Source organism: Melanotaenia boesemani, chromosome 14 (assembly GCF_017639745.1).
Source record: "Melanotaenia boesemani isolate fMelBoe1 chromosome 14, fMelBoe1.pri, whole genome shotgun sequence".
NCBI lineage: Eukaryota > Metazoa > Chordata > Actinopteri > Atheriniformes > Melanotaeniidae > Melanotaenia > Melanotaenia boesemani.
In genome coordinates, this window is record NC_055695.1 from 29,754,458 (window position 1) to 29,826,546 (window position 72,089).

At 39.4% G+C, this 72,089-nt stretch overlaps 3 protein-coding genes across 6 annotated transcripts in view; 1 reads left to right on the forward strand and 2 right to left on the reverse strand.

Annotated features, from left to right (window-relative positions):
- Positions 1–14,101: 14,101 nt before the first annotated feature.
- LOC121653408 lies at positions 14,102–19,336 on the reverse strand. Of its 2 annotated transcripts, none has more exons than XM_042006883.1 (8): positions 19,126–19,336; positions 18,396–18,520; positions 17,656–17,739; positions 17,167–17,328; positions 15,505–15,601; positions 15,279–15,394; positions 14,746–14,950; positions 14,102–14,554 (listed from the first exon to the last, which is right to left on the reverse strand). In XM_042006883.1, the coding sequence occupies exons 1-8, from the start codon at positions 19,334–19,336 to the stop codon at positions 14,451–14,453; spliced, it is 1,104 nt and encodes a 367-aa protein (XP_041862817.1). In that variant the 3' UTR covers positions 14,102–14,450. The 2 variants fall into 2 exon arrangements, with proteins under 2 accessions (XP_041862817.1, XP_041862816.1); XM_042006882.1 differs by having other exon boundaries at positions 17,167–17,331.
- Positions 19,337–19,697: 361 nt separating this feature from the next.
- On the forward strand, positions 19,698–25,220 carry LOC121653392. Its single transcript, XM_042006851.1, has 7 exons — positions 19,698–19,793; positions 19,894–19,974; positions 20,056–20,133; positions 20,313–20,447; positions 20,669–20,794; positions 21,729–21,803; positions 21,922–25,220. The coding sequence occupies exons 1-7, from the start codon at positions 19,698–19,700 to the stop codon at positions 24,100–24,102; spliced, it is 2,772 nt and encodes a 923-aa protein (XP_041862785.1). The 3' UTR covers positions 24,103–25,220.
- Positions 25,221–57,390: 32,170 nt separating this feature from the next.
- LOC121653404 (LIM domain containing preferred translocation partner in lipoma) overlaps positions 57,391–72,089 on the reverse strand; it is a 201,523-nt gene continuing 186,824 nt past the window's right edge. For all 3 annotated transcript variants that reach the window (XM_042006876.1, XM_042006875.1, XM_042006878.1), the window contains 3 exons: positions 67,934–68,112; positions 63,584–63,704; positions 57,391–61,181 (listed from right to left, as the gene is read on the reverse strand). In XM_042006876.1, the coding sequence (XP_041862810.1) occupies positions 61,053–61,181; positions 63,584–63,704; positions 67,934–68,112 (429 nt within the window). In that variant the 3' untranslated portion in view covers positions 57,391–61,052. The remainder of the gene's footprint in view (positions 61,182–63,583; positions 63,705–67,933; positions 68,113–72,089) is intronic.

Here is a 72,089-nt window from a genome sequence, read left to right on the forward strand (position 1 = left end):
GCTGCACAGAGACTTAGCTTGTTAGCATCTCAATTAAGCTAGCTAGTTGTATCCCAGCATGGCAGCAGCACAGTGTTACAAGCTAATTCCATCTACTAGTAGTCTATCTGCTAAAAAAACAAAACAAAACAAAACAAAAAAAAAAGACCAAACACACACACACACACACACACACACACACACACACACACACACACACACACACACACACACACACACACACACACACACACACACACAAAACACAGCCTGTATGATTTAAAATGTGTGTATATATATATATATATATATATTTATATACTATAAAGGCCTCAAGTATCTAATCTAAATTCTGCTGAATCAGATGTCCTTCCTCTTTTGAATGAATACAGTTTTGGTAGTTATCAGTGCAGAGTTCATTTTTACCTTTACAAATCTAAGGGACTGCAGCAGTTTCCTTCTTACAGCAGGTCTTTGGTGCTTATCTCAGCTGAGCTAGCTTATTTGTCTGCATCCAGCCCCCACCTTGATACCCAACAATGACCAAATAAATAATTAGAAGTTGGTCTTAATGCATTTATGGCTTTGTAATTTCTAGGAACTTAATTTTTGCTATAGCTGATGGAATGGTTGATGGTGCATGCTTAGGCCTGTGCAGCTGATTAATCAAAGTGAAATGGGCTTTTAATAATTCAGCATAGCAACACAAAAAAATGGCCAGGCAATGCATGGCTGCATTACAACAGAAATGCACATGAAGTTACTACACTTTAAAGAGACATTTCTTTCTGATCTAAAAAATGTTAAATGGGATTTTACTCTTGAGATGTCCATGTAGATCATGTTATGCTGATAAAAAGACATGGCAGAATTCAGCAGTGATGTGCAGACAAAGTTAATCAGAGAACCTCAAACATACAAAATACACCAAATAAATGCAATAAATAACACTTGGGTAACACCAAATAGCATTAAATCATAAACCCATTTGCCCAATTCTTCCCCATGCCCTAGATTTGAGCATGCAAAGCCTTTCCCTCATGCTGCCACACCTTAATTGATAGTGATAGAGCACTTGGTGCAAATAGAGGGCTAAGAGTTGTTATGAGTGTGCAGAAGCCAGTTTTGCATCGAGTGCTGTCTAGAGGGAGAAGCACTTCAACCACTAAGTGGCAGTGTTGATCCAGTGATGACCTGACAGCAGCAGAACAAGCAGAGCGGCACCACACGGGGCAGATTCATGTTCTGCATCTGTGATTACAACATGTTTATTAAAACTATTAAAACTCAAGACAACTTAGCAGCATCCACAGTGACTGATGTAAAGCCTCATCATTGTTTCAGTTTCTATCTGTTGTGTCAGCGCCTTTGCTCTGCCTGCTCCTCGCAGCCTGTTAGTGTCTCATCTCTCACATCACCTCTGATTGTACAACAGACAAGGCCTCCTGGCACGTGTCATTACCGATCCAAAATGTTTCTCTGTGACATTCAGCGTCACCCTGGATGCTCTGACTGCTCCTACTCGGCCCCGTCAAGCTGCAGGAAGCAACGATCCGAATTTGTATAATTCATCAGGAGACTGTGACGTGTCTGATGCACGAGTAGCACATTAGCCCTGAGCCCCCAGTGAGACTTAAGACTGAAAAGTAGCCAGAAAAATGACTTTATATGTGGGGAGTATGACAGCCAGATTGAAGTTGATAAATTAAGGATGGCAAGTAACGCATTTACTCCTTCCTCCTTTCAGCAAGGCGGCATCATTTGCACTTTCCCGAAACCATGTGACACGTTTTCTGAAACTACTTCTCAGCTTTCATTTCTACCAAGCAAACGTGACCACTGCTGCAGAAATGAGAAACTTCCACATTTTTACTGAACATTGCATCATGGGAGTTACACTTTGTTTGAGAAGCAGATGTGGGATTTCCTGGAAATATGACCTCTGTCATTATAACTGTAAAGATGAAGGTTTTGGGCCTGAGATTTCCCCTTCAGTAACAAATAGTTTAGCTCTTAGCTTTCCCCCTTGGCTCTGAGGTGTCACCAGCCATTACGTAGCTCCCTCTGGGAAAAATGTACCTGGAAAAGCCTGCTGCTTGCTTCTTGCTCATTCATTCATTCATTCATTCATTCATTTATCCATTCATTCATTCATTCATTCATTCATTCATTCATTCATTTATTTATTTATTTATTTATTTATTTATTTATCTATCTATCTATCTATCTATCTATCTATCTATCTATCTATCTATCTATCTATCTATCTATCTATCTATCTATCTATCTATCTATCTATCTATCTATCTATCTATTTATTTATTGGTATCAGCATAATTTCATATTAATTTGATGTGAACAGAAAGCTTTAGTAAGAGGCTGAAATGCGCCATAACTTTCAGTGCTTATGTTTCCTTTGTCACGGTTTTACCCGGGGTCAAACAGACATTCAGGAATTCTTATAAACAATGCTCCACCTCGATTTAGTTGAAGTTCACAGATTTGTCATGCAATGCCTTTAGGAACACAGAGCATTTTCTGCTCTGCCGCAAAATCACTTTCTGCTCCACTGACGTTCTTATGCCCGTTTGTTGGGGCAGTGCACAGTCTCTTGTGATTTATTGAGTCTGATTTCGAGACGCACATTAATTCGCTGCTTCCCCGCCTTCATTAACAGTGTATGATCCTGGAAAAGGCCTGCCTAACATATATTGTTCATTTCCTTGGATTCCTGCAGAGAAGACGAGTTCTAAGCAGATCTCAAATTCTAGTTTCAACATATGAAGCTTCACGCTGTTAGCTGACAAACTTTTGTGCACAATTGCAGCCCATTAAACCGGGTAGATGCATGTGAGGATGCTGTCTCTGGTGCGCCTCCATCACATCATCGCCCACTGTGTCACTTCTAACGGAGGAGACGGTGGAAAACGCTTCTTTTTCAAATGATGTCGTTGGAAGCAAAAAAAGGCAATATGAGAGAGAAACTGAGAAAATGAGGAAGGATTACAACAAGGTAGCCACGCAAGGCACCGGGACATGGAGATGATGAAACAGAAGCCCACTTTAGAACAGAGAGCCCCAAAAGTCTCACAAGCCCCCCAGTTTATCAAAGCCAATTCAGGAGGCAAAGCCGCCCCCTTCGCAGTCATTTCATGCCCTCACGCATCTTCTCATCTCTGCAGGGAGGTGAAGTTTGAAACCAGATAAATAGCTTACCCCATTTACCAGCAAGCTGAACACCTCTCCCCACGAATATTTGCTCAGTGTCGCTGCGTGCTGTTTCATCCAGAATTTTTGCATTTGCTTGTTTGCAAAAAGGGGTGTGCGATGGCTACTAAAAATAGCTCCATTGACCCACTTTTTCAATAGGACTCACTAGCATTGTAGAAAAGGATATATCACATCACACAAAAACCTTTAAAGAAACATCCAGTCATCATCTTTTCAGTATAATCTTGAGGTTACGATGACATCACTCGCACCATGCTTTTCTTTTATTTAAATGCTCAGCGGGGCCAGTCTCTGGTTTCACTGTGATTGCTGTGAAGGCCATGAATCACTGTGAGTTTTTTCCCCAGTAGCAATGAGCTGTTTCATCTGCCTTGGAAAGTATTTCTTGCTAAAAGCAGTTATAATGTATATACATGTTAGAAAACATAAGAAAAGGTGACGTCTGACACTTACAGCAGTGACTGATTTAGGATGAACCTCTACAGTAGAAAAACAAGTAATAAATATTCACGCATAGTTCCAGAAAACTAATCCAAAAAGGTGTGCTGCAGATGTTAAGCACATTTTTGTGAATGTGACCAATAACTAATGAACCAGCTATATACAGAAGAATCAGCACTCTGCTAGCTCACTAAATTTTAAATGTTTAGATACAGGTATATAATTCGTCCACACGTTCAACTGCTTGTTAACACAAATATCTAATCAGCCAATCACAGGGCACAAACTTATCAACTCGTGTAGACATGATGAAGTTGACACAATGAAGTTCAAACTGAGCTTTGAACAAAATGCTCAGTTTGAGAAGAAGACCAGCTAAGAACAGGAAACTGAGGCTACAATTCACACAAGTTCAATTTCCATTACAGTTTTTTTTTTTTCAAAATAAAAGCTATATTTCTCAAATTCCAACAAAGTACAATTGTGATTTGCAGGTGTTTCTATTGAATGGTGTTTAGTGCATTAGCCGCAATTCTTGTAAAAGCTCATCTTGCAGGACTTCACTATGAGAAGAAAGGAGATTTGTAATTCTTTGTAAAACTCCACATTTCACCGTTGTTTGCTGTGGCAGTTATATTATTTGTTATATAACTGGTGTCTCTAAATTCTCTCTAGGAGTGAACGTGAGTTTGTGACTTTGTCTCTCTGTGTTGGCCCTGCGATGGACTGGTGACCTGTCCAGGGTGTACCCTGCCTCTCACCTAGTAGCTGCTGGAATAGGCCCCCTCCACACTGAATTGGAATGGATGGATGGATGGATGGATTACCCTCACTGTAACACACTGGAGCTAATTTTTAAATAAATGAAAATGGACTCAACAGCTGGGCTGATAGCTGGTAGAGATGTATCTCACATATAAAATGAAGGGAATCTCTAATCGGATCAGAGCTTTGTGGCCGAGTAGAGGTCCAGTGAAGAGGGGGGCAGTGAATGGTCTGCTGACTTTTCCGTTTTCCACTTGATTTACTCAGAAGTCTTTTAACTCCTCCTGTGTGGAGCAATAAATCAAATGCTACCAAAGACAGATAAAAAAAACCCTTACAAAAGAAAAAAGAGGAAAGAAAACAAAAGCGAACAAATATGACATTTTTACTTTATTATCATTATCATTATCATTACTGTGGAGAATGTATTTCTTTTCCCAGCATGCACTTCACAAAAGCTTTTTTTCACAAAAAAAAAAAAAAAAAAAAGATCTGCCAAAACCACATAACTGCAAACTCATGTCTGACTTCGAAATAATAAAGAACTCAACATTTTCTCCAAAGTGAGCTGCGAGTCATGTAATGGGAGCGATGATAAGTGTTAAATCCTGGACAACTCCCCTGACACCTTCTTGTTGATCTGAATCCAGACTGTGTCCTCTCAAGTGCTGCACTTTCATGGCAGAGGAAAAAAAATAAAAAAGACGCCTGCTCCTATGGCAACAAAAAATCTGTTAAATGAAGACAAACAGGAGGTCTCTGAACCTCCACCTACGCACACAGTAAAAAACACAACCTCCTTTCACATTTCCATCAATGTGGTAACTTTGTAGACTCGCTGAATGCTAATGGCTCGTAGCATGCTCCGCTTAAATAGGTCACGACTGGGAATAATTGTATTAACTGCTGTAAATAGAAATAAACAGGGGGAGAACAGTAATGGCTTGTTGGGATCTATTCAGAGGCTTTCTCAGAAAAAAGGTGGCGAAGTCTTGAGGGAGGCACTCAAGTGTCACAATTTGACTTTTTTTGTCTGTAAAAATCTGCCTAAGAAAGCCAATTATGAACAGGAAGATGGGAAAGCTAAAAGTCTTTCAGATGGGAACTTTAAGCCTGATTATATTCTTTAGAAAATGAGCTTCAGAGATGTTCATTTAAATCCGAAAAACACAGATAATGGGACTTCTGAGCTTTCGCTCTACTATTTTTTTTTTAACCTTACATCTGAGTTATTGTAGAAAATGCATTAAGCTGTGAATAAGGGAGCTGTTCTTCAGTGTGAGATATTAGGAGGGCATGAACTAAAAGATTTAGTTATTTAATGTGATCAGCCCAATCCATTCTCTCTAATTGTAGCCCATCATGGCTGGTGCTGAGACATAATGCCAAGAACTAACTGCTATCTGAGTAGCACACGAATATGCACAGTGAAGGCTGCTGCAGTGAAAACATCCAGAAGTTGATCAATTCTCTTATAAGCCAAGAGAGAATGACTGCTGGTCAGATGTAAACCATAAAGTGAAATATGTGCACACACACACACACACACACACACACACACACACACACACACACACACACACACACACACACACACACACACACACTTACACCATCAGATCCAGTGTTATCTGTGTGCTCATCCATGGACAAGTTGCTTTACTTGGTTTTCTTTCAAGCTCGTCCTGGCAACTTGCACATTTACTTGACTTGTGTCATAATTGTTGGTCAAACTGCTTGACTCTGGCAGACAACAGCCAAGTATTCTTTAAATGTTTAAGCAGATGGCTCGCAAAAAGGCTGAAGGTAAAAATAAAAGCATGTGCGTGAGGCTGGAGAGCTCAGAATGCCATTTAATCTTTATCTCTTCTCTCCTCAGGGATCTCTGCCTGGAGGCTGATGGTTTTGGGAGCACATGTGATGTATAATTTGAAGTTTGCCTACAGTATAACAGCATGCCGCTTTGGGCATCGTGAGAGATGCAAATCATGGCTCAACAGACCTAAACTGTACTTTCACTTTCTATAGAACACTAAATTCAAATTCCAGGGAAAAAAACAGCAGGAATACGATGATCAGGAAACACATTATACCCACAAACCCGCCTGTTCTGAAGCCAGAGGGTATCCTCATTGTGCTGCTTTTGGACAAGCAGAATTTCCTGAAGTGGTAACCTCACAGCATGACGTGTTGCCATGGCAATGTGGAAAATATCTGTGAACCTTTCCACCACATAATCTATTTCCTAACCTAAACCAAGTGCTTTTAATTCAGCATGTGAGTAACAGAATCATCAAAGACAAGATGAAGTAATATTTTTCATTAATAGTTAAATTGGCTCATTTTCAATATTTGATACAGTTTCTAGGTTGTACTAAAAATAAAATATTGGTTTATGAGATTTATAAATAATTTCATTTAGTATATATTTACATTTTCCAAACATTTTAGTTATTAAATCCACCCAAAGTAACTGAACTCAATTCCAAATAGTAACCAGCATTATGTGCAACGTCTCATTTATCTCATTTGTTCATTTTCTATACTGCTTAGTCCAATTCAGGGTCAGGGGGAAGCTGGAGCCTATCCCATGAATTAGTAGGCAAGAGGCAGGGTACACCCTAAACAGGTCACCAGTCCATCGCAGGACCAACATAGAAAGACAAACAACCGCTCACACTTGCTCCTAGGGAGAATTTAGAGTGACCAGTTAACCTAACATGCATGTCTTCAGATGGTAGTAGGAAGCCGGAGTCCCGCGAGAGAACCCATGCATACATGGGGATAACATGCAGACTCCACACAGACAGGCCGCTGGTAAGGGAGGTTGGTGGAAGTGAAAAGGATGGTTTGGTAGAGAGGTAGAGGTACGTGTCGTCCACGTAGCAATGAAAATTAATATTGTGTCTGTGAAAAATGTAACCAAGCGGAAGAATGTAGATAATGAAAAGGAGGGTCCCCAGGACTGAGCCCTGCAGCACACCTGCAGAGACAGGGAAAGAGTTTGATACATGGGATTTCAATCGAATGAATTGTGTACAGCCAGTAAGGTAAGAAGTGTACCAAGCAAGGGGAGCGTGAGGGATGCTGATGGATGACAGAGGAGAGTGCTGTGAGAGATGGTGTCAAATGCTTTGTGAGGTCAAGAAGGATGTGAATGGATAGTAAACCAGAATCTAAAGCTATAAGAAGGCTGTTGGAGAGTTTGAGGAGTGCTGTTTCAGTACTGGGAAGGGGACGGAAACTGGATTAAAACTGCTCATAAATATTGTTGGCGATAAGATGGTTATGAAGTTGAGACGCAACAAACTTTTCAAGGATTTTGGAAATGAATTTGTTGAATAACCTACAACAAATAAAAACTTTCTCCTCCTCATGTTGTTTTGACAGGGAAACTGATTTGTGCCTCATGGATAAGAAGGTTTTTAGAAGGACTGCATGATGAGCCCTCCAATACACTCTTTTTTACTCTTATATATATTTTACACATCTCCTATTTATTCGCGGGCATTGTCACTATTGCTCTGTCAAGTGAACTGAACATGCATGGTAGGGGCGTGCTGGTGTTACACCAAAATCTGTGACCCATCACAATCTGTGACCATGGGGCAATGACATACATTTCTCTGCATATGCATCTTAGAAGACAAATGAAGTCTTGAAAACTTATTTTAAGTCATTATATTTGAGTTCATTATAATGTAGGTAGACATTAGTATAGCTATTAGAAATTGTGACCTAGATCACCCCTCTTATAGTCTGGGCTCTTCTAACATAATATTCGATATTGTGAACCACTGCTAGAGAATCAGGGGGTTTCATAACAGGAGCAGGACAAGCCCAAATAACCCACTACACTCAGAAAAAAAACAAGCCCTAAAATCCGCAACTGACAATATTTGCAAGAGACTTAACAGAAAAACCAGCTCAAAGTCGTTGATAGCAGGCAGATGTTGCAACGCTGCTGCCTTTCTCCAGCGCAATCATCTTTATCCCTGCTTTGTTTGATCTAGCTGCAGTTTACCACCACGCCGGGAGCCTCACACACTGATTGGCCGAGTGCATCACGTGGGATGGCTTACGTCATGTGCAATTGGTCCGCGTGTTTCCTGACCGCTACCGTGAAGACTGTAAAGGCTGCGCCAGTTAAAGTAAAACCACCCATCAGACTTTATATTTTTACCAGGCTATGGTTTTCACTGGTGCATTGCATTTCTTAAAAACCTTTTGAAAAGTGGTTGTATGTTTCAAAATGACAAGGGGTTTCAAAATACTATGTAAAATCTACATTCTGTGCCATTTATATTTAATAACATCATGATCAAATAGATCTAAAAATAGCAGAACTTGGCCCTCATTAAATTATGGAATTATTTTTTTTCACATTTTTTTTAAATAGACCTATTTGTGGGAAAAAAATTTATTTGCGTTACATAAAAGCTATTTGTTTTCTTCCTAATTGTCTTTGAAATAGATGTCTGTGGATAGATTCTGTGGACCTACACGGAGCATACAGCAGTGACGCTGTAACCAACTTTACACAGACGCCGCGGGAGAACTCCAGCTAGACGCTCAGGTAATAACTGGAGTACATAAGCTTCCATTACCTTTCTAGATACTTGCAGCAAACATTACATAATCTGCAGTGTTGCACAAGTGCAGGTAATTAATTTTTCAAACAAAGATATCCTGTTGTAATTTTTGTTGGTGTGGTTCATCCTGCTGTTGTCGTTCAAATTTCTGCAGATGTGCTACAAAACATTCTCATAATTTCCCTTTATTGAAGAGTCGTTGGCAAGTTGAAGCTGTAGAGTGGCTGAAGCTTGCTGACTAATGACTGCAGTACTGTTCATTCACAAGTCACCCTCATCCACTCCCCCCACCTCTTGGCAAGCCAAGAATTCAACCAACCAGAAGACACTCCAGCCAAATCCTCTCATTTGCTCTGTCTCATTCTTAACTAATTAAAAAAATGTTTGCTATTATCATGGGTAAAAAGCTAATCTTGAGGTAGCTAACATTAAAAATTAAATAAATGAAAATTGCCAGGTGTGCTTTAAAAAAGAAGAAGGCAAGTCAGTTGATTTTGGAAACCTGGGGGTAAAAAAATCATGCAAGTTTTATAAATCTTTACAGGATGAAAGAAAGTGGCAAGGTTATTTCACTGTGGTTCATGTGTAAATCTTATCTGAGTATGTGTGACTCACACTGGGTAGTGACACATCCAGCAATGACAGGGCCTCCTGGGCCACAGAATCTTTTTATTTCCTACAACTGCAGGGCAAGCACGGCCGAGTTTAATGTGAGTCACAAGCAAAACAAAACAGTGGGTTTGTTTGGTGTTATTAGACCCCAACCTATACAGAGAACCTTTCAAATTTCACCATTCACAAATTAACACTCATGCATCAGTAGGTTCTGTAAAAAATATTTCCCATATGCTGTACATAAACAATTTATGACCTAATTCTGGGATGTAACTTTGCACACTTTGTAAAAATATATAAAAGGAGGATTTGTTACATGCCACCACCTGTGTGCTGCTCTGCTCTCAGGCCTGGCGGAACCAATTTCACAGATTATTCAGGAAATGTGTTGTGGAAGTGTCACAAGGTGACTAATTTGGTTTGTTTCTATTGTGTTTGTTTTTGGTTTTTCCTTATGGCATGTGTTGTTGATTTTACTTTGTGTCTTATCTGAATTCAGTTATGCAGCAGGCAGAGGAGGGGTTTATGTTTATACCCACAGGTTTATGGTGGAGAGAGTAGCGGTGGCGAGGGGGGGATTTGGCAGTGTCTATGGGCTGGCGTGGCAAAGAAAGCAGTAATCCCGAGATCCGTATCCAACTCAGAGGCAGAGGGTGACGTCACCAGGTGCAGAAGAGGGCAGAAACAGTGAGCAACAACAGCTACAGCAGTACAACACACAACACACCGTGGATGGGCAGGGTAGAGATTCTGCCTAGTTATGTGAGTACAGGAGAGTTGTAGTCCATTTGTAGGCCCCATTGTGTTGGTGAGAAAGAAGGACGGCAGTTGAAGGTTCTCTGTAGATTACAGAAAACTGAACTCTGTCACTGACAAAGATGCTTTCCCTCTGCCTAGAATTGCAGCAACGCTTAAGGGGCCAAGTAGCAGAGTCCCTACTTGTATATTTGGATGACATCACTGCTTACTTTCCTGATTTCTCCAATCACCTACAGCACCTTGATCACATCTTCCATTGGCTGTGGCAGCATGGGCCAAAGCTGCGTTTGGACAAATGCAAACTCCTTCAGCATGAGGTGAAGTTCCAAGGCCATGTGGTGAACCAAAATGGGGTGAGACCTGACCCTGACAAGATCTTCTCAGTGATGTACTGGCCAGTCCCTTCTACCGTCTGGCAAGTTCAAGCTTTTCTGGGCCTGGCTGGTACTATAGGAGCTTTGTGGCCAGCTTTGCTAAAATCGCATGCCCTGTAAACTCTTTACTAACAGGTAACCCAGGTGATAAAAAGTCTGATGGCAGTAAAATACACTGGTCACATGACTGCCAAGCTTTGTTTGAGGCCTTTAAGACTGGTTTAACTCAAGTTCCAGTCCTAGCAAATGCTGATTACTCGCACCCATTCGTTGTCTACAGCGATGCAAGCAATCACGGTCTGGGAGCAGTCTTGAACCAGAACCAAGATGGTAAGGAATGAGTCATAGCATACACCAGCTGAAGCCTGAGAAATGCTGGAGCTGTTGGCCTTCAAGTGGGCGGTTGTAGAGAAATTCAAAGACTACCTGACTAGCACAAAATTCACGGTGTATACTGATAATAGCCCTATTGTCCACCTACAGACAGCTTGGATGGGTGCCGAGGAACAGGGCTTGGTTGTCCAGCTGGCTGTATTCGACTACACCATGAAGTACCAGCCAGGTAAAAACAATGCTCAACTCAGATGCCCTGTCCCGATTCCCAGCCACATCCTGGACTGCTGAGTCAGATGGAGTATGGGCCACTAGTACAGCTAAAACCACAGCAGCAGTTGAGCTCACCTCAGAAGCGAGTGGGCCGATACAGAATGGAAAGAGGCCCAGGCCAGTAATACTGACGTAAAAGTGGTTAAGCGGTATGTGGAGCAAAAGATGTTACCCGAGGGGCCAGAACGGCAAGCACTTTCATGGCAATTTATGGCATAGCTAAGATCTGCACAACACCTTATCACTCTGCAGGTAATGGTAGTGCAGAAAGATGGAGCCAAACATTACTCAATATGCTTAGGGCTAGACGCAGCAAGAAGAGTATTTGCCCGAACTAGTGTATGTGTGGCGAGTGGTACATTTGAGTTGTTTAAATACATAATTTTAAATAAAAAATATTAAAATGACACCACCTGGGGACTTTCACTCTGGGAAATCTTGTCTGCAAGACATGTGGGTTCGAATTACTGCACTTGGACAGATGGTTTCCCAAATTAAAAATATTTTTATTAAAATAAATACAGAGGTTAAAATAAAATTAAATAAATAAATAAATAAATAAAAATCACTCCAACATAAAACCAAGGTACAAATGGCTGGATTCTCAGGGACACAATCCTGAAAACAAAGAGGAGGGTCAATACATGCAACAAAAGAAAACATATAAAACACACACACAACACCTTCTATAAACCATAAAAACAGATTGCACCCCGTTCTAACCAGCCAGGTCTAAGTGCACCCACAACGCTCAAGTGCTATCAGTCAGTATGGAGATAAGAACGATGACCCATAATCTGCCGGATCAGGGTACCTGGTGGGTGGGATCCAGTTGAATGGATGAACAAACAGAAATAATAATCTGGGACAAAACAACAGCGTGTCAGTCAAGGCTGCCGTGTGATGCACACTTTCGTGCTGGCCTGGTAGAACACACACACACAAATTCATATCACTGTTCTCTCGATGGGCTCAAAATATCTTCTAGTGGGACAGCAGCCTTACCCATACATGTGGGTTTCCACAGGGGGAGAACTGAACCGACACAGGATACTGCCAGACGGCTCCATGATCCCACCCTGTCTTCAGCGCCATCAGCCACTGAGCTATTTGGCGAATGATCCATAAATTGGGAAACGCCCTGCTGCCAATGATGACAACCTGCATGCAGGGTGCCACTGCACATCACGCTGTAAAAAGATTGAGCCACATGAACGTCTGAAGACAGAAAACCTGACAGGGAAGCGGAACGGTACTCACAGTATATTCAGCCAGAATGCTCGGTCAACCCCGCCATGACAGCTTAGAGGTCCACCCGGGCCACCCAGGAAGAGGGAATGCACGCTAACTCAACAAGCTCCTGTGCAATATACCGGCCTTCGCTCCACCGCCCCACACCCCCCTGGAGTTCCAATTAAGGGCTGAGAGGGGACAAGGTATCCGACCTCATCCTGCTACACATGCATATAACAACACCATGCATAGTTGAACTGGTTATGCCCTTTTATGTTTGGACGACACTATAGGCTCCCTGTGGACAATGGGTTGGGTGTAGGTCCTGAACAGTCCTGTCATGAGGTTAGTGGTTGGGTACAAAACCATGAGCAGTGGCTAGCCTCTGCATACAGTGCAGTACAACAGAAAATGGATAATGTAGCTGCACAAAGCAAACAACAATATGATAAGGCTGCTAGAGTTTGACTACTGTTGCCTGGTGAAAGGGTGTGAGACAGGAGGAGGGGAAGGGAGAAGTTTTGTCCACAGTTGGACCCTGAACCATTTGTAGTTTTGGAGCAGGAAGGGCTGACAGGACTGGTGTGCAAGGTATGACTTGAAAAGGGTGGGCAAGAACAAACTATACACAGAAGCTCTTTGAAGGTGTGTACAGCTCCATTTACAGACTCCATACTCCCCCATTTCTGAGTGGGCCATAAGGTCCACCCAGGCGAAAAAAAAGTATACTTGAACATACTAAATTTAAGTACACTTAGTGTACTTCATGAGCACAAAAGTATTGTACTCAAAGTGTGTTATTTTCGAGTACTAAAAACGTACTTAGTATACTAATGATATGTCATTATTGCTACTTAAGATATACTAAAATACAACTTAGTGTACTTGACTGTACTATTTTGAGACACCATTAAGATCAACTTAAATATACTTAAGTACACTTTCCTCTACTAATACTGTACTTATTTATAATGTTCTTTAGTTCGATTTAAAGTATACTTTAATCAACATCTCAGATTACTATTAATAAATTTAGAATATACTGGAAATGTATTTCTAATGTAATCATAATGTGTTGCCATTGCATTTTAAATACATTTACAAAAATTAAATAAAAATGTAAAAGTTGTACTTAAGTATACTATAGTTCATCTTAATGGTGTCTCAAAATAGTACAGATAATCACACTAAGTTGTACTTTAGTATGTCTAAAGTAGCACTCATGATATATCATTAGTATACTACTATACTACTACTACTATACTTTGCACATCAAAAGTAATATACTTTGAGTACACTAATTATGTGTGCAGAAAGTACACTAGATGTATTTCATTAAAGTACACTTCAACAGTACACAGAAAGTATATTTTTTATATAATTAATTTGAATTTTAAATTACTTTTAAGTAAACATAAAAAATAATTAGAACATACTTGAGATAGAAAAAAAGTTTATTTTTAACATGCACGGCATTACAGGGAAAATGTGCATAATAAAGTACATTTAAGTACATCTTTAAAAACATCTAAAACAACATTTTCAAACAGTTTCTCTTCATCGTAACATTTTTATTCAAATTTGGATCATCTGACCCCAGAGAATTCTTTTTAGTTTTAACAACTTAACTAAAAAACAATAATAAAAGTAAAAAATAAAAAGAAACAATAGCTGTGTAGCACTACCCTGCTAGCTGTGCACTGCAGAGAAGCTAGTAATGACAGGGATGAACATTAAACTGACTCTTGAAACTTTTACATGTGAAACATTGACACAGTTTGTTAAAACTCAAAATGTATGTCCACCAAAAAACAAACAAACAAAAACTATTACAAACAGTTACTGATGTTACTGCTTACTGTTTCTTTTTGCTCACAAAATTCTCATTGTTACATTTTCTCCGAATCACTGCCCTCACATCAGACACATTTGTTCCTGGAAATTCAGCAATAACTGTATCTGTAAAATAGAAAAGGACAAATAAAATGGTGTTACAAATCATGCTTTTCCAGAGTTATCACATTAGCAAGAAGGGGGCATACATACATGAGGACAACCTGAAACATGTTGCTTCTGGCTATGGCCAAGGCAAGGGTAGAGGCATAAAAACAAAATGATAATAAGGAAAAATAGACTTAACCAATACTTACCAACGAGGGCACTCAGCTTTTCCGGATTTAGCTGCTCTTTCGCTGTTCCAGTAGGCCCTGGTTTTCCTGTGAGAGTCGAGGATGCCAAAACATCCCGCCCAAAGATGAGCACAGCTAAGTCCTGTGTGAACAGGGACATTCTTGTTCGGTTTAGTCTTAGGAAACAGTTTTTGCTGATCTGCACCCCCGTGTTGCCCAAGGAAATCTGTGTCCAGGAAATAGAGTTAGTCAATTATTAGAAATGGTATTAGGAAAGCATTTCTTAAAAGACAAAGCCGAACTATTGAATGCCAAATATTAGTTGAGTTCTAATTTCTGCAAGTGGTCTTCAATGAATTAAAGTATAATTTCTGAACAACTGCATGCTGAAATGGAAAAAAACAGTTTCTATCAAATACAGTTCGTGCAAAATGTGGGTCGAGACTACAGAGACAAAACTGCTAACAGTCAAGTAGTTTACAACAATTTTGGATGAAATGTTTCCTGTAATAAAAAGGCAGTATTTACAAAACGTGTATAAATGCAAAACATACCATTTCTGGAGCTGGACTGGAAGAACCAGAACTTGTACTGTCAGTGTCCATGACAGGTGGCATTCTCTTCATGGTTGTAATAAGATCTCTGACACACTTGACTAAGGCTGGAATTTCTGCATTAAGGAAAAAAAACACAAGTCACAGATATATGAGAGATAAGACTCCTATCGATACAATTACTGACAAAAAAAAAAACATAAGCAATTCTTCTTTGTATGAATACCTTTCAGAGCATCCATCACGTCCTGTTGCATGTCAACACTGGATCTGGACTGATCCATCAGGACACTCTCCTCTTCACTTTCCCCTTGGCCCAGGTCCTGCATAAATGAAAATGTCAACAATGCTATGTTAGTATGACTCACCTGGGGTCTCATTTATAACCGTTGCGTACGCACAAAACGAGGCTGAAAGTGGCGTACGTGACTTTTCACGCCAAGGTTGTGATCTCTAAAAAACAAACTTGACGGGAGAATGTGCGCAGCTCTAAGCTAACTCTGACCCATGCGTACTTATTTTGCGTCGGGCTGATGTTTCAGAAACATATTCTTAGAATCTAATTTAATCACCACCATCTCTCCGTCATATTGTCCACTCCCAGAGCGCAGGAGGAAAGGACAGCGTGGCTGTATGGAATAAATGCATGGTGTAAAATAACTATATGTTCCTGTGATACTGTGTGAACATATAATCCAGAGTCAATTAAATCTCAAAGCCTGGAAAAAAATTCCAGTAATCGTTCGCACAATTGTTACATTCTGTTTTCTTGTAGGAGAAGTGTCAACTGATTATTCAAAGTTTTATCAATTGGTCTAATTACTGTAATTTACAAATTACTAATTACTGTACTGTGAACTGTACTGTACACTTTGAAAGACGCAGAGACTCTTATTCATGCCTTTGTAACTTCAAGGTTAGATTATTGTAATGTGCTTTTATCTGGGCTGCCCAAAAAGAGCATTCGTGGTCTGCAATTAGTCCAAAACGCAGCAGCCCGTTTGCTGACTGGACTATCCCGCTATGAACATGTTAGCCCTGTATTGGCCTCTCTTCATTGGCTCCCTGTTCGGGTCAGAGCCGATTTCAAGGTGCTGTTGTTCACTTACAAAATTTTAAATGGTCTTGCTCCAGTCTATATGTCAGACCTTGTTAAGACTTATGTACCTGTACGACCTTTGCGCTCCCAGACGATTGATTATCTGAGTGTCCCAAAGGTGAATAAAAAAAACAGCAGGTGAGCGGGCTTTTTCCTTCCGCGCACCTATTTTGTGAACAGTCTTCCCTTGGACATCAGGCAGTCATGTTCAGTTGAGGTCTTTAAAGCCAAGCTTAAGACCCACTTGTATACTGTCACGTATGAGTAGGTGTTTTTGCCTTTTCTTTCATTCATTTCTGAATTGTTGTTATTGTTGTGTCTGTTTTCACATGTTTTTTAACCTTCTGTAACTGTACAGCACTTTGATGGAAAATGCTCTATAAATAAAAATTATTATAATTATTTTTATAAATGTATAAATACAGTGGAAAGCCCTGTGCGTAATTCTGCACCGTGGCACCGCTGGAGGAGAAAGGAGAGAGAGTAAGACCATAATGAATGGTTAATAACTCGTTTCAGATTAGAACTGTTGTCACTGTTGTAACTATGTGCCGAACCGGGTCCAGCATGTGAGAGGGCAGCGCACTGAAACAACACCGCGTGAGATCTGTGCCGCTGACACCGTTAACAGCATTTCAGTCAAATTATGTCATTTTCCGTGATATTCAGTGTTAAAAAGTAGATTCCGTTTTTATTGCTCATTTCCGCGATTCCGTCTGCAATTCTGTGATCGCGGAAACAATAGGGCCCTAATTCTAGTTTTATTTCTTGTGTTTTGTAAATACTTACAGTTGATTCTGAAGCCTGAGGTGGGTCAAATAAGTCCACATTGGTGTCTATGTCTGTATCAACATCACTTGTCAAGGAGGTGGAGGTTGTTGGATTTCTTCTCAGCAGCGAGGATTTCAGTTGGGAAAGGGCTCTGTCTCTTGCAGCTTTTGTCATCTTCGGCTTCTTAAACAAAGGGCAGAAAAAGTAAAATGTTAAACTGCAAAGGCAAGAGGGGTAAATATCCATCTTTGTAGATGTTTGTAGAATCTATCACCTACTGTACAGCTTATTAAGGTATTGTCAGACCATATTTCACTAGAGTAACAGTACTCACTACTCACAATTTTATCTTTTAATATCATACAATGTGTCAGTATTTCAAAACTAACACAGCTGGAGTGCCACAAGCCACTTCTGCAACTGCACTGCTGTCAAACCTAAAGCCACTTATAAAGGAAAATATGTCTTATCCTCCCACAATATTCCCTTATTCCCGTAAATACTTACATTTGTTTGAAAAACTTGTGATGGGTCAATCTGTGTTTCATCTTCATCTGAAGTGAGACTGGAAGTTGCAGTAATTCTTTTTTTCTGTACAGAAGAGAAAGAATGTATTACATGACAACAACATATGAACTTTACCATAGACGCTTTCTGGTGAAGAGATTTTTTAGAAAAACATTTCAACTAAAAAACATCATAGTATTACAGTGTCATAAATTCATTAACGATTTTATGTGTTACAATTAAAAATACTATTTGAGTTTAACTAGTTTACTAGTTAACAATAGTGAATTTATTCCAGTGCATGATCATCTATCTGTTCACGATACTTCAGTTACAGTCGATGCAACAGCCTGTATAAACAGTTTTTTAACATTAGAGGCAGATTTGGATGCACATTGAGGAGCCTCTTGAAATAAACGCTGGTCAGTCAGTTTAGTTTAACTTAATTTAAAATATTTTTTATATTTTGCATATATGTAATAAATTCATGCCATCATATATATGCAAATTAGCACATGACGTTATCTAGAGACATCCAGGACTTTTCCTGCAGGCTTTTGCTACTTCCCACTGAAAATAGTTGGCAACACTGTTATCGACTTTGTTATGGACAAAATTGGATGCCGTCAGAACTATCTATAAAATTAGTGGTATTGTGGCATCCCTAGTTGCAACACAATATAACTATTAATTAAAGTGTGTTTTCTAAAGAAACTACCAACACAAGCAACAAAAATAACCTTTGGTTTGCTTCCATCACGTGTTGTGGTACATGGTGTGGTCCTTCTCCTTGCAACTGCCATGTGCCAGATGTCCTCATCCTTGAGGAAGGCTTCTTTTTTCCCCATCAACTCCTTGTAGTTGTCTGTAACCACAACCATACATCAGACAAACTATCAAAACCATGTTTTTTTTCCCTCTTTTGCTCAATATTTTAGGTATTTTGTATGTCTCGTGAAATGCACCACAGTCAATCTAATATTATACACAAGTCACTTTAAGTCTTTTTTATAAACATAGTTACATAAAAATTAAATTACATACAAGGTTAACGTTAACAATCATTAGCATGAGCCCCTGGCAAATTATTCACTAACACTAACAGCACTAACAGTAGGCTAGTGGCTGGCAAGTGCTAGCATAACAAATTTGTACCAACAATTTTTTTCTTTTTATTTTCTTTACAGTGGGCAATTTTGCTAAACATTCTCCACACAGCACGCTCACAAATGTTCACACAAAATCTCATCTGAAGTTGCAGAAGTTACTAAGTTAGCACCATTTACGCTAGCATTAGCTGCCGTCTGCCGCTAACAGCTAGCTAGCTAGTTATTAGCTAATGCAGCTTGTGAATGATAAGTTTGCCTATTATCTTGTTGAACTTAGTCATTAGTAGAAAGAACAGTTATTCAAAAGATATTTTACACCATGTACGAGCAATACAAACCTCCGAGTACGAGCAATACAAACCTCCGAGTAAGAGCAGTTTCGCGGCCACCTTGTTTTTAGGTGCTTTCCTGGTGCCCCAGCACACTTGTATCCATCCGTCTTCACTGGAGAGGTCCGGCCGTTTTAATACCTGAACGAGCTGCTGTCTGTACTGAGGTGTCACAATGTCAGTACTTTCGACGTGAATTGTGTTGTCCCTAAAATAAAACATCCCGAACTTGAACTGCGCCATTGTAACTCAACTGCGACAACGCTTCCCTCAGCATCTACTGTACATTCAAGTGCGTTGCATTCGGGGGTAACCAATCAGCGGCAGCACAGCGCCACGAGTACTTTAGGGTCAATTGGGAAAATGTCCACCACATTCAAATTTTCCATTTTGACATTGAAAATGGTCTGTCAGACGCAGACGTTCTTGCAAAAAAAAATATATATATAATTACATTTTTTTTTAAAGTCTGTGTACACCGTAATGTCCATGCACGCATGCGCACGTTTACGATGACGTTTTATCCAGGACACTGCGCGCGCCCTCTGCACTTTACTTTACCCATGGATGTATTTTAGCGGGCTTAGAGAAACCGCCCGCAGACATGGCACCCAAAAGACATTACAAAGAATATCTGCTGAATGAGTCGAGCCAACCTTCAAAGGCAACCAAATACAGACGGCTAGCAAAGGAGAACGAGGTATTTGAGCTTTCACATTTATTATCAACAACAGCAGTGATTATAGAATAAGATGAATAATTCTTCATTTTAAACGCAAGAACTGTCTTGTTCATTGCAGAATACTTTAAACTGCAGAGGAAATTACAAGAAATACCTCAGTGCATCCTGTACAACTAACAATAGAGGAGTCTTGAAAGAGGTAGACCATTTTTTTCATTTGCAACAATATGAATTGCAGATAGTGTTACATGCAAGTTGACATTGCAACTGCTCTCCCCAGATTCCACTTTCAAATAACGGTGAACGAACATATTCTCTGGAGGAATATCCAGGAGACAATCCCACAACTAACAAACAGGTAAAAACAGTGATCATTATGTTTTATGTTTCCATTCTGAAATAAAATGAAGGGGTTCACAAAATACATATTACTTTCCTCTAAAGCTTTTATTCATCCATAATTTTATTTATGTTTATCATACCCTAAATGTTTACAGTATTATAGTTAAATAAATCGATGTGCTGTCTCATGATCAGAATGTTCCCGATGAGGGCCTTGTTGCAGAAGGACCAAGCGGTCAGTCATCTTTAGAATGTTTGAGAGGAAAGCATCTTGTCACTCCAATAACAGAGCATCTGCTTCAGGACAGACCAAACAGAGATTCATCAGAGGTATTAAAATACCAGCAATTGAAATTGTAGATATTAATTGCTGTGTTGTACTATATGTATAGTTTCTGTATAATAGTCATTTCAATTAAATTAAACGTGATGAAAATAATGATTGTCCTAGCCTCTATAGTGTATTTCCTTAAAATGAGACACATACATGTATTATTGTCATTAATACTTCACTTGAGAATTTCCATGTATTATATCTTCATTATATGCAGCCTGCCGGAGAGGGGGTCTCCAGAAATACCCACCCAGTGCTAGAATTGCCACCCTCCACCTACTCACACTGCACTTTTCAATTTTGTGGGGATCAACAAGATATGCAAATCGGACCAGAAGCACAGGTACTATAGTTACAAGTTACTAGTTTTATTTTTATCCTAAAAACAACCCCTTTAATTGATACAGAAAATGTGAATAGAGTACTTTTTATTTTTCTAAACCGACGTCTACAAATAGTAATATAGGCTACCGATAATAAACATGTATTGAAAGTGAACACCAGCAAGGTCTCATTTGGTCACAGAATTATAACTACAGTGTACATATAACTATTTAAAAGTATGATTGCATTATTCATTCATGTTTAATTTACATTGTGATTCAAGCAAATTAGTAGTTCCACATGAGGCTAACAAAGTTTCTAACAGGTGGCTGACTTATAGCCTACATTGGCACTTGATGGCTACAGTTCTTCAGTATGTGAAGCTGTAGTCACCATTTTCCTGGATATTATCCATCTGTTAGATCTTCACTGCACATATAATGCAAATGTGGCTTAACTTGCTTAATGTGACTTAAATCTGATGTTTTTTATTCCGCCAATACAACAATTTTGTTTTTTATTAAGCATTATTATGCAGTTTTGGCTTAATGTTTGAACTCACTGTCTTGATAGAAACAGATGCCCTGTCTTGCATCCACCCAAGGATTAGTGCTTTTCAGTATTCTTGTTTCTGATTTGTTAATAGAGTTAATTTGTTTTCTAGGTTTGGGCAAGGAGTTACACATTTTGTATATTTACTGAATACAGGCACTACATTCATCCTTTCCCCTGAAATCACATCAGTTTTATATGAAGCTAGTGTATATTCCATTTGCATAACTCTCTGCTAACAACCCCAGAAGGCAACATGGCAAATTCTTTAAATGTAAAAACTACCATATGACTTGTAGTACCTACCACTTATCTTTTGGAGCACTAGTATTGTTTTATATGTCAAAACTATAAAGGAAATGAAAATGAAAATATTTATGCTTCCATTTATATTTTGCCAGGACATGTTAGAGAAGCAACCAGGATGCAATGTGCCTGCTACTCCAACTGATCAGCAAGAGACACCAAACCAACAGGTTATTAACATGTATTATTGTACATTATGTTTTCTCTGTAAATCTGTAAGCAATCTTTTTTAATGCAGATGAATGTAACAGTTTTCTACAGTATCTTGTCTTTTTTATGTCTTCGCAGGCAGAGACATTTTTGTTGGATGGAGATGATCCAGCGTATCCTGGAGCTCCACTGACAAAGGGACAAAGTTTAATCTTACTGATGTCTTATGTACTAAGGCACAATGTGACAGGTGTGGCACTGGAACATCTACTGAAGATTGTTAATGAACATTTCCCTGGAATGGTACCAGTAACCACATACCTTTTTCACAAAGCTTATGGACAATATGGAAATTATGTCCCCCATTTTTACTGTCCAGCATGTGAAAACTACTTGGGGGTAAATAATACCAGTGAACTACAGTGTGGAGCTTGTAATGCAGTAACTGATTCAGAGAGCTGTCTCAAAAGTGGGTGTTTCTTTCTAGTGCTTAGTTTGGATTCACAAATCAAAACATTGCTTGAACAAAACCAAAGTTTAAAAAAAGACTGGCAATGTGCAGATGTCATGTCAGATATACAGTGTGGAGAAGAGTACCATAAACTCAAAGAATCAGGTGAATTAGGTGAGGATGACATAACTTTAATTTGGAACTGTGATGGAATTCCAGTTTTCAGGAGTTCAAAGTATCAAATTTGGCCCATTCAGTGCCAGGTTATAGAACTTGAACCTAAAGAACGGAAGGCAAATATCTGTCTTCCTTGTCTCTGGTTTGGCGAGAAGAAGCCAAACTTCTTAACATATTTGAAGCCATTTGTTGATGAACTGCAAATTTTAGAACAAAATGGTATTAAATGGAAGGACTCAGCAAATGTACAACATGTCTCCAAAGTGTATGCTCTGATATGCAGTTCAGATTCAGTTGCTCGCCCACTTCTAAGAAACACCAAACAGTTTAATGGCTTTTATGGATGTGATTTTTGTTACCATGTTGGTGGTGGTCCTTACACAAACAAAGGCCCAAAACCACATCTTAGAACTGAAGCTAAGCATTTTGATCACGCAATGGCTGCAACACCAGACAGTCCAGTAATGGGAGTAAAAGGACCTTCACCATTAATGAAACTCACAAAGTTTCAAATGATAAATGGATTTGTTCCAGAGTATCAGCATTGTGTCTGCCTTGGTGTGACAAGGCAATTAGCAAAACTGTGGTTTGACTCAAGAAATCATGACAAAGAGTGGTACTTAGGAGCAAAATCAGACCGCATTGACAAAGAGCTCATTGCAATTCAACCCCCTGTTGAGATAACAAGAGTACCACGATCTGTTGCAGACAGAAAATATTGGAAAGCATCAGAGTGGAGGTCATTCCTGTTATTCTATTGCCTGCCTTTACTGAATGGGGTCTTACTAAAGAAGTTCTGGAACCACCTTTTTCTGTTTGTGTTCGCTATGCACATTCTTTTGGGAGAAAAGGTGAAACGCTGTGATATTGAAGTAGCTGAAAGAGCTCTCAAGAAGTTCTCACTGCAGTTTGAGAAGTTATATGGTGCAGCAAATATGACATTTAATGTCCATCTTCTGACACACCTTGCAGCAAGTGTTAGGAACTGGGGCCCTTTGTGGGCCACATCAACCTTTTCCTTTGAATCATTTAATGGCACTTTGTTACAGTACTTCAATGGGACAACACATGTTCCAGAGCAAATAGTTAAAAGGTTTCTTTGCTGGAGGAGTCTAACACAAAAAGCCGAAAAGTACATGGTAGATGCTAATGAAGGGGTGAAATGCATTTTTTCACATCTCCTAAACAGCAATGTATCAAGTTCTAATTCATCTACCCTGAATGAAAATGTCAGGGTTTTTGGTAATCCCTGTCATCACAAACTGTCAGCATTAGAAAAACTTGCTATCAAAGACTTGCTAAGTGTTACAGTCGAACACTGTGTTTGTTTTCACCGTTTCATTGTAAAAGGCGTACTGTATCATTCCAGCAGTAACAGAAGTCTAAAAAAAAGGATCAACTCAACAGTGGAGTTACAGGATGGAAGATTATGTAGAATTCTTTGCATGTCAGTATTCAGAGCAGGCGATTTGTCATTGCACTGTATATTGGTAAAGGAGCTTGTGAAGACTGAGGGACAGCTCTGCAAGGATAGTCAACTGAACATTGCTTCCACTTTTATGTCTGAGGTGTCAGAATCTAGGAATGTTTATGCGGTGCCCACTGACCTGTTCCACAGGAAATGTGTTTTGATCCAATCAAGAGACAAACAATATGTTATTCCTCTACCAAATAATGTAGAGAGAGATTAAATAGTTACTGGGGAAGTTAGAGAAAAATTGCTGAAACCACTGCCAAATTGTAAGAAATAGGGATTACATATCAGTGTGTATTCTTGGTGTGCCTTAAAACTAGTGGACAATGTCCAAAAATGGCAACTTCAGAGGATTAAGTCTGTAAAAATGATAAGGCATACATGGGCAAGCACACAAAGACTGTGCTGTTAAACAGTTAGTATAACAGTTGTGGTATAACAAAACACAAACAAAATTGTAGGGGTGAATACTTTTGCAAGGCACTGTACCTGGCCTCAAAATGTTGAACTTTAACAGACTGTTTTCATGCAAAATCAAAGACTTTCAAAGGATTAATTTTTCTGTCAAGCAGCAAAGCAAATTTCCTGTTATCTACACATCTTAATATGTTCATAAGTGTAATGTGTTTTCTGATTGCTGTCAAATGTAAGTGAAACAATCCAAGCTTTGGAATATGTACTTTCCATGTGATGATAAGAAATACACAAGGTTGTACTGTTTTCTTATTAGAAATACTGGTGACTACTGCATTATATAAAAGCACATGGTCAATTGAAAGGAACTCTGTTGTTGATGTTCATGTTTATTCAAAACTCACCATTACATTTGGAGAATGGATGGATCTTTAAATATTGCATAAAAACAACTGTGCTGTTGAAATAGTCCAAATACTTTATAACACTAATTGCTAACATTTTAAAATTGAAATAGAAAAGTAAGGATATTTTTTCAATTAGAAAAGGTATTGTTACATAACAGCATTGTTGCATTTTGCTGGTAAAATACATTATTTTAAAATATTGAAGAGAAAAGGTCAGCTGCAGAAATTAACTGTTATTGTACATTATTTTAAAATGATCTTAGCACACTAAAAGAAATGGCTACATACTGATGAATTTGTTCTGGTTTATAGTGTACTTATCAAGAATACACTAATTTACCACTGAAGTAGTATTCAATTATTAATATACTTATTTTAAGTGCACTTTAACACTGCTGTGCTAACAATGATATAAAAAAAAGTATTATAAAAGTGAACTTATTGAAAGGGTGCTAAAAGTGCACTTGATAAAAGTAGATGCAAATACACTGACATTAAACTTATATTTAACACATTCGAAGTACATAATAAGTAAATATACTAATAAAACACTTATATATATTTCAGTGTTAGTATATTTTATATGAATATACTTAATATGAATTTAAGTATTAGTACTACATAGTGTACTTTATCTAAGTAAACTGAAGTACTACTGAGGGAATAATATATTTTTAATTAATACATTTATAATATATTTTTGGTTTACTTTATTTTAACACATAAAGTCAAAATGTGCTAGAAATGTACTTTCTGAAAATTAAGTACATTTTTAGTACATTAAAGTATATTACTTTTTTACCTGGGCAGGACTAAAGAACTTTTACAGCTTGTCATTTATAGATTTCTACCTGCTGCAGTGGCTGAGCCTCCCCGGGAAGGAAAAGCAGCCCCAAGGCTCATTGTAAGAGCTAATCTCGGACAACCACCACTGCGGTTTAGAGACAATTAAAGTTGCAGTGACTGCAACACACGACAGTGGGAGGATGTAATAAGGTGGTTCATTTTGGTTTTCTTCTGTTGTGTTTGTTTTTGGTTTTTCTTTTTGACATGTTTTGTTGACTTTTCCTTGTAATTCAGTTGCATGCTTTGTTTCAAAGTGAGGTTGTGTGTTTAGTGTCATTTACTTTTTTTCTGTTCCACCTATGATCATGATTAGTGAGTATTAACTGCAGATGTTGCGATTTTGGGTGATGGCTCGGATAGCCAATTACTTTTAAGAAGTTTGGGGCGGTGAGAGGGTAGCAGGGTGAGAGGGTAGCAACAGTGAGCAACAACAGCTACAGCGTTAAAAGAAGGGAGCAACAAACCGCGGATGGGCAGGGTAGAGAGACTGCCCAGTTATGCGAGCAATGCTTCTCAAAGAACTGCATTGTTTACAGGTTATTGAGAGAGAACCAGATACTGTTGCCAGCTCACATTACAGGGACACCTCAAGGAGGACGAGTTGCTACAGAGTCAGGCCAAGTTACCAGTACTGGAAGAAATGGTTGATCCTCCAAGCCCAGTAGGGCCATGCTGACCGAGGACCATTTTATCTATTTTAGCCATCTGCTGGGACTTTTATGGATTTTCCTTTTAACTGTTTTAAAGGGATTTGTTTATGTATGGCTTAACCTTTATTTTTTAATCCTTTTGTATCACTGAATTTAGTCAAATCATCTTATTGCTTCCTCTTGGTGTTACAGTGTTGCTCTCTGCTCAGTCCTTTTTAACCTGTGGTTTTAAAATTAAAGTGGTATGATCCAGCCAGGGTCACAGAAGTTGCTCTCCAATCCATCCACATATGTTTCATGTTCAGTGCAGCCACAGCTCAGGAGTCTGCTCAGTGCTTTTACAGAATCTCCACTGACCTGTGGAGGATAAAAACACTCAGGGACCCCGCATCATCGTCCGGCAGCCCAAACTCTGACCGATACAAAAAAACATTTGACAGAAACAAAACACAGATCTCTTTGGTTTCCCAGCGTATGCCTGGGGAGCATGTGAGATGAAGATTCGGCTTGAAAGATGATATGTATAAAACATGAGCAGACTCACAGAGTGAGGTGAGCACTAAGCATTGCCTTGGAGAACAGACTAAATATAATGTGTATGTCTGATTTATGACCCTCTAACCTTTTAACCTGAAGATTTGAAGGTGCTACAGTATACTCCATATCAAATAATTTAAAGTCAGTGGTGTTTACACTTTGCAAATTTATTTTCCTCTTGCTTCCTTTCCAGAGAAAACAAAACAGATTATTCAATAGACAATGCTTTTAACAAGATAGTTAAGAGTTCAGCTTCCATTCTTAAAGCAGCATCTCTCAATATACAGCATGTACATCTTATTAGTCAATGAGAAAGTCTTAAAAAAGGGAAAAGCAACTATAGAAACACACGGGAACAACCTGTGATTTCTATGTTAGGATAAAAACATTACGCTCATTAGAGGAATCTCATGTGAAGTCTTAGAAACTCAGAGGATATGGGTTAAGTGAGCTGACATGTACACGGGAAAACACATTACTATTTCAGCTGCTGTTGCTGCTTCCATGCTGCTCTGCAACAATTTTGAGTTACCCTCTACCCCTGCTCTGAATTGTTAATGATTTCTTCAAATGCAAGCTGGTATTGTGCTCACTTTTCCCCAAGAAGGTGGCACATTCCAAGATGTAAAGCCGACATTAATCCACAAATTAGGTTTTCCACTGGCAGCATGCGTGGATATTGTGAGAATTGGGAAATGTGCTGACAACATGTACTCTTAAACAAGAAATCACAAACCACCGGACTAGATCTTTAAATAACTTTGATCCTGTGTTTTTTCTTTAAAATAAAAAACCCAGGATTTAATAATTTACCATGGAGCTGAGGAGCATGGGAGACATGTGGCAGTTGAGTAAAAACAAAACTAAAGACACAGAATTCGTGATCACCCTCAACAGGACATGAAAATTCTCGAGGATGCTGGATGGATGTAATGCTTTATGTAAAGATTTTCACTTTTATTTATATTATTTAAAAGAGAGCCTTCCACACAACCTGTTGGATGTAAAGTTAGTCATCAAAAAGCCATTAAACATTTAGGCTTCATATCTAAAGTTACATTTCTGCCAAATGTTGCAAAATTTTAACTGAGCCCTGGACTCTGTGACCTTTGTTTTATTCCCTGGGTGTCAAATAGCTGTTTTTGCTAAAGCTTCAGCCATCTACAAGATGCTCACACTGTTGTCTGGAAGCAGTTCCAAACATTTTGGTGGCAGCAGTATTAGACTTTTACAGCAAACCTTCTTAATGATGGAGCCATAAACATGACATTTGAGTTAAAAAAAGTTCAAAAGAAATGTTTTTTCTTTCTTGTTTTCATTCTCACACCCTTAATTTAACATTACATTTGCTGCTTGGTGAGGTGTAGCTATCACAAATATTTTATGGGTTGACACAAGATTATCTGCTGGTTAGGTTGAGAAAGAACAGCAACTCAATTTAAGAATGGCTTGGTTCTTGGTTAGCTTTGGTAAGACATTGTGGTCAGGGTTTAAAAAACACTTTAAAACATTACTAAAGCACATTGAATAATAATGTGGAATTACAGTGTTTAACTGGATGATCTGAAAACAAACATTTCACTCTAATTTTTGTGTTGAGGGTCCAGAGAGTCCTAACTCTTGTATAGTTGGTGTTGTTGAAAGCAACCAACTAATCTGACTAACCCTTAAAAAGAAGAAAAAAACAGTTAAAATAACTGGTAATGAATTAAAAGAAAATAAATTATCATTAAATTAAATTAATATAAACACACTGGCCGATCCATGAATATGTTCAGCATGGAAATGTAAGAAGACATTATTGGAGGTAGAAAGTGAAAAGAAAAAAAAGAAAGGGACAGAAGAGTCAAGATAAGACTGTCTTTTCCTGGCTGGAGAGAGCTCACAGTACAGGCAGGATGCAAGATGGATGCCGAATTAACCAATGAAAGGGAGCACGTCGCTGGAAAAAATAGTAAAAGTTCTGTGGTGCATTTTTGATCAACTTCTGGGTGATTAGCGGCTCTAGACACAGCCATTAAATATTTTATTGCTAGTAAATTAAATGTTAGGTCTCATTTGTCTCTCTAGCTGCTAAATTCAGCATTTTCAATGCACTAGCTAGTTGCTAACTTATTATCAACTTAATCTATCGTCTGCTTGAAGGCAGGTAATTGACATCAGCTTTATTAGATGTTTATTAAATAAGCTTCATTATTCACATGAAAATAAAGACAACTTAATATTGTTGAGTCTTAAACTGTGAGTATAGCACCAAAAAAGTGAGCTAAAATTCTTGGAAATACAGCTCCTTTGTAGATGGACTAAAACATCTAATTAACTTATTTATATACTAGCAGACCATAATTTAAAGAAGGCTTGAGGGGAGCTAGATAATGGGGTTACTAACAGCAGGTTCAATATATATATATATATATATATATATATATATATGCTTTTTTTAACTATATGTTTCACATCAGGCTACTGTGTTTTTATCCTTTCTAAGTTCTGTCTATAACATCACAACACTTTGCTAAAACTTTTACTGAAACTACTAAAATGTGTCGCTCCCTGGTTAAGTTTAGGTAATGGCTACTCTTGTTTTGTTTTGGGGGGTTTGAACAGCAGCCTTTCTGTGTGGAGATTGCATGTTCTCCCCATGAAAGAATGAAATGAAAAATACTTTATTATACCCTCCTTTTCATTATCTACATTCTTCCGCTTGGTTACATTTTTCACAGACACAATATTAATTTTCATTGCTACGTGGACGACACGTACCTCTACCTCTCTACCAAACCATCCTTTTCACTTCCACCAACCTCCCTTACCAGCGGCCTGTCTGTGTGGAGTCTGCATGTTATCCCCATGTATGCATGGGTTCTCTCTGGGTACTCCGTATTCCTCCCACCATCCAAAGACATGCATGTTAGGTTAATTGGTCACTCTAAATTCTCCCTAGGAGCGAGTGTGAGTGGTTGTTTGTCTTTCTATGTTGGTCCTGCGATGGACTGGTGACCTGTCCAGGGTGTACCCTGCCTCTTGCCTACTAATTCCTGGGATAGGCTCTAGCTTTCCTGCGACCCTAGATTGGATTAAGCAATATTAAAAATGGATGGATCTTGTTACAGTTCACCCCCATGGACTTCTTGTTGATATTTGACTTTCAGTTGCTCCCACAATCAATAGAAGTTGTATTTTTTAACGTCAATATTAGTAATTTGCCTCTTTTAACTAGAGTAGGGTCCAGGTGGGCAGAAAATTGTCCACTATCTCCTACTATTGAGAAATGTGGTGCATGTGTGGGGTCCAGATGGGGTTTTAAGGCAAGGCAGTTTATTTGTATAGCACATTTCATGTACAGGACAATTCAAAGTGCTTTACATTAAACATTAAAAGAATAACAGATGGTGCAAAGAAAGCATTCAGAAGTAGTAAAAGGCAGCAACAAAAAGCAAAAATAACAAAATCATAAATTACATTAAAATGATTACAAGCAAGATAAGTTAAAATGTTTGGATAGAGATTTCATGCATAGGCACATGAGAAAATAAATGTTTTTAACCTGGATTTAAAAATGTCTACATTTGGGGAAAGTTTAATCTCCACTGGCAGTTTGTTCCACTTGTTTGCAGCATAACAGCTAAATGCTGCTTCTCCATGTTTAGTCTGGACTCTGGTCTGGACTAGTTGACCAGAGTCTTTGGATCTAAGAACTCTGCTAGGTTTATATTCTCTGAACATATCACAGATGTATTCTGGGCCTAAACCATTCTGGGATTTGTAAACAATCAGAAGGGTTTTAAAATCTATTCTGTGACTGACTGGAAGCCAGTGTAAAGATTTCAAAACTGGTGTGATGTGTTCAGATCTCTTAGTCCTGGTTAAAACTCTAGCAGCAGCGTTCTGGATGAGCTGCAGATGTTTAATGCTCTTTTTAGGAAGTCCTGTTACAGTAATCCAGCCTACTGGAGATGAATGCATGGATGAGTTTCTCTTGGTCTTTCTGGGAGACTAAACTTTTAATTCTGTTGATGTTTCTGAGCTGGTAAAAAGCTTCTTAGTGAAGCTTTGATGTGGCTGCTAAAGGTCAGGTCTGAGTCTATCAACACTCCAAGGTTACGAACTTGGTTGGTGATTTTAAGAGCCCGAGTCTCCAGGTGTTTACCAATGTTGACCCTCTTCTCTTTGCTACCAAACAGAATAATCTCAGTTTTGTCTTCATTTAATTGTATAAAATTCTCCGTCATCCAGGTGTTTATTTGCTCCAGACACTGACACAATAAGTCTATTGGACTGCAGTCATCTGGTGACAGAGACACATAAAGTTGTGTATCATCTGCATAACTTTGATAATTAATGCTATAGTTCTGTAATAATTAACCCAAAGGGAGTATATACAAGTTGAACAGAAGGGGTCCAAGGACTGACCCCCTGGGGGACTCCACAAGTCATGGCGACTCGCTCAGATTCATAGCTGCCAATCGTAACTCCAACTGAGATCCAACAGAACCAGGACTGATACTTGACCAGAATTAGTATTCAACCCAATGTCATTTAACACTTTGACCAGAGCTGTTTCAGTGCTGTGATGAGGTCGGAAGCCGGACTGAAATTTATTAAGATTTCCACTTTCATTTAAAAAGTCATTAAGCTGGTGAAATACAACTTTCTCAATAATCTTGGAAATAAAAGAGAGGTTAGAGACTGTGTGGAATTAATATCTTGCCTAATTGTTTTAATTTTTTGGCTAAAAAAGTTAGCAAATTGGTTGCATTTCTCAGTGGAAAAGAGCTCTGGGCTGAACCATTTAGGGGGATTTGTAAGTTTTTTAATAATAGCAAACAGTGTGAGAATTGTTGACCTTCTTGTTAATCATGTCAGATAAATGCAGCTCTCTGGCCTTGCACAGCTCATTGTTATAATTACGCAGGCTTTGTTTGTACAGCTCATAGTCGGTTTGAAGTTTTTTCTTCCGCCACGTCTGCTCAGTTTTCCTGCATTCTCTTATTAGGCTGGTAACCACAGTGGTGTTTTTCAATGGTGTTTTCTGTTTGCTCAAGGTGCTCTTGATTCTTATCGATGCAACAGCATCAATTACAATCAAGATTTTCAGATTAAAATGATCCAGGAGTCCATCAACTGACTCTGCACTGGTTGTTGGTAACATATCTATGCCTTCCACAAACTTAGCACTTGTTCTTTCATTAATGTACCTCTTCCTAACCGAGGAGCAGGTTGTTTGGACATTCTGAGTGTGTGCTGAAAGTGGGCACCCCAAAACATATAGAATGGACTCTTCCTCTGTGGGCTCCCAACATACCTGCTAGGCTGGCTATGGGGTGTACCACCCACAATTTGTGGGGGCCATGCATTGCACATGCATTCTCCTTCATGGGTCCTGTTTTTCATATTAGTTAGACATTGGTGCATTCATGTAAACTATGATTCATCTGGCAGAAATCTACACTGGAAAAAAAATGCAAATTTTGAAATAGGTTATCCAAAGTTTGTAAGGAAATAGCTTCAAACCTTTCCAAAGGCTGTACATTTTCTATTTTGTCAGATATTTGCTATAACTAGTTTAGGTTGCAGGGCACCATATATGTGATCAGTTTGTGTTACTGACTGAATAATTTTTATTTTCTGGTCACAATGTTGCCCTGATAACAGGAAATAATCTCCAAAATTCATTCACTTTAAGCAACACTGCAGCCCCTTGTCTCTTAGTCCATTAGCATTAACTAGCATAACAAACATTACCGTTGTGTCATATTCAGCTGACCGGCAACAAGGATGCAAAAAATATTCACCAAAATTTACTGTGTTTTTGTTGTTAGGAATGAAGTCGAGTCTTTCCTCGGCCATGACAGCATGTCATTTCTCCTCTGTTCTCTGCTTGTTTGTCGTTCCTCCCAGATGTGAAAACACTGTCTTTGGTGGGCAAGCCAAGCCAACTTTATTTATAAAGCACTTTACGACAGTAGCTACTGAACAAAGTGCTGAACATAATATAGTAAAAGCAACAAAACATTAAATAAAAGACAAAACAATAAAATCAAGCAGTGTCAACCACCACCCCCTCCATGTCCACAGACAGACACAGGCAGTGCTAATCCTCATGAAGTAAAGCTCTGAGTTCCACTTTTTAACACAATTAAAACTCCAAATTAATTGGAAAAAATTTAATTCGGGGCAGCTACTAGTATGAAGACACCAGGGGAGGCCTACTGAGGACCTGTGTGGTATTTCTTTGTGCAAACCCATTACAGGGCATTTTGGGGCCTCAAAAGGAAAAAAAACCAAATGGGTTTTATATGAATTTGCCCTGTCCACAATACCCAACAAAAAACCCACAATTGCCCATGGGGGACTCATACAGAGATGTTTGCTTTGTACAGGGTAGATTTTAGAGGCAGGAAAGTCTTTGATTTTTCATCCATTATCAGTCCAGAACATTAAACGGTTTGTTGCTTGTCCCTTAAAATGCACCTAACTCCAGTAGTCAACCACTGGTGTGCCTACACATTTCATACAACTTGGTAAAGAATCAAGTTTTCCTTGTAATATGTAAATAAAGGAGATGTGACTCAAAACATTTGCACAGCACTGTAGACATGTTCCTTTGTCTAAAATAGCTCTGTCAAAATGTCTTAAAATTAAAGGTGGCAATAACATCTTCTTCCCTGTAATTAACTCAAATAGAACAGTTAATGATGGGTTGCTAGGAGACTCTGATTGAAGGAGTCCAAGGAAGGTATTATAAATGACCTTTAACAGAATACCAAGAAATCAAATGATGTTGTGATGTTGTGTAACTGGTATGTTAGAAGGTCAGATCCATAGAAATCATTTATTATTATTTCACAGAAAAACCCCTTGTGATTACAAAAAAAAACAAAAAAACAGATGTTTCCATCAGTGTCATTTGTAATCATTAGTGCATTTATGTGGACACTGTTGTTGGCTAAGCTGTCAGTGCCAAAATCCTGTTGGGAATGCAAAACACGTATCAGATGCATTGTTGGCTGATGTTGTTCACAAACTACAATTAGTTCAATTGTAGCAGAGTCGCCATTAAATAATGCACAAAGCTCTTTAAGCTGAACCTAGTTTAGATATGCTTCATGTACTGAGACACACTGTGAAAGTCAGGCCACTGTACAAGATTGTATTTAAATCAGGTCATTTATGTCTCAGTGGCGTGCACTGATTGGAGCAGCACAGACTTCTGTGGAGAGAATGCCACGGGGTTGCACTTTTCAACAGCTGTGTTCATGTGTGGAGCAAAACAATATCAGAGGACTGATGAACATTAAAACAACATTTTTTTTTTGTTTTAGTATTAAAGCATTAGAGACATCACTTTGCTGACAACAGCTTTAAAATATGACTGAAGTCAGAGAAAAACATTTATAACAAACAGTGTGAGAAAACGTTTAAAATCCCAATCATCATAAATACACATTCACCTACCACTTCATTAAGTACACTGGTTTAGTCACTTGTTAACACAAATATCTATAAATAATACAAATAATCAGCCAATCACAAGGCAGCAACTCAACACATCTAGTCATGTAGACACGGTAAAGATGACTTGTTGAAATTCAAACATCAGAATGTGGAAGAAAGTCAGGAAAAGCATAAAGGCTAAAAAGAGAGGGAAACAGCATAGCTCCGAAAAAAAAAAAAAAAAAAGTTAAAGCGACACAAGCCGACATCTGAGTCTCACATACAATCACTGGCCACTTTATCAGCTTCTCCTGTTCAACTGTTTAACACAATTATCTAATCAGCCAAACAACACACAACCATCTCTAGGGTTTACAGAGAATGGTCTGAAGAAGAGAAAATATCCAGTGAGCAGCAGTTGTCTGGACCAGAATGTCTTGTTGATGTCAGAGGTCAGAGGAGAATGGGCAGACTGGTTGGAGATGATAGAAAGACAACAGGAAGTCCAGTAAGTACTGGTTCCTACTAAGGTCTGCAGAACAGCATCTCTGAACACACAACACGTCCAACCTTGAAGCAGATGGGCTACAGCAGCAGAAGACCACACCGGGTGCCTCCTGTCAGCTAAGAACAGGAAACTGAGGCTACAATTCACACACACTCACCAACACTGGACAATAGAAGATGGAGAAACGTTGCTGGTCTGATGAGTCTCCATTTCAGCTCCACATTCAGATGGTAGTCTCAGAATTTAGTGGAAACATCATGAAAACATGGATCCATCCTGCCCTGGATCAGCGCTTCAGGCTGCTGATGGTGTAATGGTGGGGGAGGATATTTTCTTGGTCCACTTTGGGTCCCTTAGTACCAACGTGGCCTGGTTTAACCAGCACAGCCTACCTGAGTATTGTTGCTGACCATGTCCATCCCAGGCAGGTCTGGAGATAAAAGGGGTCAAACCTGGTAGTAGCAAGGTGGACCTGACCAAAAAAAGGCCAGTTAGTGTAAGTACAGCTGAACACACTTCTCAGGCATTAACTCTTAGATAAATGAACAGTGACTACTTTATATAAGACGATAAAGTCGTTTGGTCGAATGATCATTTGGTGTAGTGGTGGTAGTCCCCAGACTGTCTATGGGGGTCTTTGGGGATGAACCACTGGGACACTGAGCAAGTCCCTGTCTCCCCGGGTGTTGATGCATGACAGGCTACTGGTGTAACTAGGACTGATTAAATACAGAGGAAAACAAAACCACAACAACAACAAATGAATGGGGTTTAAAAAAAAAAAAGTTTTGGTCTAACAGAGTAAATTGGTTTGATATAAACATGCCTATTCCTTCCATCAGGTGTCCTCTGAGGTTTGGGAGCTGATGGGAAACTCTCAGCAAGAGGTCCAGAGCAAATATCTCAGACATTAGTGTCCCCCACAGATGTCCAGAAAATGACGGAACTTTGGACAGAACTTCATTCACATGTAAAAACGGTTTGATCTTGATTTATCAAAGAAATAATGCAGCACCACAGCCAATTATAAGAGAAAATAAACAATAGCAGAGACAAAACATACCTAGAATGTTGGGATCTGTGGTTTTGACTGTTTTGTCTGTTTTTTCCGTCCTGTTCTACCCTCTCATGGGCATTACTCACCGATCATTCAGCTCACCTGTGATTACGCTGAAGTCGCCTCCTCATGAGCTTGGGTTTACTCTTCAGTCATCATCAGCTTTTTTGCTTTCATGTAGTATTGTACAGCTAAAGTATTCATTTAAAAAAAGTGTCTCGTGTTCAGTGAGTTATTTGTAAAATAATCCTATTTTTCCTTACCTCTGCTTGTTTCAAAGATTCTGTTTTGATTTTTGGATTTCCTGTTTTGACTGAACCTCTGTGCAAGCAGCCCAAAGATTCTTCATTTTTCTGAGGTAATTAATCTCTAGATATCAATCACCCTTCATTTACTCACCTGTCATCTTGCTACTATGCGCTGTGTCTGCCCTGGAAGGTCATTTCATGTTCATTAGAAACTCTCCTCGGTCAGTTAAAGGTGCAGCGTGTAACAAAATCAAAAGGTGATGACAGAAGAAATTTATATAGCATTATAAACTGTTTCTATAGGTATCTAATAACTCTAATAAAATAACTTGTGTTTTATTCTCTTAGAATGAACCATTTGCATCTACTCATTGTGCATCCACATAGATGACAGCTGCCATATTTGTTCCACCATTTTTACTACGGTGTCTCTGAATGGACAAACAACTCTACGTGTGAAGCTTTAAAACTGCTGTGCCAGCTTTGTTTGATAGGTACTAGAGCACCGTTTGGGATTCACTCACAGGCGAAAACATGTCTGGAAGAATTTTGGCTACTGACGTCCATTCAAAACTGTGCTCTCTATTTGAAATAATTTATTGTGCCCACCTTAACCACTAGATGTCAGTAATTCTTACACACTGTACCTTTAAAGTCTCTCTCTTTTCAACATTTACTTGTGGACTCACCTGCTGTCTGCATTCCTTACAGATGCCACTGCATCATAGGAAAGGCAGAAAAAGGTTAAAGAAATTATAAAAACATACAACTCTTTTCTTCTTTACTTTGTCAATGACAGAAAACAGGCCTTTATTATTACCAGTATTATATCCAGTATTTTATATATATATATATATATATATTGAATATATCCTTAATTTAGTCCGATGCATGGCTGATTCTTTAAACCCAATCAACCTTCCCTGAAAATGCTCAACATTTTTTGCAATGCCAGCAGAAGAAGCCATTCAACGATGAAAGTGTAACAGTGGTATTTCACATTTCAGAGAAAAGCTGTTTGGTGGGGCGGTAGCATTGTATTGAAGCCTCTTCACTTAATCCACTCTGTCAAGTGAATGGACTCAGTCATGATAGCACACACAACCTGTGACATTCAGCTGTTTACACACAAATGTTGGAGTGGTAATCCACAAAATCCCTCCCAAATCCCCTTAACCACAGATGGTTGAGCCTGAACAAAACACTGTTCGTATAAATCACTCACTCAGGAGCGTCTGATAAACCAGAGACATCAGCCTGAAAGAGGATATAGGACAACCGTTAAGAGCAGGTTAATGGAGCGGCTTAATTCCATTTTAAATGTAATGCACTTTAAATGTACATTAACACAGCCTACATGGTATACAGAAATTGATAATTTAATTAACATATTGCCCTAAATGATATTTTTCCTATGCAAGTTATTCAATTTAAAAAAGTGTTTATTCTGTGTTGCTGCATAATAAATGCATAATATATTTAATTGAAAGTGCAGAGAGAAATCTACTTCTCATATGTGGTGAATGGGTCCTTTAAGTAATCTTGGGCCACTAATGTTAGAGTGGTGACAACTCCACCTTGGGACTTCCACCCAAAGAATATCGCTTTTCAGAATAGGGCACACTATTTTGTTATAGTGAGAAGACTTGTTCCATCCAAAAGAAGAAGAAAAAAAAAGAATTTATTAAACATATACTAAAAGCAATAAAACCAGATTAAGAGAAGAACAGCTGAGGCTTACTAGTAGGTAGTAGGGCAGGTCAACAGAGGAGGCACATCAGGTCACACCAAACCTTTCTCATCACATGCAGACAGTGCCACAAAAACCAACAGTGCAGGAGTCCACAGCAAGCACACGCAAAAGGAGGGAAGCACCACCACAAGGAATCCACCGCCACGCAGAGTCCCCAGTGGCAGGAAAGGAACAAAGGGCCTCATTCACCAAACGTTCTTACGAAGAAATTTGTTCTTAAATTCTACTTATGGGCTTGACACACGGGAGGCAGTCAACGACAGCGACAAGCGAAACTCATCGCTGCTCAGGTGAAACCCAACACACGGGACGTGACAGACAGCAGCGACGGCAGCAGTGCCGTGCATCACGCTCTTAGATCGCTTTTCTCCAAGAAATTTGATTGGTTATGATATTGGAGAGAATTTTGATATTTTCAAAGCAGTCTAAGACAGACAAGGCATGATGGATGAAGAGTCACAAGATTTTACGTGAATTGACAGAAATCCTGTTGTTGACTCTATTGTACAACAGAGAAAGACAGTCTTGGGTTCATCCTATTTTACAAACAAGGAACCAGCATGTGAACGTCATCATTTGATGGTGAACCTCAAAGCTGATAAATCCAGGACCTACGTTCGGACAAATTCACCCTGGCGCCACGTGGCTGCCTTTTTATTTACATCTCTAAAATCTTTGCATGAAGTATTGTAAAGTAAGGGAACGTCAGACACAGCGAAAATGATCTGTTCCTCCATGTTGAAAGTGTTTGCAGACTGAGTCGTCTAGTCTGCTCTCAGCTCATTGGTCAGTCAATGAAGCCCCTCACTGGTTGGTTGTAGTACCATGTAGCCAACAAAAATTTTACATTTTCAGCTTTCTTGTCACATTGCAAGCTCCCGTGTGCACGTCAGCGTGAACGAGAGCAACATTTCACATGCAGTGGCTGGAGGAGGGCAGCGATTTTTGCCTCGTTGTGCAAGTTCCATAAGAAATGATGGAGAAGGAGCGACGCCTCCTGTGTGTTGAGCCCTTTACAAACATTTTACAAAAATTGTGGCATTCACTAAAATCTACCTATCTAGGTAGATATCTACCTTCTTAGCTAAGAAAAAATCCTACAAGCACTCAGAGTATTCTTAGGAGCATCTGAAAGCCGACACGTTCGAACAGAATTAGCATTTGTGTTGTTTTCTGTTCTTCTCTTTAAAATACAAAAATAAAACTACAGTAGGAGAGTCGGGACAGTTGCAACAGTTTTTACGTTTCCCTCAGTTTCTCAAAGGCTATTTGTATTAGAATGACAATATTTTAACAAATTAAACACATCTGTTCCCTACACACACACACACACAGTTGCAACATGTAATACCTACTTTATTATTATAAAGCAAGCGACGTGGTTGAAAGGAGTTTGTCAAACGTTGCAACTGCCCACATATATACAACAGTCGGCAGGGACAGTTGCAACACTAATTTTGTAACTAATAAAGCTCCATTTTTATCATATATTTAAAAACTTATTAGTTTGTTTATAAACATACAAGGTTGACTGAGTTCATTTAAATAATTGCAAAGTTTTAAAAGTATTTAACCGAGTGATGTCATTACATAAGTAACATTATTACCAAAAGCATATAAATGGATATTTTTATTTTAGAAAATCGTGAAAATCGATTTTAAGTTTTAAACAGCAACACCCAGCCTCCCTTAAAATAGCAAAACCCAGAACTATGCTGTTACTCATTAAAAGTTTAAAACTGATGATGCATTTTTTCCATTTAAGATTAGTCTATAAATCCCAACACTCAGTCATCATCGGAATCATAATTATGGCAAATGTCCCAGGATTTACACTGCAAGCATTGCAACAACACCTCTCTTGGCCAGGAGTAGCTTTCCAAACAGACTATGCAGTAGTCTTCTTCTGTTTTAGAGTCGGTGTCCTGATCCATGTGCTTTGTCTTCAGAATTTTCTGCCGACTGTTCCCAGTTTGTTGGCTGGTGTTGTGCTTTCTGTTGTGGGTCAACTTTCTTTTTACATTCTTTGGCTTCTTTTCAAATTCCAAAGCTTCCTTTTCAGGGGTGTCTGTCAGAATGGCCGACTTGCACTTTCTCTGACCTTTGATGATTTTTCGTGTCCCTGCTCTTGAATGAGGACGGATAGTCTCAGGTGAAAACATTAATTAGCAATTGGCAATTAGCATTTCCTGATGGAGATGCATTGAGAAACAGACCTGTTTGCACAGGTGGAGAAATGGGTGGCAGCGGCCTGTCTGTCACCAAAGATGGTGCAAAGTCAGAGTCTTAGAATTTGTCATGGTTAAAAGACCAAATTACTTTTGCATGGTTTTCAAAAGACAGAAACATATTGTACCCTTTGCAGATAGTCTGCAATGATAACTCTCCTGATGGTCAGAGAAAACCCTCCTGGGGTTGCAGTATCCTGACTTCATCTCCTCTCCTGGGCCTAGCATCTCTATCTACAGCAATAGAGGGTGGTGTGGCAAATATTAAATTATTTTGCTACACATCTCACTGTCCTGCTCTCTGTCTTCACTACATCTGGTGCTAAGGACAAAATAGGCAGAGGGACACCCCTGTCCGGTGTCCTTTTCCTGTCTTGTAGCATACTACTGGAAAAAAACATTACAGAAGATGTAGGAAACACTGTGCAACCCAAGTCAGACGCCCTCATTTAGAAACAGGTTAATCAATTATAAATACAGTTAATTACAATAAGGAGATTAATGCAAATAGTTGACAGTTTAAAATATAATATAGTCAAGAAATTAACAATGTAGTTAAAGTAAAAACTAAGTTGGTAAAGTATTACTCCTTTTAGCCACCCTGTCCTCTACCTGCAGGTGCGTGGGTGTGCAGGTGCATAGTCCATGCACTTCGTAGTGCACAGACTACGTAGGCTACAGAGTGTCCTACGTAGTCTGTGCACTACAAAGCTGTTTACTGTTCGTGAAAGCAAATAGCATACCTAGCCGATAATTTTCCCATAGCAGCAACGTAGGACATTGAATAGGACATTGAATCACGTAAACCTCTGAAATTCCTCTGAGGTTCTATCTTCCTTTTTTCTTTTTTTTTTAACTGTTTTTAACTTTTTTTACTGAATAATGTATAAAAAAAACACCAATCTGCACTAGTCTAGATGGGATTAAGAATATCATATTAAAAAAGCATGAAAAACTATGTATATATATATATATATATATATATATATATATATATATATATATATATATATATATATTATTTATTGTCCATGTATGGAAATTAGGGCTGTCAGCTTTTTAATTATTTCAAACAGATTAATCACAGCTTACATATAAATAATTATAATTAATCATCATCTGCTACAACTATGTTGTAGTCCCATTTGTACTGTATTGTATCAACAGTGTTATGGAAGGAGTCCGCATAGGGGCCCACCAAGATGGTTTGTACATAGGGCTCAGAATTTCGTGCTACACCCCTGCATACAAGGAACAGAACTGGGACATGACAGTGGATTTGGGGGGGGGGTGCTGATATTTTGCTGTAACAAAGCTAGAAAACATTGATAAACTTAGCACCCATCCTTTAAGAAACCAACAGATTCCATGGGTGACTAATAAACTGTATTTATACGTATACGTTCTCTAATGTAGCTGCCTAATAACTGAGCATATATTGGTTGTCTGAGGAGGCAGAAAGGAAGTTTTCCTTTTCTAAGAATTTATGTTTGAAGCTATGCAGCATTATATATTCAGCTGTTTGCCCTGATTGATTTAGTCAAAATTAATCTGTTTTATGCTGGGCTTACATCAAAAGACTTTGAAAAGATTTGGAAAAGACTGTGAAACTAGATTCTTTTAGCATTTTTTGTGATATGTTGGACAGTTGATATCAAACAGACAGGGCTGATCTGCCACAAGCTCCACCATCCGGTCCTCTTTCTGGACAGTCCACCTACGATGTTTCATCACCGGTTTTTGTTCATCCTTTATTTATTTATTATTAATTTTTAAAATTTGCCATCTGTTGCCAGAGCTCATGTATTGGTTGTTGTTTGTTCCTCGACTTGCGATAATATAAAATATGTTTGATAATGTCGCAGACCAACGACTAGGAAAAGACTGACATGAAACAATGCTGATTACCACCGTAAACCTAACGATGGAGATGAAGGGAGTGCGTTGCGACTCCAGTAAGACTCCTAAAATTCATTAAAGACTTCCATTTTCAGTTTGCGAGTGTGAAAATCTTTTGGTGTAAGCCCAGCATTACACTGACCATTCACTTTATCCCATCCACCTTGTTAATACCAGGTTGGACCCCTTTCTTCTTCAGGACTGCCTTAATTCTTGGTCATAGATTGAAAAAGGTGATGGAAACATCCCTCAGAGATTTTACTCCATATTGACATGACAGCATCACACAGTTGCTGCAGATTTGTTGGTTGAATCTATGATGAGAATCTCCTGTTCCACCACATTTGAAATGAAGACTTTTGGTGAGTGTGTGTGAATTGTAGTCTCAGTTTCCTGTTCTTAGCTGACAGGAGGCACCCGGTGTGTCTTCTGCTGCTGTAGCCCATCTGCTTCAAGGTTGGACGTGGACATGTTGTGTGTTCAGAGATGCTGTTCTGCAGACCTTGGTTGGAACTGGTGGTCATTTGACTTCCTGTTGTCTTTCTATCATCTCCAACCAGTCTGTCCATTCTCCTCTGACCTCTGACATCAACCAGACATTCTGGTCCAAACAACTGCTGCTCACTGGATATTTTCTCTTCTTCAGACCATTCTCTGTAAACCCTAGAGATGGTTGTGTGTGGAAATCCCAGTAAATACTCAGACCAACAACCATGTCACGTTCAAAGTCACTTAAATGTCCTTTCTTCCTCATTCTGATGCTCAGTTTGAGCTTCATCAAGTAGTCTTCATCATGTCTACATAACTAGAGTTGCTGCCCTGTGATTGGCTGGTTAGATATTTGTGTTAATAGGTCATTGAACAGGTGGCTCTGAGAAAGTGATTCGATATTTTAATATTATACATGCAGGGCTACAAAAGATAAGCAGTATTTAACTGCTTTCATCACTAGATGTGAAGAAGACCAGTCAGGTCTTGCTATTTATTAAATTACATAATCTTCAGACTTTAAAACCCTGTGTGTTTGACTCGTTTTGACACTGATGTTCATTATGTACATTCCTGGAGCTGTAACTGCCCTGCAGCTGAGGCTGAGAAACCACACTTACATTTTTTTTTCTTCATACCAGTGAATCATGGTACAGTTGCATTTTGCCTTACGGCACCACATCATACCACAGCAATTGGATATCAACACACTATCCATTCTGAATTTGGATTCAGCAAAGAAACAAGGGGACATTATTGGAAGGAAAGAGAAAAAGTGTTCCGGCTGCCTGTCATTGTGCCTAATTACTCTCTCATCTTGCGTGTAAATGCCTGTGTGCCACCACCCACTGGAGATTGGTTATGCTCAAAACCCTGTGCTTCCTGCCTGCTGTGGATTGGCTCCACGCACCACACCCTTGCCATCACCCAATTGATTGGATAATTGCCGGGCCAATCATCATCACTACAGCCACACGATGAGGAAATAAAAGCCAACTGCAGCCGTGGAGTCTTTGGCAACTGTTTGCACAGACAGTCTGCCCTTGGCTTAAGAACTTTTGGTTGTGATTGTGTGCTTTGCTTGGTGTTTTTGTGCTTAGAAGAACTTAGAGTGTTATTGTAGATTTCCCACAGTGTAAAAACTGTTTGGCTTTGGCTTCTCCCTTAGTTATATTTTGTTTGCTTAGTGGTAAAAGTAGAATGTGTTGGGCTAGTTTAGGTTTGTAGTTGTTTATAGTATTTCTTCTGGTTAAATTTTAGATTTTGGAGCTGCTTCACCTTTTGTTACTATATAGAAGATTACTTGGCAAGTTTTTGTTCACTTTTTTTTTTTCTTTCTTTTGGTTATTTTCAGTTTTGTTTTTTGCCTATGAACAAGACCCCGAGTTACGTGAACTCCTCCACTTGGGGCAGGACAAGTCCAAGGCAAAGCTCTCGATTTACCGGTTGATCTACGTTCCCACCCTCACCTATGGCCACAAGCTGTGGGTAGTGACCGAAAAAACAAGATCGCAAATACAAGCGGCCAAAATGAGTTTTCTCCGCAGGGTGGCCGGGCTCTCCCTTAGAGATGGGCTGAGAAGCTTGGAGATCCGGGAGGAGCTCAGAGTAGAGCCGCTGCTCCTCCGCATCGAGAGAAGCCAGATGAGGTGGCTCGGGCATCTGGTTAGGATGCCTCCTGGAAGCCTCCCTGGTGAGGTGTTCCGGGCACGTCCCACCGGAAAGAGGCCCTGAGGAAGACCCAGGACGCGCTGAACAGACTACATCTCTTGGCTGGCCTGGGAACGCCTCAGGATCCCTCCGGATGAGCTGGTGAATGTGGCTGGGGAGAGGGAAGTCTGGGTTTCCCTGCTTAGGCAGCTGCCCCGCGACCCAACTCCGGATAAGTGGAAGAAAATGGATGGATGGATGTTTTTTTTACTGGCTTGTTTTGAGTTAACTTTATAAAATAGCTGTTATATTGGTTTCTTGATTTAAGCAGCTTCGCTAACCCCAACACGTGATTCACCACCATTTGTCTTTGTATTTATCCTCATTCCCACTTGTACCACTAAATTCTGTTATCTCCCGGTTTCACATCTGTCCCCAATTCTCATTCTTTTGTTACGCTCATCATACCCCTGTACGGGGTCGTAACAAAAAGAAAGAGAGAAGATGACAGAGCCAGAGATAAGACAAGAGTCAACGTTGGACTCTTTTTCCTGGCTGGACAGAGATCTCAGAGAAGAGACAGGATGCAAGATGGATGCTGAATCAGCTATTGTAGGAGCACTAAAGTAAGAAAATCTGCCAAATTCAGTAGTATTGCTTTAATTTACTGATTCATTTCTTGATTTATTTAAAAATGTAGAAAACAGCCTGGGGTGTCAAAGTGACCTCATAAAGATTGTTTGGTCAGAGGAACACAACCCACACAACTAAAAATTTACATGATGGAAATAAATCTCTGGCTTCCTGTTTGTTTTAGAGTTCAATCTCAAGTAGCACAGACTTCTCTCACTGACCTGATGTATATTACTTAAGGCAAGTGATGTGAAACGATGGTTGGGAGGTAAAAAAGAGCTCTGGAAATCAGCGTGATGAATAATTGAAAGGTTTATTACAAAAAGTCTGCCATCTAAAACAGATCTGCTAGTGAGGACTCCTAGTCCCTGGTCAGGGACATGTGACTCTAGTCACAGTTCACTTTAAATAGACAACTCAGACAAAGAACTCCCTCCACTGACATCTAAATCTAATTATGAGACTTGTGTGAGGGATGTATGATGCTCCATATGTGCAGTTCATGTGGTCCTTACAGGAAACAGACCAGCACATGTAAATTTGATTAGTACACCTAAATTTAATTAGTACATCCAAGTTGGCTTACAATGCCTATGTAATGCTTTCATATGAAAGGGCTGAAATATATTTCATATATTTAGAAGCTTAATTTGACACCAAAATCTAAAAGTTAACTTATTCATAAGTAACAACCTTTATTGCAAAACAATATTTAATAAAATCAAATGATTCTTGATGGGAAGGTTGTAAGACTTTTAAATTTTATGTTACAACCCACATTAACCCTGTCAGCTATTGTTAATCTGACTGAATTAGAATATTGATTTTAACATGTTGAAATTAGAAATACATCACATTTTGTCTAAAAAAACAATTTAATTTACTTTTGGTCATTTAAGTTTATCTTCAATTGTATAAGTACTAAGCAAAGTTTATTGTTGGTCAAAAAAATGACTTAAGTAAAAATCATTTTTTTTATAAATAAAATCTGCATATTCCTATTTACAGGCCTGACAACAACCATATAAAATTAAGAGGGAAGTGGTAAAAACTGAAATGATCATACGACTCCTGTGTCACCATTTTAACTTTCCCCATGTTACAACCAGGCCTGCTGACAGTCATGCCTGGGCCCAGGACGAGATAATATAAGTTGGATTAGAGGCTCTTCCTCTTCCCTCTCCTGTTCCTCCCTTCCGCTCTTCCTATTCTATTCCTCTCTTCTGTTTTTCCTCTTCTGTTCCTCTACTCTGCTCTGGTCTCCTTCTTTTCCTTTCCTCTCCTTACGAGGAAAACTCTATCAGAATCTGTCATTTTGGTTGGCCATGATGCAGGATTGCTGAAATTAACCACTATTTCAAGGAAAATTAAGAAGAATACAAATAAAAAGCTTCTATGTAACTCAATTTTCCATCAAATAGGCCTGTTTTGAAAAGATATTTTTTAATTTATTGAGGGGCCTGTTCTGGACCTCCTACCCTGGGTCTGGGGCAACAGACCTGTTTGCCCCCCCACATCAGCGGGCATTACAACCATACCCTGTTTCCCCTACAGTTAAAAAAGAAAAAGTTCTGGCATCAAGTCGATGAGGTGGAGTTGTCTGAGTTCGGAGTTTTGAAGGAAAACAGTGATGGGGGAGGGAAGGGCAACCAGTTTGTTGTGAATAATTTATCACTGATGTTTCCACTGCCTTTGTTCTATGTCCAAAGGATCTGAGATTTAAGTTTTAATAGCATGTGTGGCTGGAGTTATTATGTGTGATCAAATAATTCTCGGCTCTGGGATTAAAAAAAAAAGTAAGTGTCCTTTCCTTCATGTTGTCTCTGTGTAAGTTATGGAGGCCACATGGGTATAACCCACTCCTCTTTACTCTCCACCCTCTGATATTAATTTTGCAAATCACACAGAAGTGTCCTGGGTATTTCAGCGACTAGTCACTCATTGCTCTTCAATCTTCCACTGATTTAAACTTTGATAAAAGGCAACATACTAAGCTTAATGGAAACAACCGATGGATCCTGACAGAAAGCTACACGTGTAAATGTTAATCTCTCTATAAAACCTTTAAGCAAGAAAGAAGATGCTTTTATTTAGAGTGGTAAATTTACTGCATTAACAAACAAAAAAAAACTTCTTAAACTCTGCAGTCTTCATCCACAGCATTTAAATATTTGGTGCTTTTAAAAGTAATTTAGAAGAAAATAGAACAGAGAAACTATTTGTTCTTCAAAGGGTAAATTTCCATTATTGCTGCAGCACAGAGACAGATCACATACAGAAACACAATCCTTGAACGTGTTAGAAATGAGCACACAAACATATGTAATAGAATAAATAGTACAAATAAATGTACAAACTATTATTTGGAAGTATCCAACTATATACCTAACTGCACGTTGAACTCAGCACAGTGCAAGATGTCTTTGGTTATCTTTTGTTGCAGTCCTGCAGGAAGGACCTGTGATAGCACTCCTTTACACACTTCTTGGAATGCAGCAGCCTGTCACTGAAGGAGTTTTCCAGTGCTGCCATGGTGTCATGCGTGGGGTAAGAAGCTTATCCAGGAGCTATGATAATTTTGGTATCTTCTTCTTATCTCCCATCACATGCACTGGCTGGAAGGAGCAAACCAGAGGTGCCTTTCCTGATCTCAGTTCATTGTGTCTCTTCCTCCCTGCAGTGGAGACGCTGCTGTTCCAGTAAACGGCTCAATAAAAGAGTTAATGCTACAAATAAGTTGAGGAAGGTCTTAAGGAGGGGTCGCTGCACCCCAAAAAGTCTGAATTTCCTCAGCAAGCAGAGTGGCTCTTTCTGTAAACTGCATCAGTACTATGAGTTTGGTCCAGTTTGTTAAGATGAAAGAAATCCACCAGCAAACTCAGAGGATGGGTGGTGGTCCACATTACTGTGTTCCAATTTGCCCCTCAAAGGAACAAACTGAATGCTGTTAAACCACTGTAGAAATAAAACAAACAAAAAGTGCTCTCAGACATCTCTAGGTGACAGAACTCTGTAGAAGGAAGATGGTAGTGCCGTCCACCCTGATGGCAAACTGAAGTGGCTCCAAATACCTCGCCCCAAAACAATAAACATGACTCATGGGACGGGGAGAACAAGTAAATTCTGTAAATAAATAAGACCTGCTGGTCTCAACAAGGATCTTACTAACAAAACTTGGGGACAGGTACATTACCAGGATGGGTTAGAGGAAGGAGGGAGGAACAAAACTATAGAAACTATATATATATATATATATATATATATATAAAATCTAACAAATCCTCTATCATAACAAAAGTCTGAGGCCTTCACAGAATTCTGGCTCAGAAGTTCAGCTCCACAGTCCTTTTTAGGCCAGTCCTGAGCAATGATTTGCAATTAGCAGACAAGGAAGAAAATGACAGAGGAAGCAGCACAGCACACATCAACACAGAGAGTATTCCAGAAACAACGGATCAAAGTGCAGGGGGAAAACACAATGGATAATATGAGCAGCATTTTTCTGGAGAAAGTAGAAAGAGTTGAAATACTGCAAATTGTAAATAAATAAATAAATGAGCTGACTATGATGTAATCGATATGTTACTAGCAAAGAATATAATAGAATCTATTGTTGAGCTTTGTATTTACTATATATATATATATATATATATATATTTATATATATATATATATACATATATATTTCAATTTCAAAAGGAGCATAAGATGAAAACAACTAAAGTAATTCTACTTCAGAATTAGAAGCAATCAGAGCACAGCTCATCAACAATGTAATGTATTTATTTATTTGCCAAGGATTGTGGGCTTTAATGGCCAAATTATCCCTTCATAATAAAGAATCCTAGACCCAGGCAGTGATCTGGATCACCCTGAAAATGTCTTTTTCTATTTCTAAAATTTCCTGAAAATTCATCAAAATCCATCCATTACTTTTTGAGTTATGTCGCTAACATACAGTCAGACAAACAGACCGACCAATGGCACTGAAAACATAACCAGCGCCTTGGTGGAGGTAATGCACAGAAGCAGAAGAATAAATGAAGAATAAGCTCTGGCTATGCTTCAAGAAATGAATGAGGAAGCCTCAGGTGGGGGAGAAATTATCAGCTTCTCTTCAGCCGGACCAAGATAAGAGTAGACGTCCTTGACAAGATTCTGAGGCAGTATTCATCTGGAGCCGCAACTACAAGATGGCCTGTTATAATATTTTGGACATGGCTGGACTGAATGCATGGGTCCTCTACCGGAGCTGCATTGATGCCGGAGTGACCCGGCGTTTGTTCATCATTGTTGAGCTTTGCCAGCTGCTGCACAGTAAACACATCCCAGACCTGTTACCACCTCTAAGCAGGATCAGCGTGCCAACGATGCTGAGCCAGGGAAAGAAGACAAACTGTGTGTGAAAAATACACAAAACCACAGAAAATGCATGAAGCAGCATGCAGTCTGTGTACAGCGTGTGTGCTGAATGTGAGGAGTTCATCACTGCATGTGTGTGTTCCTTAATTATTTGAATCAAATCTATCATGGAAGACAAATACTATGAACACAAAAATAACAAAAACAAATATGTTACATAAAGTAAATAAAGCCGTATCTCTAATAATTGTTTGATTGCTCCATATATGACTTTAGGAATTTAGGAACTACATATGAAACACACATTAATCCATTTTACAAAAAAGAACAATGAGAATCATCAGTAGAGGTAAATATACAGATCCATCCAGTCTGTGTTTTATAAAGGTATATTTTATTTTATTAATTATATTAATATTTTACATTACAAATTCAATTATTTAATTAATGACAATGTTCTGAAGCTGATGTATGAAGCTCACAGGACTATATACATATATATATATATATATATCTATATATATATAGATATATATATATAGATATATATATGTATATATATAAAGTAACAGGGCACAGGATATGAACATACGGCCAGAAATCTGTTTTCTGTTGTTTCTATTAATGTCATTTTTACAGCAGGGAAATTCACGAAGCAAAGCCGAAAGGTTTATGAAAGAGTAGATGCATATCATACTTCAGAGCAGGATTTATCAGTTCACAGTGTTCGCTGCAGACTTTCCAAGCCTGAACTCCAGGTGTCTTTATGAATTACAACAATCCATCTGGCTGTTTTATTCTAGCTTCTTGTTGATTGCTGTTCTTCTTAGATGATATTTGTGTTTGCAGTCAGTGAGCTAGCCGTCCTTTCAGCATTTAGCAGCTGTAACAGTCACATGACTTACTGGTCCAAGGGGCTCTGTGAACTCTTCTGTCACTGTCTTTGACCCAAAGTGATACAAGAAGCTGATAACAGAGAATAACTACAAGACACAGCATGCAATTTTTTTTAACAATAAGCCAATCAGCACAAAAGAAAGGGTCCAATAGATCATCCAATCATACTGATTCCTCTTTCCTGCTTGTACATGTGGACAAGGTAAATAATCTGGAACACAGCAGGTGGTTTGATGAAAGTCATCTAATCTGTGAGCAATCTTTATTTTGTTTTCATTAATGTCTATTTCTTTTCTAGTAAAAACACATTCTCATTTTGTCATTTCAGATTGTCAGATTCTACGGCAGCTTTTTCAAACCAGCCTTAGTCAGGAAAGAGTTGCTGTGCTGTGGAAAGCATCCTGCCTTGTTCCAGCGCCAGCAGTCTTCTGCTGCTGTAGCCCATCAGCTTCAAGGTTGGACACATTGTTGCCAGATCTTGTGAGAAAAACAAGCTACCAGCTCAATGAAAACATGCCCAAAAGAAGCGACTTGGCCACCTCGCATGTGTGTGGGTAGGGGTGTTCAGACGGGACGTCCACGGTAACCCAGGAAACAGCACTGTGGACACTAGTTCCTGAAAAAAATTACTGTTGTGTTCACGTTTCCCGATCTGCAGCCAGGGGTTATTGCCTTATTGTGGACTGCTGAGAAAGAATGATGACTTTATAAAGAAAGCAGGACAAGCCCAAATAAGCAACTACACTTAAGAAAACAGCCCAAAAAAAAAACAACCTACAACTGAGGATATTTCCAAGCGACTTTGCAGAAAAACAAGCCCAAAGCTGCTTGAAACAAGCTGACTTGGCAACACGGGTTGGACATGTTTTTGTGTTCAGACGCTATTCTACATACCACGGGTGGAAACAGTAGATCAGCAGTTTCTGACATACTCAGACCAACAACCATGCCACGTTCAAAGTCACTTAAATCTCCTTTCTTCCTCATTCTGATGCTCAGTTTGAACTTCGGCAAGCCGTCTTCACCATGTCTACATGACTACATGTACTGAGTTGCTGTCATGTGATTGGCTGATTAGATTTACAAGGAACAAAACAGGTGTGTCTAATAAAGTGGCTAGTAAGTATAAATCTACCATAGAATTTGTCAACTAAAACTAGAATGAAACTCAAATGACAGTTTAGTCATGAGACAAGAGACTAGAACTAAATCCAGATTTGCTCTTGATGTAAACCATCTGTAGGGGTTAACGTTGTCTGGACCTGTTCATAACCGGTCTTTTCCCCTCATGAAATCATTCCCATCTGATGTCACTTTTTTGTTTGTAAGCATAAAGAGTCTTGTCTGGTTCACATGGCAACATCTGGCTGCACCCATTAAAATCTGACAGTATGTACTGGTTCAGGTATAATTGGTGGCACTCAACAATACCACCAGCTGTCAAGGAAACAAAGTAGTCCTCATTTTGTGCCTGCTGTTCTAGTATCCAGATATCCTCCGCTGGCTTAATCAGTTGGCCTGCTTTAGTGTGAGAATGAAAGTTCACACTGAAACACAAGGTATTGCATTAAATCCGCAGACGCCTCTCTGCTGCTTACCCTTAGGTCAAAAGGTGACAGCTCAAAGAACGCTTTAAATCATGAGAGCTGCTTTACCTTCCAGTGGAGCTGGAGAGACGCACCTACATTAAGTCAGTAAAGTCTGTGGATTTATCTGGATCTGAACGCTTCCCCATGGGCTGCATATCAATGGGTTGGACTCTGTGGGCTCAGTGTGAGCCTGACAGACTGTGATGTGTGGGTAAGTGAGTTGTTAAAGGGCAAACAAACGGCACAGGTTCAAACTTCTGGTGTCATATTTTAACTTATAGTGTAGCTTAGCCATAGTTCCAATCAATAAGTTCAAACTGGGTTTAAATTTAAACCACTGCTGCTTTCTGTGATGTCAAGAAGTCAGAATTAATTTCCTAGTACATAGAAGTGGAAATGAACGACTAACACATTTGAACGAGAATAGAAATATGACTGATAGAGGCAATAACAATCTATTATAATGTATATAGATTTTAATAGATCCTTCAGGGTAGCTCAACATTTAAGTAAATTTTAATGAGATCAGATGAACTTTGAGAATCTGTTATCAGCTTAATTAGCAAGAAATGCAATAAGAAAAGAAGGAGAAAAGATCTCATTTACATGTAATACTAATGTAAGAAGTGAAAGAGAACACATCTTCTGGGAGTATGTAGAAATGTGAATTAAACATCTATTTATTTACAGTTCTTTTCAGTGAAGGTAATGAACTACAGGGTCAAGAACGATCAAACATTAGCATGGCTATAAAAATCTCATATTGGAATTTTTATAGTCATGCATCAATGTTGCATCCAAATTCATACAAAAATGTAGTAGACAAGAGAAAGCTAGAAAGATGATGTTTTAGGTTATATTTATGGTTAGGGAGCTAAAACACTCAACTCAGGATTGATTTTGGTTAATTGTTAAAGCATCACTGCTGAACTTTGGCAGATTTCCTCACTTTTGACGGATTATTCTGCATCCATCGTGCATCCTGTCTCTTCTCTGAGATCTCTCCAGCCAGTAAGAGTCAGTCTGATGTTGACTCTTGGCTTTTCTCTTTCTCTGTTGCTTTCTCTCTTTTTTTCTCCCTTCCTCTGATGATTTCCTCTTGCATTTCTTTGCTGAATCAACCATGGTGCTCATTCAAAACGGACACAGAAATACTCTTCTCCTCAGGTTAATGATGGCTAACTGTAGGGAATACAAAGAAAAAAGCATCTGATGTGTGTATATATGTATAGATATATATATATATTACAAAAAGTCTCTAATGGTCTTTAGTTACTGAATAAAGAATCACTTTTGTAAAGCAGACGTTTAAAGAAATCTCAACAGATTCTGTCGTAATTAGTGTCAACTCAGGAAATATTCACTCACCGTCCACTGTCGGCTTCACCATGTCTACATGACTAAATGTGTTGAGTTGCTGCCATGTGATTGGCTGATTAGATATTAGTGTTAACAAGCACTTGAACACATGGACTTACCTGTTCAAGGCGCTCTGTGATGCTCCACAGATCCTGTCACTGTCTTTGACCCAATGAACCTGATAAAGTGGACGGTGAGTTTATGTTTTTCGTTCCCAGTTCAAACCATTAACTGCTCAGCCCCCTTGTAGACACTGAAGTCTGCGTCACGTCTAGCTGTGATTATTTAGAGTGTATCACCATGGTAACTGTGGTCCACATTGGTTTCAGATTCTCACATAAATCAAGATCTGAGCTACAAACTTACCTACTCCACCGTCTCAGAAAGTCGTGAAAATGACTCCCTCTTTGAGAACAAGGGCTTCTGAGGACCCACTGTTAAAACCAAATATGCTGCTGATGCTGATGCCATTCTTATGATGAGTAAAGCAGGGTAGGAAGTGTACGGCTGCAGGCTGTTCAGCAGCTAAAATGTATTTCCATAGCCTTCCCAAAGATGAGCTGTTTGGTCGTGTGTTGTTACAAATCATTTTTATGTTAATAGAACACCAAATAACCTCAGTTCTGTTGTTCAAAGAATATATTTCTACTCTTACATCACATCTTACGTCTCTAAAAAAGTTCTTAACTTTCAGCTGTGCAGCAGCAGTTTATCCTCCGATCCTTTCCAAATCAGGTCCAAACTCTATATATTGACATTTTTAAGAGAATCAGATACCAGATCATGAGCTACTGAAAGAATTTGCCCAGTACCACATCTGGCAAAAACAAACTTTCCAAACTTCCTCTGTAGATGGACCAGGATGTTCTGCTTAACTGCTATTATGGGCCCACAAAGAATGCTCATTAGTAAACCCACAGGGAGCACGTGACTTCCTATCAAACCTGATCAGATCTTTACAAGAATTTGGAAACTAAACCAGAAAAGTCTCAGCTCTGTTCCAGAGGGGTAAAAACAACGAACCTCCATCTTCAGCTTTAAAGTCACGTCGTACTCTGGGTCCAGTTTTCCTCATAATGAGCTTTATTTATAATACTCACAGAAAACAAAGATATCCAAGCTATTAATATATACTCACCTGCCAATTTATTAAGTCAACCTGTTCAATTGCTTAATAATGCAAATATCTAATCAGCCAATCACAGACGGGCTGGTATCTCATCAAATCTGCAGCAACTGTGTGATGCTATCATGTCAACATGGAGCAAAATCCCTAAGAAATAGTTGCAAGACCTTGTTGAATCTATGACACAGAGAATTAATGCAGTTCTGGAGGAAACAGGGGGTCAACCACAGTTCTAGCGAGGTGGTCCCGATAGAGCAACCAGGTTGTGTCCAGCTTTGTTGTTTAGACACAAACTGTACATCACGTCAGCCACATCCAAGCTGCTGGACTGGATTATTATGTCAAAGTTCAAGGCAGTTTTGAGTCTCTTGCTAGTTTGCTGGGTGTGTTGATCTGGATCCGTCTCTCTCAGCGAGCCGGACTACTCAACTGAAATGACATTTTCCACAGAACATTTGAGTGGCTACTTGTAAGTAAATAAATAAATATTAAATCGTGTTTTTCTTCCACAAGATTTAAAAGTTGAGGATGTCTGACGCTGCTTAAGGATGAAAGAAAAATACCTTTTGTTTCATCATTTACAGCAAATATGCTCCAACAAAGGCAGCAAAGAAAAACCTTTTTCAAACTTGAAACTACATTTTCAATAATAACTGCACCTTCTGTTCTGTTCTGAAACAACAAAGAACAAATATCTTAGAGCTTAATATTCAGGGAATAAGGTCATTTAAAGAAAAAGACTTGCAGGCAGAAGGGGGGAGAATGTTCTCTCATAAAATGTGTCCGAGAGCAAATGTCTCTGTTATCTCTGCTGACCTCATATCTGTGTGTGAATGAAGCTGTAATCATTTGCAGAAATTCTGCCTATTGTGTTTTCTCATTTTCTTCCTGTTTTTGGTATCTTTCGGAGGTCTCAGACCTAACATTTGGACGGTGTCTTTGCAGCCAAAGTTAATAACAGGGTCTAAAGCAATTAAAGCGCAGCTGTAGCATTACATTGCTAGCCTGCAGGATCCGGAGTCTTGTAGACTGATGAGAGATGTTAGACTTGGTGAGTTTTCTCCTCAGCACCACCATGTGTTGGATGTGAATTTCAGGAAAGTGGAAAACAAAACTATTAACTGCTAGAAAATTGCAGAAATGCATTGAGATTTACCTTAAAATGAATTAGCTTCATCAGGTTCAGTTTACTTATGTAGTCATCATGATTTTAGCTAGCTGAACTGAGGTCTTCAGCAGCCTACACAAGTAGTTTACAAGTAGTATATGGAACTTTTTAAACAAAAATTAAGATTTTCTTTACACCATCTTACTACTTTATTCACATAACCCTTTAATCAATAAACTTAAATTTGATTTTCTTTCAGTAATGAAGTCAGACGCTAGCTAGCTAGCTGTAAGATAAACAGATGACAGGGCTAATTTGAGGCTAATGCTTTGAACAAGGCCAACTACAGGCCTATAGGTGCTGTCTGCATAATTTCAGTTTCAGTGCAACTCAGTTGTTTAAAGAAACACATTTTCATTCAGATTTCTTAATTTTCTTTACTTGGACTTGGAGCTAATTGTCCCAGTTTTCCAGAAAGGTAGACTGAACACAACTTGCATCCTAGATGATGCATGTACAACATAGTGACTGCCAGAAGTTAAATGTTCCTTTAGTTAGAAATTGTACTGCTTTGACATTAAGATGCTTAATGTTAACTCAAGAATGACTCATGCAGCTGTTGGACTTTTGCATCAAACTGGAAAACAGACAGACTGTGGTGCAGCCTGTTTCAGGGCCTTAATGAAGGGGGTCTTCACAGTTGAACTCTGAGAGCACCTCAGCTGGTCACCGGATACTCACAGCCAGCTGTGGAACTAGAAAAGGCACTAATACAGCTGTCATGCACCATGCTTGGATTTCAATCTTAAGAGTGATGTTAGACCAAGAGCAACACTGACTAAGAGATTACATCACTGCCTTTAGCTAAGTCAAGGACGCACAAAATCAATGCCTCTGATGCAAATGCACAGCAGGAATTCACTTAAAAGCTGATAACATTAAGCTGGCAGCGCTGTGATGTAGGCCTATATTGTAATGTTATGTAAATCTGACCATATGACAGCTTCATTTAAATTGGCGTGTGTGAGATTATGCATGATAGTGGCCCATTTTGCTCCCCTCATGCTCATCTCTGCCTCCATGTAAATAATTCAAGCCATAATTTGGTGCATTTGAAGAAAACATTCAAAAATTCTATAACAGGCCCTGGAGACTTGAGGCTGGATTTTTTTTATGCAAAGGAAGAAATTGGAAGGTACATCATGTTGGCTGGAGGGTCCATCACTCATCAATTCGTTTGTAAACAGCAGATTTATGTGCAGTAAAGCAAGTCCACAGCTAATCTGCTGGGGGCTTGTCTCTCCCGCTCTCTCAGACACACACACACACATCATCATCGCCTGGAGCATGTTTAGGAAAAAATTACTAGAGAATTTCAAGTCCAAATCCTTGGTTTCCTAGCGGAGACAGAGTGGGGGAATGAGCGCACGCTCTCCTGTTCACAGGCCATGTCAAAGGCTGGAAAACAACATGATGTAACCAGTGTATTTACTGTAAGCAGCAGGTCAGCTGTGGATAAACAGATCATGTTTGATTTCACATTTTACTGTACATCACTAACCACCACAACCCCTGAAACGGCTGCGGCTTCTTTCTTTCTGCCCACAGGGACGTCTTCTCTCCCCCAGTCTAACATTTCAGGTCTGCTATCTGCGAGGAGGAAATGAAATGCTCCGTGACTCACTGCTGATTTGCAGCGCACAAGTAAAGATGACAAATGGAGAGGATTAAATCAAGCTGGTCCCGGAAAGGCAACAGTAAAAAAACAAAAAAAAAAACAAGGTCTTTAAATTATTCTAAAGGCTCCATCAGGCCGATCCAAGCAGCGAGTGTACTTCATAGCTGAGTGCTTTTTCTGATTGCACATAGTTTCTATCTGTAATTAAACCTCTGTCCCAGATGTTCACTCAGGTCATTCCCATTCATCTGGATGAGATGATCAGAGTAGGACAACAGAAGGAATGGATGGAAGCTGTGGAAACACGGGAGCATTTGCTGAGTGAAGCTGTCTTGCCTTCTACTTGTTCTGAATAAATCTATTTTGTCTTCAGGTACAGCACGCTAAAGGTCATGGGCAGATTTCTGCGGGAATGCAAGAAGACAGAGAAGTTGCTCATTACTCGTCCGATCCGACGGACGAGGAGTCAAAAGGTTAAGAGTTAACAAGCGGCCGGGCAGGGGGAGGACGAGGTGTGCCGAGTCAGGGCCCGCTGGACGTGGATCAGAAACACAAAGAAGAATCCAATTTTTTTTTTTATATAATTAAAAACTTTTGCAAAAAGACTAAAAGGAAACAAGCCAGATACGATGCTGCTCAAAAGCTTTTATTGAAGAAAGAAAAAAACACAAGACTACATGATGCCTCGTCTACAGATCCACAGCAGATGCTTTAACAGCAGCTTCATCCTCACACCACTGCAAACAGCTGCAGGCTGGAGCACCCAACCTGATGGAAACATCGAGTGTGTGGATTCAAAGTTGCCCCCCCCCCAAAAAAAAACAAACAAAAATAAAACAACAAGAAAAGAGAACCTCTTTCTTAACTTTGGTAAAAACTAGTAAATAAGGCAACATCTTTGAGGCAAATATGAAATACACAGCAGCAGTGCAGTGATTCAACACTGCTCTGCCAAAGGCACTTTAACAAACAACGGTGGAACAAAGAGTAAACAACACAACAAACACACTCAACAAACTTTTTAGAAAATGAAAAAAGACATTTACTGCTCATCTTCACAGTCGTAGCAACAAGACCTTTCAGAGGATTCATGTCATACATTATTTGAAGCATCAAAGACGTGAGACGTGTTCAGATGGTCCAGACCGCAGAACGCTCTGCCAATGAAGCTGCTGCTAACATGTTAACGTGCTAACACTTATCTCTGTTCAAACCAGCACAAGTCATTTGTCTTTATTGATAAAATTAGCTGCTTACTGAACAGTTTGCAGCTTTTCATATAAAGTCACTTGTTTTTCTAGATTTTTTCCCTGTATTAATAAAATGCATGGCACGGTATTTTAAAAAAAATCTACAAAAATGGCTCAGTGTGACATTTGTGTGTGTGTGTATGTGTATATATATATATATATATATATATATATATATATATATATACAATATACACAGTATATATTTTTGCATTTCAGTGCAGTCAAATAGAATTAAATCAAAGTTTCCAAAGAGAAGTAGAAATGTGTTTTCAAATTTGTTTTCAAGTAAAGGGTGCATGCTGCAAAACTAAAACAAATCTCGTTCTGGTCTGGAGTTTCTACACGACCGTCTGCAACAAGCTAACTTCACGAAACCAGTGGACCATCTCGTCCTCTTTAATTACTTCTGTGACTCTTAAATCCAAAATTTGAGCCTTTTTTGATTTTGCAAAGGTTTGATAAGTATAGTTACAGCACTCAGTGTTAATTCAACAGCTTCATTAGCAGAGTTATTTACACAGGGTTTCCATGGTAACAATATTGCCACGGTCAAATTGCTGAAACCGGACGAGCTGATCTGGTTTCAGATGATTATTTGTTTGTCCCACTGTGTGAAGAGACCAGGAAAGAAAAGAGGATTAAAATAAACATCCATGTACACAAAACAAACACAAACAAGGCCTGGAAAAAACACTGTCGTAGAACATGATCGAGGCTCACTGTAAACTAATCCTGTTAAAAAACTGCTAAATCGTAATTAGTTGGAATTTATTGAGGACATAAAGGGACCCTGTGGAGTTTTCTGAGTTTGTTTATTTTAACTTTCTTTCTGATTAAATTCAGAAAGTCGATTGTTATTGAAGTGGCTGCTAGCTTCTATTCTTCTTCGCTGCATTCATTGATTCTGACTGTAAATCAGTTGAATACAACAACAAAAAAAATAAAGTCAGGAGTTCAATCTCCCCAACTAAAAGAGCCACTAAGCCACTGCTGCATATGTAATAATGTAATTAATTTGTTCATTTTTACATTTTATTGCATTAATTTGACAAGTTATTGTTATTTCACCGTATTTTTTGAGTCCATTTTTATTTATTCTGTAGGTTTGTCTCACTGTGCTGCAGTTGTTTGTGTAGCAGCCTACAGCGTTGTGTTTGTGTTTGGCTCAAATGTCGACCGCTTCATGCAGAGTTTCTGTTTTCACACAACAAATGTTGTAGTGACCTTCAGGGATGCTTCTTGAAGAGATTGTCCACCCAACCTCCGACCGAAACGCTCACCATCACACACACGATCATCAGACAGCAGGTGATCGTGTGTGTGATGGTGAGTTTCAGCTTCATTCTCTTTTTTTTTACTTTAATTTCAATCTATGATAACTTGCAGCAAATCATCATGTTGGTGGTTGACTCATGTAAACTAGCTAGTCTGCTCATTGTAGCACTAATGTCGACAATGCAAGAGCTTCGTCTACCATCACTACTGTGTTTTGAACCAGTAAACAGTTTGACTGCGTCATGTCTGTATCACGTCCTGCTTTCTGTACATAGACAGTTTACATGTGATGTGTTAAAAAGACTAAAATGTCCTGAAAATCTCTGAATGTCACCTTGTCTGGCTCCACCCTCTTTAACCAGGTATGCATACAGGATTCAACTAAAATAAAAACATCTCCACAGGGTCCCTTTAGCTCCCTGTCAGAGGTAAAACTACAGCAATTAGATTAAGCTGTTGCTCTGTTGGTCCAAAAAACTTCTGGATTAACAAAATAATTAAACCCTTTTATAATTAAAAAAAAAAACAAACTGCCACGGTCCCTTCTTCTCCATCAACTTTAAACACTACATATAACAGATGAGTCAATACTGACGACAACAGGGACGCACAAAATCACACAGTACCAACAGCATGGTTTGGATTAAAGGGTGCTCTAAGGACATTTAAACTTGAATATGTACAGGTAAAATATTTCCTTAGACATAAAATTACTTATAAAGTGTCAATGCACTTAAAATTGAAAATTGCATAGCCGTGTAATATTCCTTATCTCTGCACAGTCTACTTTCTGGCAAGATAAATGGAGGAAGTCACAAAATTTTCTGCTCAAAAAAGATTAAAATTACACTCAAATATCAATACAGGGCTGCGTTTAAATGAACAGGATGTCATGATTGTGCTGTTGAGGCCCACTGAAAATAATCTACTGCATACAAGAGAAGAGTATCCAGTGAGGAAGTCCAAAGGAAATTATGTGTCAGAAATATTTGCATCCACCAGCTGCCTGTTGATGATTCAGGTCTTGATGGTGGAAATAACTGTCTGTACTTCTGATGGCCCGGATCAGTATAACATAAAAAGAATTTAATACACTTTAATAATAATAAGTAGACAACTGTGGGGGTGTAAATGACGTCTTTGGTGTTCAGGATATGCAGAAATGTTTTGGAATTCTGGTCGCGGGGTAGTTACACAAACAAAACCTCACCCTCAGGCTGGTTGTGTCTAACAGTTAGCTGCAGGAGATGAACACCGGGTTCATGCATGCATGTGCAGCCGGACTGAAAGACTCAGCGTGGGGTGCAGTGTTGTGATGCAGCACTGTGCACAGATGGATGTGGAGATCTGATCTGTACAGGAAGACTTGTACACAGAGCCAGGCCATCTGTTACCCTCCACTTCCCGTCTTTATGCTAACTAGCTGCATATTTAGCCTACAAACATGAAGGGGTAAGGTGAAGCTGATCTCTTCTCCTGCACCAGGAAGGGTGTAGGTGAACTATGTATTTTCTAAAAAAAAAAAAAAAAAAAAACATTAAATAGCATATAACTGCCCCTTGGCAGAGATTGTACCAAGTCAGTAGCTACATGATTGTCTGTGAACTTGTGACGGTGTTTTCTGGTACCTTAAAGTGATCAGAAATATAGAGGATATACTGTGTGTGTATATGGTGGAAGAGGCTTCTGTGGATTTGCAAGAGAAAGGAAAGAGAGAGCATGTGCTGGGCTTATCACAGTGGAGGTGACTGGGTGGCTGGCTGCTCAGAGGTCAGTGGTGGCCTTGGCGGTGAGGGCCTGGATGCGGTTGGTGTTACAGTTTTTGCAGAGGACGTGTCCATCCAGCGGGTAGCAGCCCTGGTTGTCCCCCTCTGAGAGCAGAGAGCCACAGTCCTGTGGGACACAAACAGAGTCATTACCCACGCTCGACGATCAGACGCATCCGCATGCAGACCTGAACGCCACATTTACTGCGGTTTAAAAATTAAGCTAGTGTCACGTTACAGGAGGCTGTGTGTGCGTTGGTTCTCTGCCAGCTGGTGGGTCTGGAGGGAAATAACTGGTTAGTGGTGCAGAATGCTCGTAGTACACAGATTTAACCCTGGATCTATGTAGCCAACCTTTTCTTTCTCTCTAAGTGCAGGTTTAAGATTGATATGATTTAAGTTAAGACACTACATGTAAATTATCTGATTTTCATGATACAATCATCCTAATTTAAAGTATTGTTTACAACGACTCCATTGTAATATAGACAGAAGCTTAATGATTAACATCACTATCAGGGCTAATTATTTTTACTCCCATTGGTCTTCCAATTCATGGTTTTACAGTCTTTCTGCATCTGGTCCATTTTTCTTCCACTAGTGTCTCATGTGTTTGAGTTTATCCATCATAAAAATTTCCTTAACAATTTTAATCTATTCAGAGCCAGTAGGCCTGTCTGGTTCCATTTCCCGTCTCATTCATTTCCTTACAAACCATTTAAATTTATCTAAATAATTATCATTTCCTATACAATCCCAAATCCAAAAAAGTCAGGATGCTGTGTAAAAAGTAAATAAAATAGAATATATTACAACAGAACACATCAGATGTTCAAACTGAGACATTTCACTATTTCATGGAAAATATGAGCTCATTGTGAATCTGATGGCAACACATCTGTAAAAAAAAAATGGAACAGAAGCAACAAAAGGCTGGAAAAGTAATTGGTACAAATAAAAAAACCACTGGAGGAGCATTTGACATCAGGTTAATTGGCAATAGGTCAGTAACATGACTGGGTATAAAAGAAGCATTTCAGAGTCCCAGATGTAAAGATGGACAGAGGTTCACCAATCTGAGACAAACTGGGTCTAAAAGTTGTCGAACCATTTCAGAAAAAAGTTCCTCAATGTAAAATTATGAAGACTTTAAAGATCCCACCATTACAGTGTGTAATATCATAAAAAGATTCAGAGAATCAGGAGGAATCTCTGTGCATGGGATAATACTGAAAGTCCAAAATGGATGCGGCTGATCTTCAGGCTCTCAGGCAGCACTGTAACGACTCAGGAACACCTCCAGAAATCCCACCGAGGTTTTAGAGCCACATCGGCTCCCATCCGGACAACGTCTCTTTCAGGGAAGGCCTTGCAGATTTCAGCAAGACGATGCTGAACCACATCCATCACAGCAGCATGGCTTCACAGGAGAAGAGTCCGGCTGCTGAACTGGCCTGCCTGCAGTCCAGACCTTTCACCAACACTCCTCCCCTAAAACCCCAGCAACTGGTCTTCTTACTTCCCAGATGTTAAAAGAAGAGGGGATGCTACGAGATGCTAAACATCTCCCTGTAACTACTTTTTACAGATTCACAATGAGCCCTGAAATAAACATGAAGCTTTATTGAGGTCTCATTGTGGTGGGGGTTCGGCACTCAGACTGTGACATAACACCCCGGCTGCTGAAGCATAGACATTTGTACTAATCAGCCTTTTCTTAATGTTAACTGCAGTTAGATAATCAAAACTTCACATCAAAGTTTCAATAAATTTACCTGAGAACTCTCAGGGTGGTCAAACCTCTACATGGTCCTGCTTTCCACACAAGTTGTGTAAAATAAAATCAGCATTTTAATGTTTATTATTACTACACTGATTTTTTTATTAGTCTTTAGCTTGTTGTTTTGGGGCAGAAATCCTGAGCTGGGTGACGATGAATGATGGGAATGTGTGGATTATGTTCTGTCCTTTCCTGCAACTCACATCTGCAAACTGAATTACCCCTTGGGGAAAAAAGAAGTGTTCTGAATGTGAATGATGAAGATCTTCAGTTTGTTGGTTCAGCTCCAGTCAGATCTCTGGCAGGTGTTACATTGCACACATGCATACATACAGATTCATGCCTCACTTTGCCCTGTTGTCTGGTTCTTACACTTGCCTTCGTCTTCCTCTTTCACACAGAGTTCCTTCATCTGCTCGTGGCTCCCTGGCGACAAAGTTCTTTGTTGAGCTTCAGCTGAACTAATCTGCTTTGCTTCTTTCTGACCTTTTTGTCTGCCAGATGCTCACACTGGCACAGCTGTCTGACAATGTGACACGTTACTTCTCTTTTAGTCGGCCATATAATGTCTGAGCAGCGCTTATCAACGACGTAAGTCTGTGAACTTTAACTGGGAGACGGCAAAAGCTTTATGGATGCAAGTGAGACAGAATCAGTTTTTCTGCTTTAGAGCTGAGTCAGGGACCAGTTATTACAGTATGGGGAGGACTGGCATCTAGAGACCAGAACCAGAGGAGAAGCACACAAACCTCGCAGCGGTAACACTGCACGTGGAAGTCACGGTCCAGGGCCACAATGCGGACGGTCTCCTCCTGGCCGGGCGCCGGCATTATGGGCTGAGAGCACACGCAGCAGCGCGGAGCGAACTTCCTGTAAAAAAACAACAGAAATAAGCTCAAAATAATACACACCTGACGCAATGTGAACTTTAACCTTTCACTGACAGGAAGCTCAGTGGTCTCACTACATGTTGGTCATGCTGGTTCATCTCAAGTTAAACTGATAATTGATCAATGTTTAGCTAGAGATCAACTTTCAAGATATTTTTTAAACTTTTTGCCTCAAGATCCCCCCAAACAAAGCCACGCTGGGGTGGTACTCCACATGTGGACTCAATGGGGCCAGTGTAAACAAAAACAGAGACAATAAGTTTGTTTTAAATTATCAATTTACAGTTGTAAAGGAAAAAAATGGTCAATGTAAAAAATTTAAAGAAAAAAAAAAAAAAAAAAAAAAAAAAAAAAAATATATATATATATATATATATATATATATATATATATATATATGTGTGTGTGTGTGTGTGTGTGTATGTATATATATGTATATATATATATATTATATATATATGCGTTAACCAGGATTTCTATCCAATTATCTAAATTCCACCAACACGTTTTGCATTTTTGGAAAATGATATTCACTCTTAACTTAACATGGTTGTTTGTTGTGGAATAGCTTGGCAATAATAGTTAATAAGAAATCAGTTTTTAAAACAAAATGGTAAGATTTTGTAACTGACTTGACGGATAGCTGTGGTGCCTTCTTAGATTATGAAGAATTTAACGATAGATTTAATCTCAGTTGATAGATTAATCTCAACTGTACTTGCACTTGGTCATTGAACCAGGTTCAGGTTCTTTTGGCAGGGTGGGCAGGTACCAGATCCTGCTGGAAAATAAAGTCAGCATCTCCAAAAAGCTTTTCTGCTGAAGGAAGCATGAAGTGCTCTAAAATCTCCTGGTAGACGGCTGCATTGACTCTGGACTTAATAAGGCCCAGTGGACTAACATGGGTCCTCAAATCAACACAGGCTGTGGAAACTTCATGCTGCTTTTTAAGTGTCTTGGATTGTTGCCTCTTCAATCCTCCTCCAGAATCTGGGACCTGGATTTCCAAATGAGGTGCAAAATTTGCTCTCATCAGAACCAGCACTCATTTTTCTATAGCCCAGGTAAGACGCTTCTGACATTGTGTTCAGGTGCGGCTTGACAAGAGGAATCTGACATTTGAAGTCCAGGTCCAGGATCCGTGTGTGTGTGGTGGCTCACAAAGCATATATCTTTCCCTCCTTGTGGAGGGTGTCAGTGATGGTTTTCTGGACAACTGTCAGATCAGCAATCTTCCCCAAGATGGTGGATTCTACTGAAATAGAATGAGAGACCATTTAAATGCTCAGGAGTCCTTTGCAGGTGTTTTGGGTGAATTATCTGATTACAGTGCAGCACTTAGAGGCTACCACACTGAAGTTTTTCACATTATTCTAATTTTATGAGATTAGGATTATTGGGTTTTGATAAGCTGTAAGCATAATCATTAAAACAAATGCTTGAAAAATCTCATTTTGCATGAGTTTAAGTTTAATTTACCTTTTTAAGTTGGATTATGGAAGTAAATTAAGTTTTGTGCGATATTCAAATTTTTTTAGTTTCACCTATATATGTCTGCGTGTGTATACATATATATATATATATATATGAGAGAAAGAAATTAAATAAAATTATATATAAAAATAATATATATGTATATATAAAATAGAAATAAAAGTAAAATAAAAGGAAGTAAATAAAAGTAAAAATAATCCTAGAAAACAAACAACAGTTTTCTGAAAATAGGAGGTTTAATTGGGACATTTAAGCAGCCGACTCTCAGAGCAACTTTTACAGAACAAGAATTTGAACCACCAACTCTGGAATTATCTCGAATAGGAAGAGATCTGCTAACAATAGCACTGATGAGGATGTGAAAAGCACGCTGAGATTTTAGGTCCTCTAAGGCGACCTGAGGTCGGGGTGAGCACTTCCTCTGTTGCACACTTTCATTCAGCGTCTGGGAATCAGGAAGTGAAGGCTTTTGTGTATCTCTGGGGAACCACGGCCACACAGTATAAGCCCGGGATCCTGCTTGGAGATTCCTCGACACAAAGGCCGGCCGAGTCACACTTGTCACGGGGAATTAAACTACGATCCAGTGCAGCCACGCTAGCCGCAAAGCAGGATCTGTGCACACACACACACACACACACACATCAAGAGCGGGCTGCTGGCTTCCGTTTCCCTTCTGGTCACTGAGTGGAGGAAGATTTCTGGTAAGGTGGTGGTTATGCAATCAGTCAAGTGTGATACAGTGACAGGAATGTCCTATTAGATTCATGTGCACATCTTCAGATCACAGGACTTGCGAAACTGTTTGTAATAATTCCCATAAAGGAAGCCCACAGATTCTGCATTATTGAAGCTTAAAAACAACTGAAATTCTATTTTTTCCTTAGAGGTGAGTGAAAATGCTACGACAAGGAGACTCATTATCATCTCATCTCTGAGCAGCACACTTCATACAATATGAGACACAGTAGCTTTGACGGAATCATCATGAGCCATTTTCACATGTGCACAGCAGCCCGGATGTTTTCTAAACATTATTCAGAGCTGTAGGACCGGGGTGTCCAGCTCCGGTCCTCGAGAGCCACAATCCTGCAGGTTTTCGATGTGTCCCAGCTCCAAAACCACCTGACTCAAATTAATGAGTCATTGTGCAAAACTTAATAGGCTGTTGGATCTATTTATTTTGAGTCAGGTGTGTTGAAGCAGGAAACAATGTCCAAGCAGGACAGCAGCCCTCGAGGACCGACTTTGGACACCCCTGCTGTAGGAAGACAAACGTCCACATCAGAGCAGACTCTGTGCAGACTTTATCCAGCCAGCTGATTTTAAAGTGAAGGGAATCTGAATGAAGCAATCAGGACTTGGTAGCTTTGTCTGCCCTTTTCAGAAGATAGAAAGAGAAACAGAAGTTTCTGCAGCAAACTTTCTGCATTGTGTCCGTGTGCAATCTGCTCAGGAACCACTCAGCTGTCATCCAGGTGTGGGAAAGCTTTGCACCTGAGAAATATCTTGCTAACACTGCTGAAACCCTAAAGCACACTAATAATAATGATGCCGGCTTTGAAAAATATTGGAAACGAAAAACAATAATAATAATAATAATTTCTTAGTTAAAATTTGATCATATTTAATCTCTTAAGCCTTTATTCTTATTTTTTTTCCATCATCCTGAAGTCCTGAAGGACTTTATAGAGGAGGAGAATAAAAGAAAGAAAGCAAATGATAAGACAAGTCAACATTGAATGGACTTTTACTGGCTGGAGAGGTCTCAGAGAAGAGACAGGATGCAAGATGGATGCAAGATGGATGCTAGATTAGTCGTCGTTAGGTGGTGCCTTACTGAGAAAACTTGCCAAACTTCACTAATGCTTCCTTGACAAGCATAAAAAACAGCAAATGAAGTGGTTGCTGCTTGGATGGCGCACAGCACACAACAAACCACGATGCTGAAGGAAACAGAAGTTAATGCTATTCTTTTAATCTAAAAACCATCAGGAACCTATGACTGAGTATTAGGGCCACATAAAGAAAAATATATTATTTTCACTGGCTTTGAGAATAAAGTTAGAATATTACAAGAAAAAACGTTGTAATTTTATTAAAGTGGTAATATTATGAGAAAAAAAAGTCATTTTATGAGAATAAAGTTGTAATTGTATCAGTTCCAACCATTTTCCCCTCCACAAAAGCAGCTTTCCTCCAAGTCCGCCTGCTTCTTTCTGCAGAATAGATCTATTCTTAAGTCCGGATACTAATGATCCTCGTTTTACAACATTCCTCTTCTAAAACAACCGCTTAAAATATTATGATTTCATTCTCATATAATTAAGAGGTTTTTTTTTTTTTTGTAAATTACGACTTTTTTTTCCTTGTAAATTACGACTTTTTTCTCATAAAATTATGACTTTATTCTTGTAATGTTACAACTGAAAAAATATTTTTCTTGATGTGGCCCTAATACTCTGTCGTAGGAGCCTTACTGAAATAAAGTAAATAAAAAATATATAACCTGAAAGAGGACTATCTTTTATAGACAGCTCCCCTGTAATTGGAACCCTGCCTATGGATATCAATAAAGAAACCTGAATCTGAATCTGATCATCCTGGTAGATGGGAGCAGATATTTTTATCCAGAATGTCTTTGTACAAATGCTGGGTCAGGCTCCAGCTTCCCCGGGGCCTTAGTGGATGAGTGCAGCTTTAAACATGTCATACTTGTGAAAGTCCTCGATGCAGTGGATGTGGTTGGAGGCGTCCACGGTGAACGGGATGCCATCCAGGCTGCGGTGGCACACCACGCAGGTGAAGCAGTGAGGGTGGTAGGCCTTCCCCGTAGCCCGCAGGATGCGCTCCATGATGGGCTTACTGCAGATGGTGCAGGTCTCCAGGGTGTTCTGTAAACACAAACGGACACCCACGTGATTACACAGCCAGCCTGATGATGCCTGCAGCGTTCCCAGCAGGCCTTCACAACTTAAACTATTAGCAAACACATTAAGCAGCGTGTGTGAAATCTGCAGGTTTTCCTGCAGTTTGAAGCACATCATCAGGAAGGTGTGACCCACACTCAGGACCATTAGCTCAGCTGACCTCACATGCCTCTGAAGCTGAAGGAATCTGATTAGCGATGCCCTCGAAACACAAACAGTCATTTTTTCGCTGCCCTCTCCCACACTCCATCCTCCCATATTCAAGAGTGTGTGCAGTAAATATCTCCACTTTCTGATGACTGCAGGTTTTCTGCAGCCAGGCGACTGGGCAGGCAGCCCACAGGGGGACGTGGCGGCCGTCCGCCTCTGACTTATCTGTGGCATCTCTCTTCTTAATCTTTGCCGAGAGGCGCCATTTATTATTTCAATATTTCATAAATAACGACTGCCTTTCCAAACAGCGATGCAATTACTGGGAGATGGATATATCATGTGAGGGTGATCAATGTGCGGCCTGATGAAGCTGTGTGCTGGCTAATGGGCCCCCCCGTCGCTCCTTCTCATTCAGGCATTTCCTGGATCTGTACTGTCCCCCACCTCCCTCCCCTCCATCCCTCTTTTTCTGCGCTTGACTGGGCTAAAGAGTGCACGGTTCAGCTGCTCCCATTGGCCCCCGCTGTAGTAGCAAGCTGCCTCAATGTTTCCAAACACGGCTCAGGGTGTGTAGCAACACTGCGCTGCGTCATCCGCTGCCTCCCAGATGCACCGCCGGACGCTGCCGTTTAAAATGACACTTATGTGACCGCTCGGCCGAGGTAAACTCCCAGCAAACACCCCGTCTGGCTGTGCTGAACACACACTGACATTTACAGCTGATATGCTAATGAACAGGGGAAGCTTGCTTCTTTTTTTTTAACAGGATGAGGGTCATTTAAGATGCCCTGTAAAACTGCTCCTGACATGACTCTCACAACATGATGGTGATCTACTGGAGGGTGAGGGGGCAAGAGAGGAGAGCAGCTGATGTATGACTCCAGGCTGGAAAGAGAAGAAGAAAAAAAAAGTGGTTTGAAAAACGGCCATTTCTTCAAAGCACTCCTGGAGAGGCAGTATTTCATGAAAAGCAATGTGTGCAGACAAGCTCGGCATTCCTTTTTTTTTTTTCCTCCCCCTGCTCCAAGATGGTAATAGAAATAAACATTATTCCCAGGGCAACATTTGTGTATAAACAATGTCCATATTGCAATCCTGCACGATCCTGGAAGTGGAATAAAGCCTTTAATGAGCTCGCTGCACCGAACCCTTGAGGTTTGCCTTACGCACACACACAGACAGAGAGGTAGAGGTAGAAAGGAAAACACAGAGAGGGTGGGGGGATGTATTTGCAACCTGAGAATCTGAGTGAGATACCGGGGCCAAACAGCAATAAAACCATCCTCAACTCATCTGTCTGCATTTCTACTTACTTATTCTCATCTGGCCTTCATGTGGGAATACCTTGCCCTTGTTTAGCTTAACTAGAGCATGTGATTTCACAGCACACAGTTCCTCCAGGCCACTGTAATGAGTACAGTACTCAAAAGACAAAATTTCCTCTTTTTCTCTGATGGTAAGATTCTTTGACCTCAATTCATTCATTCTGCGCAGCTTCAGTTGTTTTTGCATCGACTCCTTTTTTTATTTGAGATTAGGTAACGTTTATTTGCCCGGTTACACAAACCCAGGTCCGATGTCAAAACAGAGAAGTTCTGTTTGGGAATTTCTGAGGTCTACATCCGCTCTGGTCTATTGCAGTTTGCCACTAGAGGGCTGTATACGTCTACACATGTCCGGATTTTGATTTCTCCCTTGAATAAATGTGATATATTCAAGCATATGTATTCTCTTTTTTCCCCCCTCCTCACGCCCTCATACATTTCTCTAAGTGTTTGCCCAGAAGGCTAAACAAATGTCTAGGCAGATGAGGTAAAGTGAATTTAGGTCAGACAGCCTCCTGCTGAACTGAGGGGTGAGTGGAGTGTGTTTAAGTCAGTTATGGCCCCTTTTTCTTATTATAAACTGTTTCCTTTTGCTGTAAAGTGCTGTGAAACTCTGAAACGTGCCCATGCGGTCCAGCTCTTATTCTCAGTATTTAGAAACAGTCTCCCAAACCATGTTTGACACAGCTGTCTGTTAGAATGAGCAGTGTGATGGCATGTAACAAAGTTTTAGAGGTGCTTTGAACTGAACATCAGAGGGAGGGAAAGATAAACACGAGCAGTCGCACGAGACTAAAATACACGTCCTGAAGAGCCGAGGTTTTTAAGGTTGATGAAATCCTAATAGAATGAGATTATTTCAATTTTAGATCAGGTTTGAGTTGCAGTAAAATAAATGAAAACAAACTCAAAGACAAAAATCTTCATTTGGAGAATCCTCAAAGGTATTTTTCAAAACACTCTCACTTACTGATGGATCAAACTGTTTCATCTTTCGTCCCTTCTCAATATATGGCAAATAAATGAGTCTGTTAATCCGGCTCAAACAAAGATGTGTGATGCATGTTTGCAGATGAAAAAAGTGAAGCACATTGCTGCAGCGAGGTGAAGCTGTTTGCTGTCTCCTCCACCCCTATCAACACAAATTTTACACCTATCTGTTCTCGTTTTTGCACATGGCCAAGTCGGGCTGACAGGAAGCCGGCTGCAGTTCACTGAGACTGCACGCAATATATGTCCTGGCACGCTGAACTCAGAGAAGGCCAAATTTACAGATGATCTGATTCTCTCTGTGTGCGATGGTCAGCGCCAGGTCATGCTACGGGAATTAACTACACCCTACTGAAGGCAGCTCAGCAATATCTAACAAGAGCCTGATGAAAGATGGAGCTGAGCTCTGCTGCTGTTTGGAGTGAATTACAGATACTGACTTGTTGGTGAACTATGAGTCAAACACTGACCCTCCTTTCTCCTGAGGGAAGGTGTCTACTGACTTAATGGACCCTGACAAGCAGCTTATTTACTTCTATCACTTAATATGGGTCAATCAAGCAAAGATTTAAGGGGGTGAAGGGGGGTTCTGTGAAGATAATCAGAACCATAATATTAAAATTTTAATATCTGGACTCTGTTGTAAATATTAAGATTAACTGTCACTTTATAGAGTAAAAATAAGAAGTAAGCTGTGATGCAACTCATGCTTTTTGCTTGTCAGGATCACTTTATCAGGTCCTAGTTGTTTTTTTCTTTCAGAAACATTCCCCAGAGATTTTGCTCCATATTGACATGATAGCATCACACACCACATAGGTTGAAGTAAGGCTGAAACTGCCACCAGTCACTCATATCATCACTCATATCGTCGCAAAATTAAGATGAACTAAAAAGACGTCTTTAAGAAAAATGACCTTTTTTTTGCTAAAGTTCCTTAAAGTTGCACTTTGGGTTTAATCTCACGTTGATATATTCTCTCATGATCTTAGAACCTCAATCTCAAGTTTTCTCAACTACAGTTCAAGAGCAAAATCAACAACAAAGCCACTCATTTTTCACAGTGGGCAATAACAACAACAAAAAATTCTCTGTGGCCCAAAACATATATTTCCCACAGATCCCTATAATAAAAGTGACATCTGCCAAACAGACCATGAGCAAACAAGACTAAATTTAGAGTTTTCAGTCCTTCAGGATTCTTTAACACATCTTCCTAGAGCAGGGCTACTCAATTCGGTCCTACGAGGGCCGCAATCCAGCAGGTTTTCCATGTATCCCTGCACCAACACACCTGAGTCAAATTAATGAGTCATTGTGTAGACCCTGATTGGCTGTTAGAGCCACCTAATTTGACTCAGGTGCAGGGATACATGGAAAACCTGCTGGATTGCGGCCCTCGTAGGACCGAATTGAGTAGCCCTGTCCTAGAGTCTGGAAAAGTCAGTGAGGAAAATGGGAAAATATGGGCGG

Coding starts and splice junctions, on each gene's coding strand:
- LOC121653408 (XM_042006882.1), bottom strand. CDS start 19,336: ATGGCGCAGTTCAAGTTCGGGATGTTTTATTTTAGGGACAACACAATT. Junction 15,395..15,504: donor CGTGATGGATGCTCTGAAAG/GTATTCATACAA, acceptor TCCTTAATGCAG/AAATTCCAGCCTTAGTCAAG. Junction 14,555..14,745: donor AAAGCTGAGTGCCCTCGTTG/GTAAGTATTGGT, acceptor TCTATTTTACAG/ATACAGTTATTGCTGAATTT.
- LOC121653392 (XM_042006851.1), top strand. CDS start 19,698: ATGGCACCCAAAAGACATTACAAAGAATATCTGCTGAATGAGTCGAGC. Junction 20,134..20,312: donor ATCCCACAACTAACAAACAG/GTAAAAACAGTG, acceptor TCTCATGATCAG/AATGTTCCCGATGAGGGCCT. Junction 20,448..20,668: donor CAAACAGAGATTCATCAGAG/GTATTAAAATAC, acceptor CATTATATGCAG/CCTGCCGGAGAGGGGGTCTC.